Here is a 71933-nt window from a genome sequence, read left to right on the forward strand (position 1 = left end):
GAGTTAGTAGTCTAGCTTTCCTAAGCACAGCTTCCATCTTCACCGAGGAAAATTTTGAACCTTATGGAAATCTCAAAGATAATTATTTTCCTACAAGTTTTGTGCAGAACAAGAGAAAAAAGGTCCAAAGTAATGCCTTTATGAAGGAGAGACAGAAAGCAAGCAGGCTTTATTTGTTTCACCAGCCGTGCTATCTCTTCCGCAGGGGTTTGCACAAGCAGACCTTTCATAGAGTGGAAATTAGCTTTACCAAAGTGGGAGAAAGCAGGGCGAAAGAGTTGTACAAAGTCATGACACCAAGTAACTATTTTTCTTACAGTTTTTGGGCAAAGTGAATGGAACTGTTTTGTAAAAATACTACACCTTCTCCTGCCCCAAGAAAATGTAGAGCATAGCATTTACCTAGTCTGTGTCTTGAGAGCTGTGTGCTTCTGTCTCAGAACATACAGAATACATTGTGTTCAAATTTAGCTTTTTAGATTAGCAGAAAGAAGAATGAGAATAAAATTCATTTAATTCATCAGAAAAACATTTGAAGGGATCTTTTAAAGAGGTAAATTTGATCTAATTTCTTTCAGCTCTCAAGGAAACACAGCAAATGATTTGACATACAGGATCCAGAGAGCAAAAATGTATAAACCAGTTCAAGCATGTCTTCTCTCAAATTCACTTGTTCCTAAAGCTGAAGTATATTATATGATAGCAAATTTGTCATGTTGAAGTCTGCTACTCCTGTGTAATTTTTATTAAGAAATAAGATACTTAGAGCCATCTTAACTTTTCCTTAATGGAGCCTAGAGGAAGGCTGTGGGAAAATTTTCTTTAAAAGATAGCATTTCCATTAGGATCACAGAATATTCTGAGTTGGAAGGGACCCACATTGATCATCAAGTTCAGCTCTTAAATGAATTGTTCATAGGAATTGTTTCATATCAATTTTTCAAATGAATTGTTCAATTGCGATCAAACTCACAACCTTGGTGTTACTATCATCATGCTCTAGCCAACTAATCTCAAGGGGGTAGGGGGTTGCCCAATATTAATCATTTATCATCACATCATATTCTTTAAGGATTGTTGTCCAGAATAAACCATACATTTATGAAGTGTAGAACAGAATTCAAAAGCATTTTGATTCCATGGAACCATTATGTTGCCATTATTTTAATTTCCTCTCCATTAACAACTTCATTGCTTCTAAAACACAGAATCCATACTTTCTTCCCCAACCCCAAACATTTTGTGCCAGTGTTAGAATCCATATTGCATAAACCTCTCCAATCATCCTCGGTCTAATGTAGATGTAAGTATCTAATACTTTTACAGTAAAATAGTGCATAAGAATATCGGAGATATTAGGCCATAAACATAGAAAGGGCCCACAGCTAAAGTATTAAAAAAAAACCTCTCCTTTTCAGTTTCAAAGTTTAATGCTTTAAATTTGGGGAGTGCATTAATGCTTAGTGTGGGACAGGAGAACACGCCATGGGGGAATGTGGAAATGTTTCATGGCTGCCCACTTTGGGAGACAAATCCCACTGAGGGAGGGCATGTGCCCAAAGCAAGACACAGCCTCTGCTGTGAGGAGCACACAGCCTGAGACAAGGGTCTGTCCCCAGGGCCTCTGGCATGACTGGCAGACAAAAAGAGCTGTGCGTGATTTCCCAGCAGATCGTAACTTCCTCACTATCACTGCCTGTGTGTCAACAAAGGCTGGGGGCCGTCGGGATACACTGAACTGGGAAAAAGGGAAACTGGAATCTTCTGGCATCCAGCCCATGCTTCAAAACACACAGCTATCTTATGTGCATTTTTGCGTATCTGAACAGGGGTTCTGTTTGAGGTCATCTTTAACATCTGTGTATTCACCCTAGGACCAGTCCTATATATAGCACACTTGTTTATCTTGCCCTGCTGTGCCAGAAACCCTCTGTACATGAGATCCACATCTTTGACTCATTTTGTCATTGTTCTTTCCCAGCTCTTGCTGGTAAAGGGCATATCTGTTGCAATCTGGTACTCTACTGAATTTGCAGTTCATTATATATCAGATAATTCTGAAAAAAATTTCATAGTTTTTGGTCTTTTCAGTTGCACAGAGTCTCCAGTTTTGTGCTCCTGTTTTATTCTCAATATAAAATAGAGTTGACTTGAAGAGATGGAGATTATTTAAAAGAAAACCTGTGTGTGCAGGGGAATGGGAAGGAAATACCCCAGGAGTAGTTAATTGGAAACTACATCTAAGACTAAGCCATTCAGAGTTGCTTCAAGCCATTTATAAGTTGCTTCATTTCCAGAACTTTCAACTCTTACAACACTTATGAGCTATTGCTCATCCCAATGTAAAACTCCACGGTTTATGGTGACTTCCCAGTGATGGCTCACTGGTTACTGCAGTATCTCCTGACATACAGAAGATACAGGTCTAAACAAATAGGGAATATAAGGATAATTCTCGTTTGGGCAGCTGGATGGATTCCATCCTGTGGTTCACTGTGGTCTTCTAGTCCTCTTCATGTCAGAAATTCTGTGTGGCTGGATGAAGGCAAGCCCAGGAAGTCATGTGGCCACAGTGGGGCTGCTCTGGACCTCAGGATAAAGATGACACAGTATATGTGTGGCAAAATAGCATGATGTTCACAGTGGTGTTGTCTGGCACTGGTGTTATCAGTGTATCAACAAAGGCTGGGGGCTGTCATTGCAATGAAGATGGCTTTACATGCTGAGCCTCAAGATAGGGAAGAATTTGTACATCTGCTTCTCTGCTAGGGCTGCAATACTACTTACGTTTCTGGCACTACTGCATGACTGTTTCTCTGTACCCTTCTAAATCCACCTTTTTGAGCAGAAAAAATCGGAGCTAAGCTGTAGCACAACAGAGGGTAGTTACAGTATTTCGGCAGGGCAAGGAAAATCTGGCTCACCAGTGTCAAAGGACTAGGGGCTTCTCTGCCTTCCCTGATAAACCTATGTCTGTACAGTGCAGGAACATACATATCTACACCAGGGATCTAAGCTGCACTCAAGGCTGTATCCAGGTGCTTGAACTGGAAGGAGCAGACTGGAAGGAGCAGAAGGATCTCAGCAGTCTTACAGGACATTTCAGACAGGAGTAAAAATTTTGGCAGGTTTCTCCAGTGAGGAGCATTAATTTAGACAGGTGAAAAATTTGCTGTGGTGAACAGCCTGCTGCAAAGGTCTGCAGAGCAAAGTAGCATCACAGTTCACATTTGAGCAAAACAGATGGGAAAGCTGATGAATGCCTAAAGCTGTGAGGTTCAGGGCCTACTAGAAACAAGCTGTTCCCATGCAGAAAGGTCCCTGGTGAAGTTATCAAGTCCCGTTCTGTTATTCTGAACCAGAAAAGTCAATGTTTGCTCATCCTGGCTCAGCTTCAGCAAAATCATCATAATAGTTTCCTGTGTGGTCTGAGATGAAAAAAATAGCAGCTCAAAATGGTTTTCTGTTCAGATTCAGTTCAGCACCCTCTCCAAAAGGCACTCATTCTCAAGAGCATACTGGTGTGCCTGGATGGTAGGAGGAAAGGTTTTAATTGCTCTGTGGATCTTGACCTCAATTTTGCCTGTGCTTTGTTGCACCTACCATTGTGTAAATCACTTTGTCACTGCTCCCTACTCACTCAGCAGCTTCACTGGGATGAGCAGGTGGGTCACAACTTGATTCCTGGTAGGTGAAGACCCATCTTTACAAAATCACTCCTGTGCTTGTACCTTCACAGAATTAAAGAGGCCAGTGGCTGACTAGGCCATGGAAATGGGCTTCTTGCCCTCAAAAAGAACCCTGGAGATTAGGATTGCAACACATCAGCATGTGCTGTTGGCAGTAGCCACTGCTATAGCTAATCTTTTAACACGTGGAAGATATCAGGCTCCAGGATCGTCAATCATACATTCATTTATTTTAATGAAAGGAAGGAACGAAGGCTCCAGTTTCCCTGGAAAAGGATGAAGAAAAGCTTGAACTAATGCCAGACTAAAACTTATTAAGGGAGACTGTCCCTTTTCCCTTCTCTGTAGATAGGTGTGCTGCCAGTCCCTGGACCCAGACCCTGCATTCAGTGGAGCAAAATAGCCATCTTCTGTGCTATTCTTTGTGCAACAAATGCACTGTTTAGACCAAGGTCAGGCTGGAATTAGTGCTTTTCCCCTTGAGGGACATCACTGCTGGATTATGCCAGAGCCTGTCTGCACTGGGTGAAGTTCCTTTGCTGGATTATCCCGTCCCATCCCGTCTGCCTCCTTGCCCTGTGACCCTCAGCCTATTCACAGCAGTGTCCTTAGGGCTCCTGCAGTGCTGGGATCCAGCTGGCAGCTCACCCAGGCTTGCTCTGGTGAAGGTTTTGCTGGGCTGTTCTCCTCTGCCTCGCTCCACCCTAAAGCCACGCCCTTTCATGCTTAATGTACACACAGGCACAGCACATATGGATCCATACAACAATCTGCTTTATCAGCCTCCATGTTTTCATGCATCGAAAGTTTGCACTCCCAGCTGCCATGGTTACAGCTTGACTTCACTGGCAAGGAATTAGACTACTGAATGTCTCCTAAACTGTGAAGGCATTTGAAAGGCGGCTGCTTTGCAGTGAGCAAATTTATTTTGTGCAGAAGGAGGCAAAATTATCAAGTTATCAATTTTGTCTTACTTTGGGCCAAATCTTCCCAAATTAGAGCCCTAAAAATCATTGTGCACATGCAACAAATGAAAGAATTTGGACCACAATATTCAAGGCTGTTGCTATAGATAGGGTGACAAAAGCTCTCTGGTTATGTTGCAATGTACCATAAAACAGTCCCTTTCAGCTGTGCTTGGGCAGTAGAACACTGCTTCATTTTATACTGAGGATTCCCCTTTGATTTACAGCTGAACTTGTTCCATTGCTGTCAGTGAACTGACAAAAGCTCCAAAAGAGGCTTTATTTTCTCTTCTGCATCCTGCAGTGGCTCTTCCTTTTGCAGGTAATGTTTGTAAAACATCTACTGAGAAGTGTGACAAGAAACAAGGTTTGCTGGATGCATTTATTTTCCATTCAGTCATACCTGTACCACAGGAGAAAGCAGCAAGAAGACAAAAATAAATTAATAACTGGTGTAACTGAACACGGAAGTGGACTTACCTGATTTCAACAATTATCACACTGTCTTTCATTTTAGCTTATTTTACTTCTTTCAAAATAACCTGTGGAATCATAGGCAGTCCACTCGGGAAGTGCATTCCTTTCATAATTTGTTGTATTTCATTTTGTCTTCTGTAAGCAATTTTTTATTTCCAAAAACTTAAGAAATGACATATAGAATTAGTTAAACGTATTCTGATACTTTGTATCCATATAGTACCCGTATTAATTGCTTCAGGAAAGCTGCTACAGTATCACTAGTCGAGACTAAATACTGGCTGTCACTTGAAATTACGTGCTTCCACCTTTTTCCCTCCATTGCTGAGGAATTTGTTGTGCCTAGCACAATGTACCTCTCAGTCACTCCCTCTGCCTCTGTATGGATTTTTTTTCCCCTATGAAATTTTAATTTCCTTTCTGTATGTCACCAAATTCCTGGCTACAGAAACTGCCACAGTGGCTGCCTGGGTTCTTCTTTTCTTCTCTCTGAGATGTGAACTGGACTTTACAGCATACTACTCACCTTTTCAGTTTGATGTTAATCTGGGCCGAGTTTCCCCCTCAAAATTACTGCACATATGTGACAGCAATAAGATTAAATCTATGGTACTCAAAACTGATGCTACAGATTTGCACACCCTCTGTGGCAGTCATCCAATATTCAGTAATAATGTAATGGTTTCCTGGTTTTTCTTAAGCATCTTAATTCTGACCTCAATAGCCTCAGTCTCCCCAGTACAGAAGCATTCTGCTCCTAGTCACATTTGTTACCTAACTGTGGTAAGTCCTCTGTGGCTCTTTTGGAGGTGAATACAGTATTACAGGCAAGTGTGTGCCATTGATTCATATAATGCTTCTATAAAGTACAATGCATTATTTCTCATTCTGGCATAAGAAACACTTTTTTAAGTCTTAGGAAATGAGTAGATAATGCAATACTCAAGTCTTCTAGTCATACATCACAGAAATTGTCATGCATAAAAGAAGCCCATTGTTCCATTTGCAGCTCATCCATTCTGTCCTTTGGTCCCATCAGGACTTTTGGTGTCTGTTATCCAACCTTGGTGGCTTTTTTCTCTTTTATTTGCTCCTTCAGGGCTTCTAGTTTCTGACAGCATATTATCTTTATTGTCTGAAGAGGCTAATGTCAGAGTCAGCTTCTCTCAATGCTGTTCATTTAGCCAAAGACCAAGGTGATAAATGTTTTCTGCAGCCAAGTCCCTTAACCATGCTCCATTGGAAAAGTGGAGACATTGGAAACATCCAGCTGTTTTCAGAAGCACCATGAAAAAACAGATTACAGGAGCATTTTACCAAAAGGAAGGAGGGATGAGAGGAATTACTACTAACATAGGGAGTCTTTCACCTGGAAGTCAGTAGGTCTAATCTGTGATAACCAAAACTTGGTTAGTCCTGGATCTCTTTGATTGTTTTGTGCTCGCTGTCATTGTAGTCGAACAGGTCGAACACCTATATCAAAACAAGCACTAACAGCTCCTACTGCAGCAAGGCACACTGTGCAATCTATGAATGACTGAAGCCCAAAGCTAAACTTAAAGTAGCATTGAATGGGTTTACACTGCTCCTGTGTAGCTCTCATAGTGGGGAAGAAACATATGGAAAGCTGTTAAACTAGTGCTAAACGAAACTTTGAAGGAATGCACTTAGTCCTCAGTGCAACTTCTTGTCCTAATGTAAACACTGGAAAAACTCTCCCTGAATTTTTCTGGATTTAACTACAGGACCCTGGAATATTCATGTGAATAAAAATGGGATCTGTCAAAGAAGGCTCCTGGCCAAGGTGATATAGGCCCCTACCTTACAAAGTGGTGGTTAGACAGGCTTTTCAGACAAAGTGTTCACTTTTGGTGTTTATTTTAGTGTATATTTAAAATTGCTTGGGAAAGGAAAGCCAGGAAGAAGTAGACAGGCTTTCACCTTATCTGAGTTATAATCTGCACCTGATTGCTCTTCTACAGCTCCAATCATCAGGATTGATTTACCCTGATTAACAAAGAAACACTGCAGTGGAGCCTGTATCCCTGACCTCAGCCAAAACCTCTCCCTGGGTATGACCTCAGGTATGCCTTTATCGTGCCTGCCCTGAATATTTGCAGGCAGGAACAGCAGCCTGAACTGCTCCCAAGTTGGAAGGGAGAGCCAAGGTGCATTATATCATACTTTAGTAATTCAACCAAGAGACACTTCTACCAACTCACTAAATTTCTCTCTTCCCCCTTCTTCTGGAAAGAAAGGAAATTTCTATTGTACCAAGTTCTAATCACAATGTGACTTTTCTGGATTGCTCAAACAGCCTGTTGGCCTAAGTAAGTTAGGGAATAAAGTATCATTAAAAAGGTAAAAAATTAGTCACAACAGTCTAGTCAGAAGATAGATGTTTGATCAATATTTTCCCCAATATCCTGCACACAAATGCTCCATCAATAGCTGTCACACTGGTATATACAGTATTTTTTGTGGGAATATGTCGGTTTGTGTGGACCTTTGTAGAGTCTCAGAATTCTGTGCAACCAGTGAGTTGCTGTCTATGTAAACAGATGTTTTGCAGAGAAAAATCTTTGATCGTTACTTGTCTTCCATTCTATATGGCCTAGGATTTCACAATAATCCTTAACTCTACTAGCTAGCACTTACCTTCAAGAACGTCTTCCTGACTCAAAGCCTTCAGCAAAGGAGAGAATATGACACATCCAGTCGAAAGGTTGACATCTCCTTGCAACACATACAATGAGCAATATGCAACATATATTTGTTGCATATTATCTTTAAACTAAATTTTCCTCAACATTGATTTCTGGTAATGAGATACAATGAAGCAGCTGGGCTAGGATTAAGCACGTACTGCTTTGGGCAGAAGCACATGGTTATGCAAGCATAAATCTGGAATCTTAGCTCTACCTACAAAATCTTCATGATGCAGTGCTTAACTGCTGAAAATGTTGCAAGGAATCCTGAAGGTAAGGAACGTGCCCCACAGATCCTGGGAGTAGGGTGTCAGTGACTGAATAAACCAAGCATTTGTTTTGCCATAGCAGTGCCATTAGAGAAGGCTTCCTGGAAAGCCTGAGGCAGCATATGTTAATGGGAGAGGTAGACACTTGTTCCAGCATCTGGCTGACATCAGTCATTTGTTCATTTGTTTTGTGCAATGTAAGGTCTGGTCCTTTTCACTTTTTTAATCAGCAGCTATTATAAATTAATCCTGGCTTAGTGCTTGAGATGTAGTATACTGTAAAATTAGTATATAATTCCCTAGGGGACTAACATTATCTCTGATTCAGTTTATCTTATTTTCTTTTGTGTAGGAACATCTTTGAGGACAAGACGTTTTAGCACTGAGAGACAGGAAAGGAGAGGTAAAACCAGTACCTGAATACTCCACAGCTAGGAGAGGGTGTGGGAAGTTTCTAATTAGATCCAATCTGATTTTACATCTATTGTATTGCTTTTACACTTCATGCTTGGTCAAAGCACTACTACATTCACATGGGGAAGAAAAGGTTCTGCATCTGAATCTGGAAGAAAACAGTGTTGAGTTCCACTCAACATCAGGGATTTGCTTTTATGAAAGCTGATGGCTTACCCACAGACACTGATATGGAGAGTATCCCTTTTCATTGTGTTTTTGTTGTTTTTAATGTTCTGGCCTCTTTGGAATATTTTAAGCCGAGGCAGAGCGCTTACCCAGATGAGCACATACATTAACCACGTGGAAAAACAAAGCATCTTTTTCGCACCCAAGCCTTTCTATAATTATTCTGTACATTCTATACATGGCAGGTGAATCGGTCAGACCTACTGAAGCTGTCTGCAGAGGCAGAGGCTTGCTTTGTTTTGTGTCCAACATAAAATGATTCACATTTTTATGAGAGCTTTTGAATTCTCTTACAGAGCATTAGCCCTGGTGACTGATCCAGAATTGCTGGGACATGGCAGTAACACCTGAACTGCTGTTACAGAACTGGGTTACTGATGCATAAACCAAATGAGTATAAAGGAAAAGAGGACCAGAGTGATGTGTAAGATTTGCAGACTCTCTAAATCTATAGGGTTTTTTTATGTTATCCCCTAGTTTTTCACTCTTCATGAACTCATCAAACTCATCTTAAAACAGTTGTTTACATTATTTTGTCAGCTCTAAAAGTGATTCATGACAACCTACTTTATTGACTTCTGTACAGCAGTGCAACCATTAGGACAACTTGGAATCAAACCCCTCCTTCATATGTGGGGTCCTGTTTCTCACCTGGGCACTGTTAAAAGATGTACCTAAACTGAAATGAGTGCATTAATCAGTGAATCCACCACTGTTCTTCAGATATGAATGTACTTAGCACCTTGTTGAATTTATGTCCTTATTTTAGACATGTATGCTCCTTTGTAACTAGTTCTGTAGGGTTTTTTCAGAACCTTATTAGCACTCCTAAGGATTCCAAAAGGTAGTAAAAAAAGTATTAAAGATAAAAAAGAAGTTTTTTTGCGGTGTCAGAAAAGGAGTTGAAGCCCTTTGCAGTGTGTGAGATGGTTCTACATGTCAAACAGCAAGCTGAGTTGCCCATTCTGCATGATTATGTAATGAAAGACCCTATTGTTACAAGGTGATACACCCAGGGAGAAGGGGTTCGAGCTGCTCTGCAAACCTTCAGTCTGAACTTCCTGATCTTTCTGCAATTAAAATTTCAGACAGCCTTGCATGTGTGCATTCTTTAGACACTGCATTCCCTGAGAGGGCGTCTGTTTGGATTTTGGGCAAGAGACTTGAAAACACTGTTGGATAAATAAATGTAAAACAGCTGCAGATGCCATTGTGTAACTATTACTCCTCCCTAAAACTCCTGCAAATACTAAACCTCTGTGTAATGAACCAGTGGTTTACGTTAATAAGGTAGTTTGAAAGGTGTTAGGGTGAGGGAAGGGAAAACAAAGCGAGGGATCATGAAGTGCTTATGAACTTGAGTCTGTTTTTCCTTTCACTGGCAGCACAGCCAAGTGCTGCACAAAACACACAGTTGTTGCCCTCTGCTTTAGCTCGTTTTCCTTTACAAATTCCAAGCAGGCCTAACACTTCTGACTGCTAAGCACAGTCTTGTTCTTCAGGCTGTTCAGCAATTGCCTTTCCAGTTTTAAGTCTCCGTCTCCTGTAATGTGTTAATTACATGCTGCATATCTGAATATGCTGGATGGATGTGTGGTCTTTCTATGACTTAATACTTACAGGGTATGAGGTCCCTCGTGCCCCATCTGAGTTTGGACTGAATAACCCAATATAATTTCTGCCACATGATGCACAAGCATGCCTCAGGAATAGTATTTTGGAAAGAAATGTGAGCCAGTCCCATATATGAAAGTGTCTCATCTTCTCAGCAAGGTCAATTAGCCCAACTAGATTTCCACATTAAACTGTTTCTGAAGTCGTTTTGCTACCTGAACAGTGCCAATAAAACTCTCTAGGGGCAAGGCCTGAACCTAGGCTGTGGATTTCTCTGCTATCCTTTGTACACAGGCTTCTAAAAACTGCAAGCCTCATCTTTGTGTCCTTGTGCCTCTCCCAAGCACTTTAAAGCTCTTGACAATGTAAGACTGCAGGAACATTAAAGCAGGAGACAGTACAATTTTCTGCCTGAGCAGTGCTAAAGACTTTAGTGTAAATGGTCATTAAGCTCTTTGATTCTGGATAATGCAACACAATCAGTGACACTAAGTCCTTGGAATTCATGGAGGTTTTCTTTCCTTTCCCCCAAAATGAGAACAACCACCCTCCCAGGACATGGGCTTCTAAAAGGGGAATATTTCCAGATGGAAAATGGACTATCCTGTGCTCAGAGAGAGGCCTCTCTGGTATGGAAAGAAAGAATAAACTATGATACATGTGCTCCAGTACACTGTAACTTCAGTAAATTCCAAGTGAGCTAACAGCATTTATTGTCCACAGCACAAAGCAATGAATTCATTGATGAAGTTCACATGTTCTTCTCCCCAACTTCTCTATGAGGATATTCTGGTTGTGAATCATCCAGGTGTCATAATCAAGGCCTGGTAATACCACAGTAGCATCAGTCTTATGCAAGGGATAACTGGGATGCAGAGCCATGTAGTGTTTCACTCATACACTTTCCTGTCCTGGCAAAACACATTTTTGCAGTCCAGCTCAGGTCTAGACTACTGAAAAATCACAATCCAGAAAATCTATGTAATATTCCTAATCTGAGGGGTCAGGGAAGAAGGAAGAATTGAACCTCTACCTCTGTATGGTCATTGGCACAAAATACAGCTGAGCATTGCCTGGCTGAGGAAGATGTGCTCTTGAAAAGAGTGTTCTTGAGGGCTGATTTACTCAGGACCTGCCTGTTGTGCTCTGCCTTAAGGAGAAAAGCTGGTCTTTTATAAGTACCTAGAACACTGGCATTTTACTGAATTGTACAGGTAGGGTAGGGCAGAAAATTAGTTTGACACTAGGATTCCCACATCCTTCTTCCCAACCTGCTTCGGATTCTCTGTATGGCATCTTACTTTTCTCACAGAAGACTGAACCACTATCTCCCTGGACTCATAATGTTTCATTTTGGGATCCTCTGCAAGAAAGACAAGTAGTGAAGACACAGATAATCTACTGACAGCAACAGAAAGATTATAAATGCTGAATAAAACACGGTTTCCTATGATTGCTTCACATCAGATTTCCCCTCAGGTGTATCAACGTGATTAGGAAATTGTAGCATCAGCAAGGATGTTGTCTCATCAGGAGGTCAAGAAAGTTGCTTTTTTACCTCCTTTCCACTTCAGGTTAATCTGGAACTGAAATTGTTCCTGTTCAGTTTCAGTTCAGATCACTAATAATTTGTTAACATCTCACACCTGACTCACAACAGTCAGTTGCTGGAAAAGATGCAGTGGAACAGAGCTTCAGGCACAGAAGATATTACCTCCCCTTGCTACATAACTAAATTAAATTTTGAGAGGGTCTAGTTCTAGTTGAGGTACCACAAGCCTCCAAAACTACACTCCAATTCTGGCTCAAAAGAAAAATTACATTTCTAGGTGGCTTTTGGTTGGGTTCATTCCTCTGGCTGCATTGCCAGCAAGTGTGGTGTCTTAGTCACCTGCTGTAAGAAGTGATGGGTGCTACAAACACAAAAGTCCTACTCACTCATTTGCTCAATGTTTCTAGTGAAATGTGTTTATTTGATTCCTTGCATTTGCAATTCCTCAGTCCACTTAATCATATTTGAAACAGTCAATAAAGCTTCTGTTACTTAAAAGACTGCTGTTCTGATTAACAGAAAGGTCCCTTAATTTTCTTACAATTTCTTCCAGCATTACTGTAGATAGTTTCTCCTCCAAGGAGGTCAGACCAATTAAAACTTGTGGTAGCTTTTTCTCCCTCTGTGTGACTCCATACAGAGGGCCAGATTTGCTCCCCCTCTCCCCATCGACAACTTCCTCACATGAGTAGTCCCACAGAAAGGAACACACTTGTATGACTAATCTGCTCAGCAGCATACAAAGTTCACTGTCTGGACTAGAATTAAATGACTTTTCTGTAGAGGACTACAGAGGTTGCAGAGGGGACAGATTAAAACTCAGGAGTCCCTAGTGGCAAATGCCTTGCTTTGAGAACTAGACCGTTCTTCCTGTCTAACTTAATGGAGTCTGGACACAAACATTTCTTCTCAGATATTTTCTTTCCCCTTAAATAATAAATTAAATAGAAAGTTTTTTCCTGTAACAATCTCCTCAGTTGTGCCACTCTGTCTTAGTTGGATTAAGTGCCTGAAAATGGTCTTGTTTTCCCAGACATTTGGTTGCCGAACTTGTTGAGCTAGCAGACTTATTGCTGTATGTTGGCACCTACATTACCTCAGCTTAAACTAATTTATGGGATATGGCACTTCTGACACAGTTCCCCTGTTCCAAACAACAGTCTTAATCAGTCACACTCAGAAACGTATAATGCTGAGGAGCTGTAACTACTAGTAGCTTTTCTCTTGATTAGGACTTTGGCCCTGGTCCATTATTCAGCCCTCTGTGAACAAATACATGAAGCAGCTCACTGGAGCAGAGATGGCACTGACAGATGGGTCAGTGATTTTTTTTCTGTTAGGAAGAACAAAAATGTGTTGAGACAACTGGGAGACAAGGAAAGTCATACAAGAGAATTCTGCCTTCTTAAATTTCTTCTTTGAAAAAAGATGTCTGGAGTGAGCCTGCACTAGGCCATGGTAGCATTTATTTGTTGTTTCTTGGGATGCTATGGAGGATAGAGCTTCCTGAGGTACTGGAATATCTCTACAGTCATTTTGGAATTTAGGGATGCTGATTCTGGCGCTGTGCTCTGCTTCCTAGAAAACTGCAAAATGTGGCCCTCAATATAAGCATACCCAAGGGGCTGCTCAAGGTTGGAGCAAGTTTACACATCTCTTCATGGGCTACTCTGAAGTGTGTGAGGAATAACATCTCTACAGAGTCTCTTTCCTAGGTCTAATCTGCTTAATCTTTTCTGAGCTAAGAACTACATAAGAGAGTCCCTGGTTATGCACCCTACTTATTCCTGTATAGGCTGTGGTCACTTTCTCAGCAGAGCTGTCAATTTAGTCTGCTATCCCCTTCAGCGTCATTTTAATCAAGGAAAAGTAAGGAGATGCAGGAACTGAGTGCTAAGAATTTACAGAGAAATGCTAGATGCATCTAAGTACAATCCTCTGTTCATCTGTTTCTGCAGCTTGTTTCATAACTCAGGAAAAGAATTAAGGTAATTAGATAAAGGAATTCACTTTAAAGAGTGAATTTAGTATTTAGAAGGGTTTGCAAAAAATATTTTTTTCCATTTAACTTACAATTTCTCACTGCCTCTTCCTTTGCTTTCCAGCTAAGTGAGCTGTTTCAAAAATATTTGCCTATCCTTTAAAGGAAAATAGAGAAAAAAGGCAGGAAACTAAAAAGAATGGTAAACAAAGCCAAATGAAAACTTGCAAGTTTTTTTTCATTTTTACTAAAAAACTTGAAACTGAGGAAAACCAAATCTCTCTGAAGTTTGGTTTGGCCCTTTTTTCACCCTAAAATATGTGGATGTGCAGTAAGATGGGTGAAATCTTACTGTGAGAAACGGGCTCGTGGTGAAGGTCCCGCTGGTGGGTCTGAAGCAGCTTCTTGCTAAGCTGGCCCAGCTCAGCCTCATGGCTCGCAATTTTACCTTACTTCACCCTACAAAGGACACCCTGTCATACCGGGTGTTTCACCCCACATTTGAAACAAAAAACAATTAAAAAAGAAGGAAAACATGACTCTGGTTATTTTTGTCAGCCTGGGTAGATCTGCTAGCAGTGCACCAGACACCGGAGCTGGCATGGACTGCGCTGAGCTGGGCAGGGAGGGAAACAGAGCTGGTTTCAAGTACTCTGGAGTAGCCAAACCACCACTTCACATGGCACTAACCCTGCCCTGACCCTCCTGCCCTACAAAAAAGGCCATTCTGTCCTACCCGAGGGCAACACTGTCTCTTCACAAGGTTTCAGCCCATGTGGATATGCAGGTTACGTCATGGTATTTGGACAGAGAATATTCTGGCCCCACAGGTGTGAGGGGAGGAGAGAGGAAAGGAGGGCACTCCATGGGCAGGGCATGGGGAACAGCTGTGAGGCACGGGCACGGACTTGGGGAGCTGTTCCTGAGGAGCAGAGAAGGGGACTGGACTCCCTGCAGCCCTTGCTGATGTAAGAGCTGGTGGCCATGGCTCCCTTGAGCTCTCCCGAAGTGGGGAGAGAGGCCCAAACTAACACATGGTGGCCAAGCTGCCCTGCAGCCAGAAAATATGGACACCTCCTGTGGGATCCAGGGAAGGCTCCGGCTGTTTGGCTGAGAAGGGAACTCCTGGTTCATCCTGCTGCTTCTTTCAAGCCCCATATACCTTGGTAGTGTTTTTAGGTGTCTGACAAATACCCTGAAATCTGTCACTTTTGCCAAAGAATGTGGGATACCTATGTATATGTTCTGTCTGCCTGAAATAAGATTTTTTTAATCTGTCTAGAATGAGGTAGAAGGAACAGGGGGGACACTGTCTGACTTTTGAAAATATAAATAGCCATAGATGAGTCTGTTTTTCTCAGTGAATAGTGTCTTGTCACCTGGGAACTAAAATGTAACAAGAAAAAGGTGCAAGAAAAATGATGCCTGGAGGAGACATTGGAAGTACCTCTGGTTTTCTAGATGTACCCTTTTAAAATGACATCCTCTTTACAATCTGGAACCAGCTTTTTCATCCCTCAGATTTAACAGGTTTATGGCAAATGTATTTGTGTACTATGGGCTGAAGATAACAAAACCCAAAAATATTGTCAAAACTCAAAAAGATTGTCCTAAGCCAAACCCTAAAGTTTTGTATTTTCGACTTCTCCTCATGCTTTCCTTCATATGTCTAACTTCTGTGTTTTAAACTAGCCTGGAACTCTCTTCTCTCTGGTAACTCCAAGGAGGACTAAGAGACTCAGGAGTCTAGGTTTGTTTTTTTCACCATGCTCTCTGACTGCCAGCATCCCATAAGAAGCAAATTGCCATGACTAATAAGTTCCATCTCACACTTCACATGAAGAGGTTTGGTAGCTTTTTCCAGAGCCTTAAACTGAATCAGGGATAAGCCAATGAAGGGATTACAGACATATCAAGAGTTTACTTTGCATGATTGCCATGTATTTGCTGCCAGATACAGTATCCTGTTTTCCCTCTACACTTCACTTGGAGATCAGATCAAATAAATCTCAACTTCTCAGCTATGTAGAAATAAAGCAAACTGCCCTCCAGTTCTGAAATTCTTTTTGTTTAGCCAGAAATGAAAAAAAACCCCAGACATTATGTTGAGAGAATTCACTTGATTTGAAAAGAGATTTTGACGAAAGGTTTATTCAAGCCTTTCCTAGGAGATGAGCCTGTGAGCCCAAACCATGACAAACAGGACTGGGGGAGAGGAGAGAGAAAAAAAACAAACCTCTGTGGACTTTTTCACTTAAAAGTACTTTGATTGTTTTCTGAGAACTTTTCCTCTGAGCCCTGACCTATTTCCACCTGCTGCCTGGCATTTGATGAAGCACATTACTAAATGAATCCATTGTTATAGTTGGAAATAAATTTCCTTACTGGCAAAGGTTAGACTTTAGGATGCTTTTTGAGGTCTTAGACCTTACAGTCAGCACATATTTAGGTGGATGTTCAGTTTTCAGGAGCAGCTCCTGGTGTTGCCTCTCTTCTTCGGTCTCTTGATACGACCGGGCAGAAGTGACCTTTCCTTGATCTCCAGAGACCAGTGTGAGCCTCTGTAGCAAAGTGGCTGCTTGTTACCCAGAGATTAAGAGTCCATAAAAAAATGCTTCATCTTTTACCTGACACAAAGAAACCCATTGTGTTGAATTGATGGTAAAAAAACATCTTCAGGGTAATTATGTTTTAAGCAGTGATATATTTTGAAAGTTCATCTGTCTTTAGTTGTGGCGAGTGAATAGGAGGACTAAAATGATCGTACTGCTGAATGCTCTTGAAAGAGTCAGGTGCTGGTGACTGCAATGAGCTCTGGAAAATAATGTGTCTGTGGTCTCCCAGGACATTTATCTGTGAGCACATGAGTCATGACTGCACACCAACATACCCACTAGACTTACCTGTTCTCTTCTGTACTCTTCTGTATGCACTGCTCTGCTGACAACTCAGGCCAGGTCAGAACCTGGCTTCACTGGAACTCAAACAAATCTGTTAGAAAGCTGTCATTCCAGCTTTGTAAGTCCTTTCTAGTTGCTGGTGGAAAAAAAACAGCTGGTCCTATGGAAAGCAAATGTAGGCACTCCAAATGATCTAACTGGAGGAGGAGAAGTTGTGGACATTGTGATATGAAGGATTAGAGGGAGGTACTGAGGAAATTCAGTTTATTTGGTTTCACGGGTGTGAGATGTTGGGATGCATTTTGCCATGGATGTTTAGTGCAGGAACTCTGCAGACACTAATTTCATTTGTCCATCCTCTATGAAAATCACTGAGTCTTAACAGCTGAGTCTGAAGGCTTTACTGGCATAGTAAAATGCATGTGTCAATGTATAAAAATGTGTTGTACTGTACAGAATAAAAATAAGGCAGATTCCTGCCCCAGGAGCTCCTCAATTAGATTCCAAATGCCCATGTTGAATTCCAGAATTTTGAGTGCCAGGCAGGCTTTCCACATGCCTTGAACTCAGGGGTTTGTTGGGGCCTCAACTCTTGCTGCACAGCTCCAGTCCTTTCTTCTTCTGCTGCTCTGGGCTGGCTTTTAAGAGGCTGTCGCACTGTGAGCCACGAGAGAAACTAATGATTCCACAAACTATTCCAAGATCTTTAGGGCCCTGAAATAGATTCAGAACTGGGAGGTGAATTTGCAAGTTTATACCCTGGCTCTTCCTCTGTAACCAGCTGAACCTAATAGGTGTGAGCGGGGCATTCCTACTGGCGTGGGCCACCTCTAGAGGAACCAGCAGTGGCTTAGGGCCACCAGGCATTCAGGCACAGCAATGAGGTTGGGGCAGCTCTACTCACTGCCTTTGGTAGATGCACTGTAGAAATATGTCAGGATACTGAGTGCCTTCCCAGTGATCCCCAAGGTTTGGCTTTGTTGCTTTTGATTAGAAATATATTGAATGAATGTCTTCACATCCCAGAGTTTAGAGGAAAAGCTTGAAATTCACTGGTAATCTGAATTGGTTGACTCTGACTCAACTGCAATAAGGAAAAAAGTCTTAATGGATATAAATGAGTATCAAACTTGAAGGAAAGGAACTTGAGAGGGAGGTAGAGATCACTGTGGCTCACTGAGGAAAATTTCACTTGCTCTGACCTACAATTTTTAGAAGTGCTGTATTTACTGAGAACCATTTCAACCAGAGAATCTGACCATTCTCTTCAGTGATTTATTTTCACATTACAGAAGCTAACTCTGTTCTGCATAACCTGATATAATTGGGAGAGGGAGCCTCATTGCATAACCTTAAACTCTGTCCAAAAGATTAAAAAACAAACAATAAACAAACTTCAGCTTTGTTTATTCTTATCAACATATAGCATGGATTGTTGCCAAGGTTCTGTGGATGGCAGGAATCAATTTCAATGAAGTGCCTGGAGAACAGTCATTGTGATGCTAAAGAAATCACCACAGCAGAAGACTTCAATTCTTGTTTCCCAGCAGAGGTTTGTGGACTTAGACAGTTGCTGTCTCTTAGTGTCTTATCCCCTTACTAAAATTTCTGTATGTCAAGCAAGGGCTGATGAAGAGGACATAATGAGACATAATAATATATTTTCCTGATAGGAACTTCATTTTTAGAACTCTCAAGAACACATTGAGTTCATAAGAAAAAAATATTGACATTATCTTACAAATACTTCTGTCTGTCACCAGGCCAGAAAGCTGCTTTTCTGGAGCTTCAGCTGTAGCCCTGGAAGCATGAAGGCTTTGTGAGCCTGTACTATGTGGAGAACAGGCTTGCCAGTGAACGTTACAGGAATTTGCAGTTTATAAGTATGTAGCGCTTGCAATAACATCATAAATATTTCCTTTCACATCACACTTGCAGTTCCCAGCACTGTTAATACAGATGTATTGTCAATCCCCAGCCACTGAGGAAGGCGAGCTTGTCTGGAAACTGATTCATTCCTTTACTGGAAAGCCCATTCCTTCCAAAAGTCTGCAGTGAGCTGGTTGTAAACTGTGGGTCCCTGGCTTCCCTTCTAAGCACAAGGAGATTATTTTTGTTATTTCTTCTTTAGCAAAGACTCTGGGGTCTCTCATCTGACTTCCTGACATGTTTGTTTATCCTGGGCTTGAATAAGTCCTCCACCTCTTAAAGCCACAGACAGAAGAACATGCCTCAGCATAACATCTCGATTCTTTCAAATCTGTTGCAGGATAGATGGTGGAATCATTTGTTCAGCCAATTTGCTCAGTAATGCATTGAGAGCAGGACTAGCATAAGTAAGGCAACACTGAAAATAATTACTATTTTTCCCTTGCAAGGCAATGTCTGTATATACGCATTAGAATCCCAGCAAGCTTCCTAAATCCTTTTGTGCTTCTTTACACCTTAGCTTACTTAAAAGTGGTTCATTATGAAGCAATCTGAAAAGTAAAGTGTTTATCTGGGAAATTATCACAACTTTAAATGTTCTTTGTTTTATATATCTATAATAACAAAAAATTTAACAATCCACTCTTTGCATTGAACCTGAGAAAAGAATGAATATAAAAAAGCTGATTTTGCTCTTTAAAGGTTTCTGATGTGCAAAGTGTGAAGGTATGCCAGAATTGAATGGCAAGATCTGTGAGAATACAGGTGCAGACATCAATTTCTGCAAATTTAGAGATGTGTGTCCATGGAACTGCTCCATCACCATATCCAACAGCTGATTCAACTCTCTAGCTGAGAGTTCAGCAAACAAGATTTTTGCTATGTTGTGTTCACTCACCTCTGTTCATGTCAGATCGTGGTCTAGCAATCCTGACTTTCATGGTCCAGTTCAGCAGCAGCTGTGACACCATGAGCCCCAGCTGGAGCTGCAATTGCATTGGCAAAGCTCCATGGAAATGGACAGTAGAGAGGATGATGATGAGTTTTGCCTAAGAGCTAAGGACATAGCTTTAGGTCTTAAATCTCTGTATTCTCTCTCTTGAATACAGTCTTGAATGGAGGCTGCTGGACCTGCTTTTTAAAGTGTGCCATTGAAGGAACCCATTGGCTTTGCAGCTTTATTCTTGCACAAATTCCATAGGGTGGAACCCCGCAGAGCTGCAGCTCTTGCTGAGTACCCAAACTCTGCCAAGAACTAAGAGTTTCAATGCGTCGTGTTGTTTGAAACCTACAAGAACAAAATCTTCAGTGGAACCCTGCAAGGGGGATATCACAACATCCATTTTCTGCATGGAGCTTAGATGAGTAAGATCTGAGTGTCAAAACACCATTGTTTCTGAAGAGATCGTTATCCTGCCTAATGATACAAACACAGATTATAAACCTTGGATCTCATAGTGTCTATTTACAAAGTATGCAAAACCAGGAGCACATTCCCCCAAACACAGTAGGAGTTGAGGTGTTTTCAGTTCTTAGCTTTTCAGAGACAACGTGGTAAAATGTTCACTACTTCAATGCTGAATTTTGTTTCTTTTCTTTGCTCTCACTTAAGTAACTCTGTCACCTGCTCTTATAGACAGAAGAACATGCATGCCCTTGTGATATAAATATGTACCTAATGAAGCCAATCTGCTGATATGTTTTAGGTTTCCAAATTGCTTTCTGTTTGCCTGTGCTTTGGGTGGTTAAAATACCTGTGCTTACTATCAGCTCATATCAGACTTTGATAAATTGTTCTCTAAAGACTTTGTGTTTATTGACTTTGTCCAAAGAACTCAGTTGAGCTTTAAGGCAGGTTTTAAGAGCTCCATTAATTCCACTCTTTTTCAAATCCAGATAAGCAAAATAATGAGGCAAATGCTGATCCCCCTGAAAACCCAGGTGGACTTTTTCTATCCCTTCCTATAGATTACCACTAGGAAATACTCTGCTGGAAGTGGGACAACAGCTACACGCGCAGTGGCTGTTGCAGACTATACCCCAGCTCACTGTGGCTGAGGCTGGATGTGTGACAGGGTGGTTGGGTGTGTAACTTTGCTTAGCAGGAAACAGAGCAGTCCACAATCCTGGCCCACGTGGAGTGAAAACTGTTCTTATACAAAGAGCGGGAGAGAGCTATGTGACACTTTGGACTCTTCACAAGGGCAAACCCATATCAGTTTACTTTGTTGTTTTTCTACAAATAAAAATGTATTAAGGAAGATTTTATTTCCTCTCCCAAAGTTTGTATATTCAGAGTAGTGTTTCCTAACACAAGACTCTGTGCTCATCCTGTGTTCTTTGTCCTTTCATCTCCTACAATCCAACATTAATATTTTGGTTCTGTGGTTTTCCCACTATACTTTAGTATTACACATGGATGCCTTCAGTTTTGCTAATGACATGCACCTTGAAAAATTATTATTATTATTAATAATAATAATAATAATATTTCTTCCAGAAATACAGAGTTTCGAGACAGAATCAGAGCCCTACTGGAACAAATGTGCCATACATTAATGTACTGTCTTAAGAACAGATCTAGTTTTCTAACTATTACAATAAATTTCTAATTGCTAGCAAACGAGAAATTTCATTATTCCTTTAAGCAGGCATTTTGTTCTTTTTTAATATGAAGCAGTACTTCTCATTGTTTATTTGCTTTGTAGGGCTTGTTGTCACTGAGTTTTGCTTTCGTACATTTTCATCGTCATCTACTGAAGTCTCATGGTGTTTCTGTAGATGTATCTTGTCAGTATTGTCTTCAAATTTATTTAGGGAGAAGACCAAATGGAATGGGATCAAAGTATTCTCTGCTATAGTACCAAGTATAACCAATTGTTTCTGAGACTGCCCTGGCTTCGGTGCACATGGCTTCTGGTCTTTGGAGCCAACAAACTCCTTATATTTCATTGTCTAACACACAAACAAGCCTTAGTTGCATAAAATATTGTCATGAAATGCAGTGTGGTTTTGCAATATGTGAATCAAGCTGGGCTTGAAGCAAATCTCCATTTCCTGTGAACCTAAGCAATGGTGAAATTTTGAATCCAAGTGTAAATTCTGTAGTTCAGGCTGATCTGTAACAATTTAATTGCTGAATATTGCTAGGACCTGATTAGTACCTGAGGATTCAGATGCTGACAGTGACTCATTTCCTGCTTACTGCCAAGGGAAATGTGCTTCAACATAAAGCAACAGGGAGGAAGAAAGGATAGGAAAAGTCAGCCCACTGCCATTTCACAAACGGCATTAGACTGAAATCTTTTGTCCTAGGAATTGTTTAAAACAATGCATGGTCTATGAAAAATAACCTGGAGAATGTCCATGATTAATCTCTCCAGAGCAGAGCAAACTGTGAAAGCCAACAACAAATAAACCACAAAGCTTGTTTTAGAGAAAATCAAACAAACAAACAAACAAAAATCAAAACCTAAAAACCCATTCCAGGGTTTGTAATTTAGGACAAAAAGTGGAAAATGCTTTAGATTGACTTTAAAAAAAAATTAAAAGGCATGTTCTAACTGATTGCAGCGAACCAAGAGTTCTATCACTCTGTTCTTCCAGTGAAGCAGACTAGATTTGTATGTAGTTTTGGAAGGGGGGAAAGAGCAGATTCTCTCTCAAATCAGCTTAGTTTAGAGTGCAGCCTGATGTAGCTCTGCTTTCTGTCATCAATGGATGAAACAACATTTTCTCTTCACATACAATAATAACTGCTAAAGGGTGTTATTTTCTCTCTTGCTGGTTTTCTGGTTTTCAATTGCACTTTCTATTATTCTGAATTCACTGATCTTCTTGGAAGAGCCTCTTGAAAGTGCTTATGCAGCTCATAGGCAGGTCTTTATGTCTTATGCCTGTAATACTAACAAAATCTCCTCAGTACATGGTATCTCATTTGCCCCTTGAAGTCAGCCAAAAAACCTCTGATTTACTTTAGAGCTGTTTGGCTCAGATTCTGAATGTTGATTTACTAATGTCACACCAATAAACACTGCTTGAGTTTTCTGAAAAACAGCTGAAAGCTGTATATTTACTCTTCCTAACTTTCCTCTTAGAAGATGACACACACATCCTTAAGCCAAGCCTAGCCTGAATTAACTGCGGTCAAAGAGTACCTGACATAAATAATGCTGTGTAAAAGGGAGGAATTTTTTTGACTCTCACAATGTTCTCATACTCAGACTTGCTATATTAATAGGACCTTGTATATACAATTTTGACTAACATACTAAAAAACTCCATCAAATTAGCATTATCCCCTTTGAACTAGCACTGCTCACTACTTCCATGCTCTTCATTAGAAAAAATATATCTGATCTATAGTTGTACCCCTAAATTGGTTTTCAGGCACTTTCTCTGCACATCACTAGAAAATTTCCTCAAGATACAACAACCCACATTTCCTTAGAGAACCTCTAATGAGAGCAATTTGGATCAGAGAGCAATTTTAAGGATATTTAGTGTAAAGCATAATGTGTAAGTGATACCAGGGCAGGGTTGTTGTCATGGGTCTTGACTGGCTCTTTGACACTAATTAACTGGGGTATTTCAGGAGCTCTCTAGCAATTTTGGTGATCCTGTCTCTCATGAAAATGGTTCTGTTTCACTGCCTCCACAAAAGTAAATTTAGCAACAGGTTTCAGCAGGAATGTAGGAATCAGCTCTTTTCCAACCTAACTTAAAATCAGCACTCTGTATGCTACTCTACTTCATGAAAATACTGCTGTTCTCTCCATGCACAGATATATGGAAATGAAAAACCATTGAAACTACTCAAAAGCCATTTATATCCACTTTTATAACATAACTCCTCCAATTGTCTCTTCTAAAACAAGAGGAAATATATACTGAGATCTAATTCCAATTCAGAAATGTGCTTGATGCTTCTGATCAACTGTAAGCTTATTAAAATACTCCTAAATGAAGATGTAAAAGTAAATAACTTTGTTGTAAATCAGGCTCACAGTTTTGTAATAAGATTTCCTATTATTGCATTGTAACTTTCGTGAAGTAAAGAATGCTTACTGTAAATTTAATGCAGTAACTTAGGAATGATTGCCAAGGTTTCTTTTAGAAGGAGCAAACTTGGTTTACATTCTTCTGTATTTTTATATAGTGAATATTCTTTTCAAACCCCCTCTTTTGGCCTTTGTTTTCCTGTCAGTGTGGATTAATGAACTGCTCTATCACAGGGATTGTCACGTAGATTTTCATGGAGCTTCTGTTACAGGTATACAATTTACCTCTGCCTCTAAATGACAAACTGCAAAGGGTTTTACTCATGTTCCTTGCATTCCTTCCTCAAGAAGAACTTTTAATTGTCACTGGTGGCTTTACCAGAGTGTGCCAGGTGCAAATGAAATACAGGGTTGCCACCCTCTAAGAAATTGAGTTCCACAGCAGTATCAGGCATTTGAGTTTTGTTCACTTCATTAAGCAGTTTCTATGGGGTCTACATCCTGAATCTGACAAAACAAAATGCTGAAGGGAGAAGCACACAGGTTTGTGGAGTGGTGGAATGATTCCTCAGCTGCCTTGAGCTGAATGTAGTTCCCAACAGATGAAAAACATTTTTGTTCACTTCAGATAACTGCAGGGCAGCCAAATGATTACATTCAAACTTTCCAAAGCTTGGAAATATTTGCTTCTGAGTCACAGCCAAACATGAACAACTGCTGCCCAGAAGGGATATTATTGTTTGGAAAGAGAGAGACAGCTATAACTGATTGCCATGCTGAGCCTGGAAATTCCATCTCAACCTTATCTTCAGCATCATGTGTCTGCAGCGCTCTCACGAGCTCCACCACGGCTGAAGCAGCAGTCCAGGAGCAGCAGACCCACCTTCATGATGCAACAAACTGCTCCAACAAAAATTGTGGTGAGTCCCTCCACTGAGAAACAAGCAGTCTAGCAAGCAGGTAGCCCAGAGAACAGAAAGCAGTCATCAGTGTTCCTTCCAAAAAACATAAATGTACTGCATAAAACTCAGCAACTTTTTTTTTTATAAATTTGATTTTGAGTTTTTGATTTGTGTGGTCAAACAAGATGTTCTGCCAGAATTAAATACAGGTCAGCCTTTCTCAAATGAGTGTGAATGGTTGGCTATTAACAGAGAATTTGTGACTTCAAATTGCCTACGGCAATTTATTTTTGCGTGTTGTGAATGCTATTTTATCTGTTTTTTTGAAAAAACAGTTGTTCTTGGAGTAAGAACTAAACATTCTGAGGACCTACCATAAATTAAAAAGAAACACGTAGAATCTTTGCAGAAAAAGTCACATAGGAAATGCCTTCAAAACATTTTGCATTGGACTGAGCAAGAAATACCCATTGGGATACTTGTGGAGAATCAAAAGTGACAGACTTGCAATATTTGCTCTTTACTTTATTTAAGGTACCAATATGTCTCTATCCAGTCTTCCCCAAGAAGGCTTTCCTGAAAATCTTGGTATGATCTTCTCTTTTCAAGCATCCTGCCATTTTTTCAATGGGAGAAGTTATTAACTTTAGGAAACAGTAAAAAAACCCCACTCCCAACTTGAAAACAGTGCTTTTCCTGTGGTGCTTCTAGTCTATATATGGATTTCACTTACCACTAACAAAAGTGTTCCTTTTCTAAGAGAAGAAAGACTGAATCTTGGAAAGGACTAAAAGATTCTGGGCATTTGGAGTCTCTCCGTGCTGCCAGCATTTCAGCTAAATACAGTTGCAGACTCTCCACTGTGCATATGGGGATAAAAAGCAGATGTCTTCCAAATCCCCTGAAGTTTCTGTAACTGTCATTTAAAAGAAAACACCTTTGACTTGTGCAGCAGGCAAGCCTGAACTGAAACCACAGGGAGAGAGTAAATATGATCCTCCTGGTGAAACCACAGGGAGAGAGTAAATATGATCCTCCTGGTGTCATTTTTAAAGCCTCTTTTCTGTCTGTAACTGCTCTTTAAATGTAAATAAACACTGTTCTCTTAATATGTGAGTTTCTACCCCAGAACTCTATTAGGGATTGCACAAATATTACTTCAGTGCATATTCAGACATTATTAAAACAAATTACTCTATTACAGTAGAGCTAAGGCCCATTCATTCATTCATTCATGATGGTGGTGGACTGTGCATGTCCCTGAGGTATGCCAGGAACAACCGTGCTGTTGTAAGCTTACACAATCACTTATTTAAAATTGATTTATTTTGTTAATATCGTATAATGGCTCCCAGGAGGAGATGAAAACCAACAGATCAGAGCTGATTATGCCTCCAGGTTATAGCTTGAGACAAGGCAGTAACTCGTGGGTCTAGAACTCACAGCTACAGAAAGACAGTGCATTGTACTCTGTGTGCTTTTTTCTCCCTGCCACCCTTTGAACCTCGCAGTATTCATGTGCCTCAGGTCTCGAACCACCACAGCCCTGCATTGTACAGCTTGGCCCAGATTGCCTGGACTGTACCTGGCAGAAGTCTAAAGGGGTCTGTCTTGTACACACAGCTATGGGTAGTTTTAAACCATCCTTTACAGCTTCCCTGTCCTTGGCTTCCTCTAGTCTTTGGCCAACTAATGGCATTGGATAAAACTGGCCAAAGAAAAAAATATCCAACAGCTGAAAATCCCTGGTAAAGAGAGACGACTAGTTTGTTCCCCCTTTTATACTCTGTGTGTTGAAAACACCAAATAATAAAAACAGCTAGAATAAAAAGGTCTGTATTGGGCTTGGCTCAGCCTAGATAGAGAATTTGGAGCCATGTTCTGATTTAGCTTCCAAGAGGCATTTTAACATATTGATGCTTCTCTTCATCTTGAAACCATTGCTCATGGTTTCATCATTTCATGGTTTTCATCATTCATGGACATAATTTCATGTGTTGCATGTTCCTGACTCTCCATTTGTTTCTATTTTCCAGTCAGATGAAGGTTTCCATTGGCTTTAATTAGCTTTAATTAGTCAGTGGTATGACAGTACAGCAGCTTTCTCTTGCCACAGGAGAGGGGTCATTCCTAAGCTTGCTGCTGAGGTCATTCCTTAACCACTGCTGCTGTAAACAGCCCATGAATTACTTCTGCAGGAACAAAGCAAAAGGCCAGAGACACAATGGCAGCAGTATGCTATGTCCTGTGTCCACCCTCGCTCCAAACTGCTGTGAATGCTCTCAAACCAGAAAGCCAGCTGGATGAGGCACACTAGAGACAGCGGCTGAGATGTAATTTCTGAGTAGGACTGTTACACTGTAGTCAAATGCCTTCTGGCTCAGTCACATATGAAAACTGCAAGACTGGGAGCTGCTTTGCTCATAAGTAGTGCACCACAAAGTGGAATTATCATACATACTCCCCTTCCCAGCAAAGCTGGATAAGGGCTGTCAGATCTTTGCTCTAAACCTAAAATTCTTACCTTGGAGCTACTTGACTGCTGATCATTTTGTATCCCCATGAGACTAAATCCTTGGGATTCTGTTGCTTGGTTGTGCTGACCTCTGCAATTCATTCTCTTAGATGGTCCCTGTGGAGCAGAATCTGCTTGGCCTGGATGGAGATTGTTAAAAGAAAAGCCATCCCATATCTGTAAGAGAATCACAAGTTTTCCTTACATTCCCGTATCTCTGAGGCTTCAGTGGATAACATGTCCTTATTTCAATCCTTCGGCAACAATCTAGGGATCTGTCCAATTAAACAGTTATATTAGTTCAAATAAAAGAGGCCAGGACCAAGGATACATTTCTGGTTTCTTAAAGCCTAAGTCAACTATTGCTACCTTAATGATGTTTGGCCTTCAGACCTAGGCCTGATTCAAATCTCTGGGAGCTGAGCTTTCAAGGCAGAGCTGCCTATACATCTCCTGGGTGGGTGTATTAAGTGCAGCAGACTGAGCCAGCTGTGACCCTGGAATGTACCTACACTTGTGGCTGAAGGCTCCCAGTGGACACTTCGGAGTGTCACTTCTGAGTGTCTTCTGGGGCTCATTTAGGGAAGGCCTAGACAGCATCTGCACATTTAAAAGCTGTTGGAAATCCCTGCACAGTCTGAGGTCTGCCCAGCCCTAGCTAGAGCCTCGCAGCTTGTTTTAACTGTGATCCTCCTTGCATGGGTGGCAGGGCTGCTGCAGGCTCCTCATGCAGCTGGTGTCACTCTGTGCTGACAATGGCTTCATTCTTTGGGCCCTGCTTTATTTATAGTGTTTGTTTCGTTTCCTTTCTTTTTAATGATGGGTATAAAACTCACTGTTGTTTAATTTGAGTTCCTTATGAGCTGAATGAAAGGCATGAGGTAAAATAGATTAAAAGTATACATGTCGTGAAGACTTGAAATTATTTTCTTCCACACTGTACCTATTTTGACTAGTCAAATGGTTAACTACCCATGGTTTTCACTAGAATCTCTAAATATACCAGTAATGCATAAACAACATTAAATAATAGTAGTGTTACATACCTATATCTATAAATACATATAGTATATATGCAGCACAAATCTGTTTTGTAAATATCAATTTAGGATTCTGCTTTTTTATTTAGAGCTTTTTATCAAGGCAATCTTTTGGTTAAATTTAAAAGCACATGAAATTTCCAATAAAAGTCAAACTCTAGAAAAATAATAGAGGAGGCACTGGGACAAAAAGGATGAGCAAATAATGAAGTTTATATGTAGAGTATGGATCAGATTTCAAAAGCAAATGGAATAAACTTAAGCAAAACAGTGTGTATTCCAAATTGGAATCAGCTATAATATTATGAGAAATCTGTGTACCTCCTATTGTAAATATTTATACTTTTGAATTTCCTTATTAAACTGCCAGATATTATTCCCCAAAGAACATTATTTACTTGTTTTAGATTTTAGCTTATCTGCCCTTCAATTCTCTTGTGAGATCAAATTCTCACATTACTGACGCATAGGGTTTTTTTAATTGCAGATCAAAGGGGAATACAATTCATACATGCATTACAACATTGTCTTTTAACACCTAGCAGACAATAGTGACTAGAGTTTGACTTCATAAGGCATTAAAATTTGAATATGGTGCCAGAAAAAGTGCCGTAAATCTCCCTGGAGCTGAAATTCACTTGTTATCCTCATATGAGTAACTTCTGCACAGTCTTCTCTATGCTAAATCACTGCCAGTACTGCAACACAATTTCAAAGGGAGAATTTCATGCACTCAAAGATCAGGGCATTATTAGTGCAGGAATTATTCTATTTAAATTTACACATGAATTCTGCTCTGTCTCAGTGTATGTGTGATTTTTAGCTTTCTGACAATACACAGTCTGTTGATCAGTCTTGTTCAAGATTATGGGAAAGACCCTGAATTCTAGCCTACCATTCTAATTCCAAATTATTGTCATGCTTTAAATTTTATATGCTGTCTACTTTCCCCAGTCCTCAGTAGGGATACACAGAGGCTTACATGCCTTTGACTTATCTGCCTTGATGCCTGCCCGATAGAAGTCACCATAACAATGTAGTTTGTTATTTTTGCTTTGAGCTTTTAAATGGAAAATGCCCTATTGACTTCAATGCCAAAAGATGCAGCATTTTTTTCTACAGGAGGCTGCAGGGGAAATGGAAACTCCCAGTGAAGAGTTTATCTCTTCACTAGCTCACAGAGTGAGTAATTTAAGGTGAGCTTCCTCTATGCATTTGCCTATCTCACACCCTTTTGGAAAATTTTCTCTTTGGTCCAGAAAGGTGTGACTGGGCATTAAAGTATGAAACATGCTGCCAGAATTGCACATGCTTTCCAACATCACTGATAACATCCTGTTCTGTCATGTTGGTGTGTTTGTTTAACTTGTAAGTTCCTTAGGTTAAGGACTGTCTACAGCTCCTTGTTTATATAGTTATTACTAAATCTTTGTCCATCTTGATTAGTCCCTAGACACTGCAATAATAAACAAAGCAATAAGGAATCATCAGTCACATCAGATTTGAACCAGAAGCATAAAGGCAAGGCCTCATCATCCCTTGTGCCATTCATTCATTCATTTAGCACATTTCCACCTCCTCCCAGCAATCCCCACCTCTTATTTTTTCTTTATGTGGCTAAAAAAAAAGGTAAGAGAATAATCTCAGAAGTTCTTGGAAAAATTTTGCCATCTGAGCCCCTCTGGGTCCAGACAACAACACAAAAACAGAAAAGAAAGGGGAAAAAAAAGAAAAGAATGTTTAGTTTGGTAAAAAAGTTTTGATCAAAACAGTTGCAATTTGCAAGGATTAGATCTGGTCCACTGTCCTACCGAGGTAAGAACTGGACAGTGGCTCCTTATGACTTCACAGCCCTCTGTAGGCTGCCAAATAAAGTATGTTTTGGATGAAATTCTGAAAAAAGAGCTGGCATCAAAAAAAGTTTTGGTGTCCACTTCCAGCCCTAATAATTTTCTTTTAATCTTTAGCCAGAACATGGGAAATACAATCCTCCTTCATTAAAAGTATTTAAGTGATCGTCTGTTGGACTGTGTGTGACTTGAAATTTGCCCCCTTTATGGGATGAATAAGCTTCATGGAATCTGGTTATAAGCTGAAAAATCACTATGGAAATTTTTATGAACTTTCTCTCCTCTTTACCCCCCCAAAAGTAAGGTTTTCACTTCTAGAACTACTTTTCCTTCTTCTGATGGTGTGTGAGGGGTAAACCAAGGACAGCATATATCTACCTGGAATAGTACCTAAAATTCTTCAAGGTTGTGCTGTATTTTAGTTCCCTAAATCTCTCACTGTCATGTGGCCATCTAAGTGATTTTCTGTGTCCTGTTGTATGCTTAGAGATAGAAAAAGGAAAAAATAATTGTTTACTTTCAGGTAGAGCCTGAAATAGTAAGTGAAAACAGATGATGAACAACCAAAGTCTCAATACTGTACATTGCTTTTGCAGGGTTTTTTCCTAGTTCTTTTGAAATCCACACTCCCACCCCCACATACACGTGGCAGTGTTTGTAGGTTTTGAGCCTTGGGAGTGTTAGCAGCTGAGTTTTGTGTAACCTTTCCACTCCAGGGCAGGAGCTCCTCAGCTTGTGCAGCTAAACCGCTGCTGGGCACTGGTCAGCCTGGAGTGAAGAAACCATGGGAAAACAAACAGCGAACAAAAGCCAGTGTCCTGTGGAAAGCATTGCCTGACAAACAGACAAAAGACAGTGATTTATTTGCTGCTAAGTGACATCTTAAATCAAATACTAAAAGACATTAAAACTCTCTCTCTTAAAGGCTCAATATTACTCTCTGTAAGGGTAATACACACTTCTGTGACATGGTGCTAATGTTAGGGACTGAAGGACAGCTTGCCCATCTAAACTTGACTTGCCAGTTTCAGTTTGATGATACAATTTTCACTTTCTATTCTGTGACTCTTAAATAAATTTGTAGTTTTGTAGCTTTCTCAGTTTTCTGTGTTTAGGTTCAGAGGTGGCTGTGCTTTGATAATAAAAGTAATACCTTATTTTTACACAATATGTGCCAAAAGTAGGAGACAACGTACTTCACTAAATAGATCTGTACCATTACCCTTTTACCTGAGGGAAAAACAAGGCTTTTAGAGGTGAAGAAATTGGCTTTTGATTATTAAAGTTTATATTACATATAAAGTATTTATAGGTAAATACTTTATATGTAATATAAGTACTTTATATGTAATATAAATTATTACATATAAAGCTTTTATTAAAGGAAGATTAGAGCATGCTAATTATTATTTTTATTTTTTGTTTACTATTGTGGTCGATCTGTCCCGATTTTAGAGTAGGCAAAATGTGGTTCTTGGTGATTGCTTGCAAATCACTGAATCCTTCTTTCCCTTTATACTCTTATCTATTGAAAATACTGATGATATTTTGGTTTTAATTTTAAAATACTGATGATCATTCAAAGCCGATTAATAAAGTTACATTTAGAAGCAATGAAGTGCTGGAAGTCCTTTGGCTCAGAAGTTTTTAATGACAGGCAAGGCAATATTATTCATCTGCTACAATATTCTGGACTGCTCTTGAAGTACTGATACTGAACTCAGAGAGCCATGACTGTCTACTTACATGAGCCTTATTGGATTAACAACGTAAAGGAAATTCCTTTTTTTAAGAAATCACATTTTTTGTCACCTCCCGTGCTGCTCTGCTGTGGCAGTTCCTACATTTACAGCAGCACCTTGGTTTGGATATTTTCTCAATCAGATTTCACCTTGATAGCAGATTTGTGTGAGTTGCTGAGTTGGTTTCTTCAGATAGAGGTTGGAAAAAGGCAGCTGCACTGCAGCCAGCCAATAGTAAACACTTCTAAAAAGCAAGGTACTACAGTCATTCATCTATAAACCACCTCCATACAACCTCCCCTAAGTTTCTCTATGCCGGTCCCACCTTTCAACAGGACCAGCTAACCCAGATATCCCTGTTCTTTGCTGGGACCTCACACTGGGACCCACCCACTTCCCTTTCCTGAAACAGCGTGCCAAGGAGCATGATGGATCACACAAGTCCATACCCAGACATCTGTTTGCTTTCTATTTGGAAAAACAGCTTCTCACATTATATAGCCCAGCGTGCATGTCATCAGACACCCACACTGTGTCTGGAATGTGGTGATACAGGAGCCTCTTGTTGGCAGCATCCAACATTTTTATCAGCATTTCAGTACTGAGAGGTCTGAGTGCTGAGGGCGGTGGGTTGAACTGAGGATATGAAGTGGTCACTCACTAGAAATGTGAAGGGAATTAAGGTGTGTGACTGTGATGGGATGCAAACTTTTAATAGTATTTGGTCCCTGGTTCTCACTGTGAAAGATCCATAAGGGTGCAGGGGAAGAGTCAAAATAGAATAAAGAGGAGGAGAATGAGCCTTTGCACTGCAAAGCTGGAGTGCTGAAAAAGGAAGGGAACTCCTTCCTTTTGATATCTGCAGTCCTTTGAGGTCTCATTAATCACTCCCTCATTTGACTTTTACAATGCCAGCCCTAGAGATCCCACAGATTTTTCCCTATTCTTTTCTCTGTACCCTCAGAACCTACTTAGCACTGAGCATTTGAGTGTTGTGTTTATCATGGAGAAATCTCCAATGATTTCTGAATTAGTTTCTTGGTGTACAGTATGTTATTTCTGTTGTTTTTCATTTGAAATGCCTTATTTCTCAATGTTGTTATGCACAAGAAAATGACTTTTTTTTCTTTTTTGTGAGAACATTCTGCCACAAATCAAGCTCTATATAGGAAACTGTAGGAAATGTAGGAAAATTAGTTACTGTCCTAAATCTAATAAGAAAGTATAAAGAGAACTGATGCTTCTCTGTGGCAGTTTTTCACAGGGTGAGGTAAAACTGTCATCTAGTGGTCATAATCTGTTCCTGAATTACTGTTTTTGTTTGGATATAGCCAGAATATTTCTTATACCCAGGATGAAATATACTGAAGTATACCCAAAAATATTGAGCTAGGGAAAAAAAAAAAGTGTCAGAAAAGCTTTGAGGTAAAGTGAAAAACCTTAGAATCTTTCATAACCAAATTTATAATTTGGTGCAGCAAAGCTGTGAAGTCTCTTTTTCCTCTTTCTCCCACAATTTACCACAGTGACATATCACTTTCTGCTTTACTGAACAACTGTGGAAGACCAAAGATCAAGATAACTGCAGCTAAAACAGGCCATCAAAATAACCTCTCGGTAGTTATCCTGCTACAGTCATTTTACAGGTCAGTCTCAACTACTCTGCAACAAGCACGTTGATGCTAACAGAACAAAGCTGACTGTGTGCATCTCCTGCCTTTGAGCTCCTTTGTGTACCAATGTTTTGCAGCTGCTGATTGCTAAAGGTAATGCTGACACCTGCATAATAACTACTGGAGTTCAGTGAATAAATGTGAAGAACAGCAGGACTTGTGCACGGTGTAATAAGAATATGCTCTTACAAAAGAGGAAAATTGGCAGAGCAAAATGCAGTGTTATGAGTTTGATGGCTCAGGCTGGAATATTACTCATTAGCATTAGAGTTGCATGTAGTACCTGTGATGTTGGGGACAGAAGCAGGTGTTCTGTTTTTAAAAAAATTCTTGAATTTTTTTTTTAATGGAGAAATTAATCTGTAGTGATGACTGAGGAAGCTTTTACACAAACAGTATCTCCTGGAGTGAATTGGCTAGTATAAATCATAATACTTAGCAAACAAGCTACTTGTCCAGTTTGGTTTCCAGATTCTGTTAATAATTTGTATTTTCAAAAGGTGGTGAATCCTTAGTTTTGGATTAGGATCCCTTTATTCAAGGTGCTTTGCAAACTCAGAATTTCAAGATGTCATCTGCCTTATAATGCTTAAAGTTTTAAACACATATTGAAGGGCAATGCTGACAGAGGCAGATGATGGGAACCACAAGGAAATTACAAGACAGTCTTTATGTAGTTAGAAATAATTTCAGTATGCCCACATGCTAAGAATGTAATTGCTATTAAGCAGATGTCATTGAAGAGGTTTAGCAAAGATATTGAATAAAAATGATGAGGTACCTTTCTGGATGTTTACGCAGTTTCCTGACTAAGGACAGTGCTATCTGAGGTAAATGACAAAAAGCACGAGGTGGATTATTTTCAGACTTAACACATGGTCAAAAATAGCTGTCATCCTTAGTCCATCAGAGAGAAAAGCTTTCTCAATGGTGAATGCAAGGGAGAAAAAGTTAGGATGTGGAAGCCTTTCTTACGTATTCATTATGAAATATATTTAGTAGTGAATATTCTTTGCTTAGTATTTTCTGTGAATAGGTTTTCATCTGACTGCATAACTTCTGTGCAAATGTATTTTTTTTATCTTTCTTTCTAAATGCACTGTAGTTTTATTTCCCTACCAATAAAATTTGAATCAGTTTTTATTCTGCCAGAGATTTTAGATTTTTTTTTAAATTTCATTTTAATAAATTGGGGGTTTTGAAAAAAATTATTTAGAATTCCCTTGCCAATAGACTCATTCTCAAGATTTGTGTAAGTAGACTTATTCTTTAGATTTGTATGAAGAAACCCCTGCTACATCTAGAGGGAGAATGCTCATGTGAGTCACCCAGCTCTAACAGGAAAACTTACATTTCTGTAGCCAAGATGATAAACACAGAAGATCCTCAGGTTATTTTAATTCATAACTGAAAGTAAGCTGAACAGTACTTCAGCAGTCACACACTGAACCAAAGGGTTACAATGGACAGCAGGCTTACAAACTAGGCTGTAAGTAGTAAACCATCAAATATGAGTAGGTGATACTGGAAGGAGAAGGTAGCTGTAAATCCTGCCAGTCGTTGGGATTGAGGGACTGGGTAATGTCTGAAACATCCCTTTTACTGGACTCTGTTATTAGGAAAGCTGTTTGAAGCAGGTAAATGAGGATATAATTACCTTTCTGCTGATATTTGCATTGTAACCAAATCTTTTGTGTTTTTGTTACAGCGATGAAGGGCTTGACCTTGTTCCCATGAAACAATTTCCAGTTGGGGACACCCAGAAATTGATGTGCATACAGAAGCCATGTTCAGCCTCGGGATTTGTGGTGCATCCATTTTTTAGTATTTCACTGCCATCCTAAAGAATAGGTGAGCAGCTACTCTGTGGATGCACAGCAGCAGAGAATCAGGTGCTGTGCTGTGCGTGTGAGCTGGGTGCTCGAGACTCTCTACAGTCATAAGAAAACTGTGAGTATTAACTGCTTGTTTAGAGCAGGAATGGCAGCTATAGCCTGCCAGGAGACTGAAAATGCGTGTGAAGACAAAATACAGCAGTAAGAGTGCAAGATGCAAATGTACCAAAATTAAATGTGGTGGCACGAGATAGAGCATTGGTAAACGTGGTGAAAGCCAAAATCATTCTGTACGGGATGAGCTGAAAAGCTGCTGACTTTCTTCCTGTGACTTTGCAACATCCTGGGGAGCTGAGTGAAGGCTGGCCTGACTGCTCAGAGTCAGCCAACACAACACTTTTGTGTGGAGGATGTCTGCACCACAACAGCAGCACGGTGCACAGAGGAGCAGCCAGCACCCTGAGGGAGAGAGAGGAGTGCACAAAGGGACTCTGCTTTTGAATTCCGTGCTGCTGGGGACCAAGAGCATTCCTGTGCATGTGTGTATACATAAGACTCTTAACTCTATATTATTTATCACAGTCACAAACTAAAATTTTGGTTTTCTGCTCCTAGCAGTCTGAATGTGGAACAAAGTAAAGGACAAAGAAAATAATCAACCAATTAGCAACTTAGCAATGTGCAGGTCTGGAACTTATGTGATTTAGTCCAGTATGATAGGTCTGTGAAGGATGATAAAACCCTACTGCAAGATAGCGGGTTAGCAGGTAATACACTTCTGTAAATATAATATATATTGCTTATAAACTGGCAACAATCTATCTTCAAGAGCTGATGAACCCCATTTATGAACACTGAACAATGTAAAACACTTTCCAGTCCACAGAAAAACATTCTTAAGAAGGGATGGCACTCTGTTTTTGAGTGGGAAAAAAATACCACTGGTCAGTATAACACCTATTTTAAGTGAGGATTTTCAGAGGATTATGCCTGTGTTGACTGGCTCTCTTCCTTGGTCAGTCACTGGAAACTGAAGCCCCTTTAAAAGTTGTTTGTAGCTGCTTGATATTGAGCTTTGATCCCTTCCACTCTAAAATGACATGCAAAAATGGAGAAAAGCAATACTTGCTTGCAAAAAGCACCTGGAAAAGAGTGGCTGTTTGATAGCTGCTAGAGTGAGAGTAAATAACCAACTGTATCAGTTTACATGAGTAATACATTTAGGAACTGCAATCAGTTTAGAAGTCTGTTTTCCAAGCACTGTGTCATAGTCCTTGAGAGCTTAGCTCAAAAGAAAGCTCTAATGATGTGTGTCAAAAAATATTTCTAAATCTAAAGGAAAAATCCAGTTCTTCTGATGCTGCAATCGGACCAAGTACCCAGTCAGTCTTTTAAAATACTGAAATAAGTAGTCAATAGAGGTTTGTAAATGTTTCTTTATTCTTACTGTAAAGTCAGTTCATACTTTTGCTAGAAAGGCATCAATCAAAAAAATTTAAGAATTGCTACTACATACAGGACAATTTATTTTACTTATTTCCAAGGGATATTTTGTGAAGGTGAGAATAAATCAACCTCAAAATGAGACAAAATAAGATACATAAGTTAATTTGCATACAAAAAAGTGAACTTGCAAGTATATTGAAAAGAATATCAGTAAAACATCTAGACATGCAAATGAAACAAAACTTCAGTTTTGGTAGTAAAAATAAATATTACTACAATTAGCAAGCATTTTATCTTTTTTGTTCATTATTGCACATTTATAGAAGATATGTTTGTACTTGTTTTGTTTTGTGAAATATTTTATGTTTGGTTTTGGTTAAAGTAGCCTATGGGTTTTGAGTAACTTAAGTATTTTTTATTTAAGTATCTTAATGCTTATACTCTTAAGAAAGAGAGGAATGCCATATCTTCATGGAATCTTATAGAAAAATAATCATACCAGTGATCTGAAGCACAGAATGAACATAGTGGGAATACAAAATCCTAGAGTGATTTGGGTTGGAAGGGACCTTAAAGATCATCAGGGTACACCCCTGGCACTGGCAGGGTCATCTTTCATTACACTAGGTTGCTCAGAGCTCCATCAAACCTATTCTTGAACACCTTAAGGGATGGGGCATCCACAGGTTCTCTGGCAACCTACTCCAGTGTCTCACCACCCTCAAAGAAAATAATTTCCTTCCAATATCTTATCTAAACCTCCTCTCTTTCAGTGTGAATCTATTCCCCACTGCCCTGTCTCTGCATGCTCTTGTAAAAGTACATTTCTGTCTTTCTTGCAAGTTCTCTTCAGGTACTGGTACCCAAAAGCCTTCTCTTTTCCAGGCTGAACAATCCCAACTCTCTCAGCCTCTCCTCACAGGAGAGGTGTTCCATCCCTCTAAATCATCTTGGTGGCCTCCTTTGTATCTGGTCCAGCAGCTCCATGTCCTTCTTGTGCAGGGGACCCCAGAGCAGAGTAGAGGAGCAGAATCCTTTCCTTCCCCTGCTGGCCATGCTGCTCTGGTTGCAGCCCAGGATACATTTGGTTTTCTGGGATGCACTTTGCTGGGTCATGGCCAGCCTCTCATTCATCCCAAGTCCTTCTCAGCAGGGCTGCTCTCAATCTGTTCGTGCCCCAGTCAGCGTTGATAGCAGGAGTTGTCCCAACCCAGGTGCAGCACCTTGCACTTTGTCTTGTTAAATCTCATGAGATTCCCATTGGCCCACAATTCAACCTTGTCCAGATTCTTCTGGATGACAACCCATAATGGCATCTTGAAATACTGGATATGAACCTAACAAGTGAATTAGTCATGCTAGTGCAGTCTCCTTCTTAGTGGATGACCTTCTAAATGCATCCCTTATTTCCATTTTCAGAACTAAGTGTTCCCCACCATTATTTTCTGCTTTTTGAAGTATTCAGTGATTTTCAGTAGGTCATCAGGTCATGTGTTACTAACATATGTGTTAGAAAAATGTTGCTGTTGGTGGAAGAGTGTATTGTTTCAGTTCAGACAGAATGTTCCTCTGGTCTCCCAAATGTGTACATCATAGTGTCAAGTGCATCAAAGTAACAACTACAAGTGACTGACAGAACTAGGATCCCAAGGCAGCAACAGCAAAGGGAAGACTTGTCACAACTTCTTTTCCAGAAAAACCTATGGCGTGTGGTCAGTCACATCTTCCCAAGCAATAACACATTTTCTGAAGGAAGAAAGCAAAACAGGGATAAAAAAAGAACTATGGACTCATCAGCAAGCAGAGATGCTTGAACAGACCCAGTGATCTATGCTGCCCCAAAATCTGAATAAATCCTTTAAGTTTCTTTCTATAACCAGTCTTCTATAAAGAATCTCTTTCCTTTTCTGGTGTTCTTGAATCATTTCATGTTCCTGGACACAGGTCTTGTGGAAGATTCTGCCCCACTGTCAGATCAGACACTGAGTTGTAAATTACATTTTCCTTCTGCACATAAGTAGTATAAGGTTCCACTTCCATTGTGTCATCCTAGCAAAACAAAACCAAAAACTGTGAATACAAGGAGGAGTTTAGCTTGGCTAAAAAGATGCTGCAAATCTTTCATCTGGACTGAAGACAATAATTGGGAAATAGTGCTCTCATATTTACTCCTCTTCAACTAAAAAAACCCAAACAACCCTCTATTTCTTTTTCTACCAAGGAACATGGACTGCTGTTTCTATCGAAGATTTGGAGGGTGAAGCTGAGGTATTGTTTCACTTGCCTCCTTTATCTTCCCTTCTACTCCCCTTTTGTTGGCCTAAAAAAAAATAAATTATTAGGGTCTGATTCTCTAGAAAGAGTAAATAATATGCTGGAGTCTTGACCTTGATTCATTCCTAATCAGTCTGCCTTTCAGTCTACAGACATACTAATGAAAGTCCCATGACATGACAGCAAGAACACTAGTACTTAAACCATTAATTTACATTAATGCAACTGTGTCTGTCAGCAGCAGCTGGGAGGGAGGGCAGCAGAACAGCAGGAATACTAGCAACTAGAATTGACTAAGTCTCTTTAGAAACTGAAGCATCTTTTTAAGTTGATGACAGAATTTGAGTCTAGTGTATACTGTAGGTGCACAGATAAAATATAATTGCAACACATCTTGTCTGCATAGAGATGCTGTTTGGATTTGGCAGCAGAGAACAGAGACAGAGCTCACAAGTGAATTGCTCAGTTACACAGGAAGCTTCTAACAACATAGGATATCCAAAAATATCTCCCAGTTTGCAGCTCAGCTCTCCTTCCATTGTCTTGAGTATGATTGTTTCTTTGATTGTGGATTGACCATGCAAGATAAAGAGTGGCCTTCAAAACTCATACATTACCATTCTGGACACCAAAAGGGATATTGTTTTTCTCTTGGTGTCTGTTAATCTTGTTACTTCATCTTCTTGTTCACTAATAGTTTTCTTAATATCCCCCAACCCATGCTATTTTCTCCCTTCCTGACTATTATTTGGTGAGCAGTTGTGGTCAGAGTATCTGATATGAAAAGGGAAACGTGGTGGGACTGACTCCTTGTTAAAATTAAAGGATGGCAGTAGCTGAGTGTTTGCTGTTGGAACACACCTCTAGTGTTTGCTCCAAGCCAAAGTTATGGTGAAGATACACTTCGTTTTGTCCTATAAAGAGTAAATATATCAGACACAGCAGTACTTGCTGAAATCTGAGAGTAAAAATCCAATGTTTTCCTTTCACTGATCATGTTTCCAGGGCTACCAGAATCACCGTCATTTGGTGATTGTCTAATTTGCATCATTCTCCTTACCTGTTGGGAATGTATAGGAGCAATTTCAGGAGGTTTGGTTTTGTGGCATGGTCTGTGAAAAAGAAAAGTATTAAAACAAGTTTGCTGGATCACAGCTTGGTTTCTTTGATCAAAAGCTTATGAAACATTTCTTTTTCTTGTCTTCAAGAGTAAAACCTTCTCATGTCTCTCTCTCCTTGAATTTTGATTCTGAAATTATAGCACCCTACCTTTCTTCAGAGGTCTTTTCTTTTGTTTGTGGGTGCTTATGCATAAAATGGAAGCAAATTAGAATCAAAGCTCTCTGTAAGGATATACATTTTGCAGTTAGTGAAATGGTATGGAACTAATTCTTCACCTCTGAGGGAAGAGGCCTGAGAGTAAAACTGTTTGTGTAACAGGCAAATGAGGAACCTAGCTGAGGTTTTCAGTACAGGTGCTAATTCAGCCTTCCACTCCACAAATTATTTCTGTAGGTATTCCTCAGAACTACTTTTTTTCTTCATAGGAAATAGTAAAGGGACTAGAGCCCAGCTTCACTCAAGGAATTTTTTAGTAAATACAGGTAGAATCTGCTGTCCCTTCTGTTCATATGGCAGGCTGGCATTGCTCAGTCCTCTGGCATTTAGTGGAACTTATTAAGCAGCAGAAACAATGCCCTGATCTAACCAAGAGAGATACTGGCAGACTATGACAGTATCTGAAGATTTAGTTCTTCTGTTCATATGGCAGGCTGGCATTTAGTGGAACTTATTAAGCAGCAGAAACAATGCCCTGATCTAACCAAGAGAGATACTGGCAGACCATGACAGTATCTGAAGAAGATTTAGTCTCACAGATTCTTAGGAAGTGTTCCTAAAGTGTTCCCCTTTAGGAGGCAATGCAATCGGGGGTCCTTGGCCAACTTCTTCCTATTTATATTTTACTCAGGGCATTCTTCTGGGCAGATGTATGACAGTATCTGAAGATTTAGTCTCACAGATTCTTAGGAAGTGTTCCTAAAGTGTTCCCCTTTAGGAGGCAATGCAATCGGGGGTCCTTGGCCAACTTCTTCCTATTTATATTTTACTCAGGGCATTCTTCTGGGCAGATGTGTGCAATGCACAGTGCACAGTGTCTGCAGTACAGAAATATTTGATGTAGTTAATTTGGTTAATCACAGCAGTACAGACTGACAGTCATATGATTTCATGACACAAAGAGTACTTTAAAATTTCTTCTAGCACTAGACAATTTTTTCTTAGTACCTTAGCATACGTACATACCTATCACTGTGGAGAGTGAAATAGTAAATGACAGCCAACAAGGTGATAATGATCAGAACACAAGTAATGATGCAGGCATACAGGAAAACGTTGGTGTTGGTTTTCTCTAAACATAAAGAGACAGTCTCAGTAATATCTTCTCAATTTCTGTATTATTTCAGTAGAAGATTAGAGTTGCTTTAGCACATACATGCATTTTCAGCACGCTTGTAAAACAAATAGAATGTCCTTCAGCAGAGGGGAAACTTAGTAACGAAACTTTGCTGAGAGACACAAATGGAGTCTCTGTCAGAGGCAAAAGTAGATTCCACTAATGTCACAGTGGCCACTCATAATATATTTTCACTAAGCTACACCTGAGTTCCTCTCAATGACTCATCATTTCTCAGTAATTGCAAATATTCTCAAAAGCAACAAGGAAATGAAAGACCAGAACCCAAGGGTAATACAGTATCAGACAGTCACAACTTGAATGAAGGAATGTATTTTTTCTGCTAGCCACTTGATACTTAGCTCTCTGTCTCTCTTACCATATTAAAATTTGCATTTAAAAAAATCCTAATATTCTCATTCCAAGTGATTATTTCAATACAAAGATAATGACTGCTTCTCTCTGTTTCCAAAAGCATTTCCACTACCAAAAGAATACTACCACCCTTATATATATCCCTCTTAGGGAAGAAAGCATTAGGAAATAGTGTCCAGAACACAAAACAAGTCAGTGATGTTTCTGGGCAAAGGCAGTCAGGGATGACACTCTTGTCTCTATAGGACTTCACTGCAGATTTCTGTATCTTTTAGAGACTTTCCTTCCTAGAAGGAACAAGAGCTGAGAAAGCTGAGCAGGGGTTGGAACACGGAGCATACAAAGGGAAGCTCACCTGAGGGACAGCAGGCTATGGTCTGGCTCCAGTTCCCAGCTGGGTGGGACACCATGCAGGTGGTCACGTTGGTGACACTGGTGCTACACGCTGTGAACTTGCTGAAGACACAAGTTGCTTTTTCCTTTGGCTGAGTAATGGTTTTAGTATGAAAGCTCTGTGTGAGGAGAAAATCAGAGTACTACTTTCAAAACCTCCATTAATCTGGACAGACAGCTCAAGTTAACTAATCTGATTTGTACTGACAAATAAGTTTTTCACAAGTTATTCCAAAAATACTAACCCCCTCCCCAAAGTTTACAAGCAAATACACTAAAGCAGCAATTGAATGTTCATCTGGATTATGCAAAGAATTAGAAGATTACATTTTTGCATGAATTAGTGAAACCCTTGTCAGTCTTCCTCCGTGGTACAAGATCTGGCTTTGTTGGGTTTTTCGACTCCCTACCTAGATCTGGAATTATATTACTTCTGCTGTCCAGCACATTGTGAAGCTGAGCTCTTAAACATTCACAATGTTATAAGAAGCAGTCTTCATGAGCATCAACTTTAGTAATTAGTCAAATAATTACTATTAGCCTCTTTGAGAAAACTACACTTGGTTTTACCTTACTAATATTGTCTGAAATCTCATTATTTTCTTGAATCTAGGTGAATGAACCATTCCAGCTCAAGTACTTTTGGTTTTATTTGACTGCTTTCTGGGGAAATTATTTCTGACTTGCAAAATGGACACACTTCACTGCATTTTAACTTCTTATATATTCCTTCAAAGTTTTTGCCTTTTCATTTTGAGCATTAAATGTCCTTTGGGTGAAGACACTTCAGCTGTTAAGAGTGTTTTGTGATGCATTATTAGTCCAGAGGTGTTTTTAAATGACAAATATTTTTCTCCTTAATGGCATTCCAAGAAAATGTGAGGTGTGTGTTTTAAACTCAGATGATTTTACCAGGAGCAGAACTGAAAGAAGGCTTTTGTGTTGTGATAGTTTCTGGATGAGTTCAAGGAGTGCCTCTGAGAACTGGACAACAAAGTGTTTCCTCTCCCACTTTAATGTTGCTGAGAGCCTCAGAGCTCCAAGTCATGCAGAGTATGGTTGAGCTCATCTGAAAATGACTAAGCAAACCTAAGCACTCAAACCGCCCCGTGTGTTGGAGCTGGGGGATTTCTTGGATAATGTTTGCAAATGTTGAGCAAGAGTGACAGTGTTGCACATATTGAACCGGGTACACTTCCATTTACATGCTAAAGCAGCAGAAGTTTACTTGTCTTTCAACTCAGCACTCCTAAGCAGCTCATTGCAATGTAAAAATGTAAAACAATGGGTTTTCAAGCTTCAAGGCTGTAAAGAAACAGGCAGTGAAAGTGGTGCTTTTTGCTATGCCTTTCTGTCATATTCTCCTTTGAATCAATCAGGTACCATTCACTTCAAATAAAAAACCACATCAGAAAGCTTAAAATCTGCTGAATCAAGTTTAAATACAATTTTAGGTTTACAGAAAATTTGTAGAAGGCTTATGAAATTCCCTGTATCTTGTTATTGATTCTGAAGACTTTAAGTATGACAAGAATTTTCCCCAGATGACACATTAATTAGTAAAAAATCTTCTTGCTTATCCTATCCACACAGCTTCATACTTTTGCAAAGAGGTCTTATTAATATAAAAGGTTAAACTGTCTTCCCTTTACTGCCCTCCTATATTGCTAGAGTGCAGGTAAGCAGTATTAGTGTAAATATTAATTGTGAATTTTCTTCCTTGATTTGCTTTTTTTTGGTACATGCTGCTAGAAACAGGATCTTTTGATTTCTTTTACAAAAGAATGTGTCTGCCAAAGATCCTTAAAGGTTTGGTTGATTTGTGTTTCTAAAGTGACTTTGAAGTGACTCACAAGCAAAATAGGACTGGGCCTGGGTAATACTTGATGGGGAGCTTCCAAACCAAGAAGAATAATGTCATCTATTTTCATGGAAGTTTCTGAAGAAGTTTATATTTCAAACTAAAATATAATCTCAGGAAATGTCAAAACTCGCTAGTTCTTATCACAGAGTTAGTTTCACTCAGAAGCAATCAAAAAGTATTAATATGTAAAGTTAATATGTAAATTGCTATGGGATCCCCAAGCACAAAGGCAGTTCTTTAAATAGGAATTATCCTCATCCCTATCCTATCCTTCCTGGTCAGCCTTAGCATTTCCTCCACTTTGAAGATGTTGGTAGGACCTCTCCTTGGACTGAAATTGGAGGTATCCTACTTTCTCTTTCTAATGAGTGTACCAAAAGCCATCTAAGTACCTAAAAGTATATTTTATTAGAACATAAATCAATACATCATAAAGTGACAGGTCTGCAGGGGACACAGAATTGCTGGCTTTACTCATGAAAGTAAAAGACATGAAAATAAATCTCCTCTGGTCCCCCTGCCCCTAAAGAACAGGTTCTTTCCCTCAGTCCTCTTTTCTACTCCACACGCTTTTGCTGACTTTCAGGTTGCACATTTTTTAACATGATCACATCTGAGCTCCTTTTCCCTCGCTTCCATGACTTCTTGTGGTTCTGCTACAATCAAGCCCTTTGCCAAGGTCTCCTGATCTGTCTTCTTTGTCCTCCTTATGCTGCCTGCCCCAGCCTGTGCTCTTGGAGATGTACTCAGCAGCTCCGAGGGAAGGTGCAATCTCCCCTTTCCTCTGGGAATTTCACTAAACCTACAGAGTGTATGTGTACTCTGCAGGAGAACTAAACAAGCAGAAGTGTTTCTTGTGGTTTAATCCCAGCTGGCAACAAAGCCCCCCACAGTCACAAGCTCACTTTCGCAGACTCCCCCTACAGTGGGATGGGGAGAGAATCAGAAAGATGAGAAAACTCAGATGTTAATACGTAAAGAAAAGCTATGCACGCAAGAAAAACAAAACATCCCAAGGGCAGGTAGGTGTTCAGCCATTTCCAGGAAAGCAGGACTGTATCATGCATAGTGACTTGGGAAGACAAACATCATAGCTCCAAGCATCCCTTCTTTGCTCTTGCCCCAGTTTTATGTGCTGAGCATGATGCCGCATGGTCTGGAATATCCCTATGGCCAGCTGGGGTCAGCTGTTGTGGCTGTGTTCCCTCCCAGCTCTTTTGGACCACAGTCCACTCAGTGGTGGTGTGAGAATCAGAAAAGGCCTTGGTTCTGTGCAAGCACTGCTCAAAACATCTCTGGAATGTCAACAGTTTCCAGCACAAATCGAGCTCCATAGAAACCGTTATGAAGAAAATTAGTTCTCTCCCTGCCAAAAACCAGCACAGTATTCAATTTCTGTTAAAGAGAAAAAGTTCAGTGCTGCAAGTGCTTTACTTCAGACCTCTCACCACACCACTGTCTTCTGGAATGGTCTTTTCACGCTGCAAAGTGGCTAAAAGTCATTTGCTGCTGTTTCCTCTGTGATAACCAATTGGTTTGTGACCAGTGCATTAAGGCAGATATATGGCACCCACATCAGCATTTATCTGCTCAAAGGCTCAGAAAAAAACCAGCACATTGCACAGCTACAGCTCTTGAGGTGACATCTCATCTTACAGCTGAACTGAACTGACAGCTTGCTGTGGCTGAAAAAGGGGATAATTAGTGCAGCAAGGTCTCATCCTCCGAGGGCCTGCAGAGAACAGGAGATTTGAAGAGGTGTGAGCTATCAAGCTCATCTTGGTGCAGTGCTAGCTATGGGCTGGTAATTAAATGTCAGCACTGTTAACTATTTCATTGCACACAAGAGAAATTAAATAAAGGGTCACATATTTATTGTAAATAACATCTGATTTTCAGTCACTTTCTTCACAATTGAGTTGGCTCTGGAAAACAGCAATCATTTTTTCTGTTAGCCAGAAAGAGCAGAGCTCAGGAAACCAGGAGTATGTGCTGTCTGTCACACTGATGTAGAAAACAGAGGAGTTCTGTACAGCACCAAACAGAACCGTTTTCTTTTGGTTGTGAATGCAAATCCATTGTGATCAGGTTTCACCTTGGAAACTCATCTGATAGTAGCAGGCCTTTAGACTGAGGTTCTCTAGTTTGACTGCAGCCTCTGAAATCTATCTAATTATCTAATTATGCCTCTCTCATTGCCTGTCCTTGACTTCAGGAGGCTGAAGGAGGTTGCAGAAGACTTCAAGCCATGTGTGAGACAGTTCTCAAGCTCTATTGCAGTGCACTGAGTGCACATTCCAGTGCACTGACAGATTCCACTTTTGTGGAAGAAACCAGCTTGGTTGAGGAGTTCACATTTTTGTTTCAAAAATGGCTGGTTATTGTTGTCATTGTAAAGTTACTGTAATTTGAAAAGACTGGGGAAAAACCTTTGCTTTTTTTTCAGTGTGGTTTTTGCAGTGTGTTTGACAGCTCTCACAAATCACTGGTTGCACCAGCTTCTTTTCAGTATCACTTATTTTGTCATTTCTCCTGTTTCTCAGAGACTTTCTCACAGTAAAAGAAGAAAGGTTTTAAAAACAGGAACATTTGATTGTAAAGCCACGAAGCTTTTGAGGGGAATCACTGCAAAATCGGAGACAGCTAAGCAGGTTGAAAGTGCTTTTGGCTGCTTTCAAACATGAAAGATTTCCAGCTTCTGTTATTCTTCATAGCAGGTTTTAAACCACAGTATAAATTTTATTGTCTCAATTCCCATGACAGCCTCTTGCAAAATTTAACTATTAAAGAGTTTTTTGCACTATAAAGAGACTACTTTACTTTCTCAGACATATTTCTCAGACATCCTCTTGATTTTTTATTTCTTACAGTAACAATTTACCTGAGAATTTTGATGCATCTTCCCCTACACCCCCTGTAGGTATTAAACTTAGAGATATAATGAACTGAAACAATGATCATACCACATCCAATGACTAACTGTGTCTCGGAATGAATGTAGTATATAAGTCACAGCAAGTCATAATCAAAAAGGCAGCACTGGACACTTGGAAGAGTTCAGATACAAGTCTGTGTTCTGCATCTGTTTTCCCCTTCTACTGCCACAGAGTTCCTATGACACCCAACAAGGCTTGTCTGGAATGAAATGAAAGATAAATAGAAGTGCTTTGTATTGGGGTAGAAATTGCTGATGTACTGACAGATTCTTATGTAGTGTAGCTTTGTGACTTTGAAAACATAGTCACAACAGCACAGGATGGAGCGTAGGCTAAAAACCACCCCTGTGTTTCGAGTGAGAAGCAAGTAGTTAGAGTACTTTAAATTTCATTATAGAAACACATCAAATAGCTGACCTAAGTTCACATGACTCTGTGTCTTGAAACCTAGATCACAGCCTTTTCAGCACAGATGTATCGTTAAAAGGATATATTAAAAGACTAATAACTTTATTGCTAGTATCACACTCACACTCTTTTATCCATACTTACCTTTATTCCTTTAAAAGATGTCCCATACTCATTTCATTCTAGTTAGGCTTTTCCTTTATCTTCAAAATTCATTTCTTCCTCATACTCAAATTGTTATTTTGTTCTTCTTTTAACACATTTCTTTTCTGTCACCACTATCATGCCACTTGCAGTACTTTTCTTGCCACCAAGAAAAGTATTAAGTATTATCACTCTTTTTTGCTGTTTCATGCAGGCTGAGGCAGTAATCTCACGCTCTTTGTCATTGGTTTTACAATATGAAGTGCTCATAGAATGGCTGGATTTTTTAAGATTGCAAACTTCAACATGACTTTATATTTTGCAGAGGGCTGAGGACACTGATAGCAGTCAATAGTGATCTCAAGGTTTCAGTCTTCCCTCTAAAGGTGGAATATACCTTTGCAGTTGACAGTTCCTAGTGTGTAATTTTTTTATGATCTTTCAATTCTCTTAAGCTTTCTCCAGTATCTTTTCAAGCAGTCTTTCAAGACAGCTGATTTTAAAGGCAATGAAAAGATGCCAAAGCTCAATTAGGTAAAGATTTGTTTGATACAGTGTCCCCTTGAAAAAAAATTAAGCTGAAAGAATAAAGGGACAACTACAGGGACTACAACTGTCCAAGGCATGGATAAAGAACTGGGTTAAGGAGAGAAAGAAAAGGCAGTTAAATGGAAGCACCAGTTTTAAGGTAGCTTGCTGATAATGTTTCTCAGCAGCTGATTTTGCCATAATTCTGTTTAAGTTTTTTACTAATGGCATTGGCTGTATCTCCAGTGTGTGAGGAAATTTGTTGAAAGCAGGAAGAACACAGTGTTATTTGTGTAAAGAATTGATCTGTTACACAAGAAGAACCAGCTGACCTTGATGAGTAGAATGTTAAATGTGTGCTGAAATTCAGCAGCTAAAAATGTCATAATAATAAAAAAACGGGTAGTACAACAAATTTTTACTGGAAAGTAGAATACAGAACCATGCCTTAATCAATATTAAAACCAGCTTTTCAATAAAATGGGTGCTTGTTTTGGTGCTCAAATTGTTTATGAAAACTGAAATTATGAAAATTTTCTAATACAATGTCTGCAATTCGATCCAGTGATTCAGTGATTTATCCCCATGTAAATAGGTTATGTCTCAATATAATATGACTGTAGAAAAAAAAAAGATGGGTACACTTCTTAAATGAAGAAATTAATTGGTGTTTAAATGATGTGTCAGAGTCATGCAGTTTAGAGAACAAACACTGTTGGCCAAATCATCACTGAACTTAATAACCTGTCATACAGTATACCAATCTGGCTGTAAACTTTGAACTCTGCTACTTCTGAACTGTGCAAAGTAAGTAAATCTTCCTCCTTGCAGAATGTGAACTGGAATGGATGAGGGCAAAAGGGATTTGCACTGGATGTCAAAGTGCCTTGGGTAGTATTGCTTTCAGAGTAGCACTGTGACACCACGTGTCACAATGTGCTTCCAGTTCTCAGTACAGAAGCAGATACAGATTGTTTTATATTTTGTTCTATGTGCTGAACTTGGCCTTTTACTCTCAGCCACGTGAGAAGAAAAATAAATCAAGTACTCTTCACTTATGCTTAAGCAGCATTTTCCTACTATTCTAAACAAAAATAGATCATTGTCTGCAAACTGTAGGTTGTGTGCCTTCTTTTTCGTACTTTGCAGAGAGCAGATAACAAACTGCTGTAAAAACATACTTCTGACCTCACTTTTATATGGTTAAAATCTCAGCCATACCTTGTTTAGTGCTTACCTTTAGCATTGCAGTTTTCATTCCAGCATTGTCTTATTCAACACAAAAATAAGGCAGCATAAGAAAATCCTCTAAGCTTTTTTCTTAGGAATTATTGCACCTCTAACTACAAAATATATCAGCTGTGAGTTTTAAGTAGTATCTACCTCTAGAAGTGCACTCACAGTGAAAGGAAACCTGCTTGCTTTGTAAGTCATGAAGTATGTGGTCAGTTTAGAAGACTGAACTTCCTTCTTTCCATGGTTTTGAAAGCCAACAAGTTCAGGCACAAACGCACTCTGTGTTTGGACCACAGCAAAGTAAAATGTTGGTATCATAAGGATGTGTTTGGAAGATTGTACTATGGCAGTTTAGATGTTTTCTCAGAAAAGTTTTGCTTTTTTTAATGGTACAGAATTATTTTTAGAGAATTTGGATAAGAAAAACAGGTTGCTTGGGTTCAGATGCTTTTAGGGTAAAAGAAGTCAGAATAATTCCTGCACACAGTCCCAAAGGAGCAGCAAAGATATAGTGAAATGGAGACAAATGTAAGTTTCCCATAATAGATTTTTTTAGGCTATGATTTTTTGTATCTGGAGCAAGACTTCACCATAAACTAGAATAGAAGTCAACAGAGACAGATCCAGTGAAATCAGGGCAGAGAGAGTCAAAAGGCAAGAAAACACTGGTACACTAGTGAAAAAGAATACACTGCTTTTATTAAATGAAATGAATGAAATAAATGAAAGCAGTAGCATTCAAGGAAGTTATATACGCCAGCAAACTTGAACTGTGGCTAGTTTGCTCTGTAAATCAACTTTACTTTCATTCATCTCAGTCTATTATTCCAACACAATGTCACTGACTTCAGTTTTTCACTGTTGATAAAACTGAACAACCATAGGGAATCACATCTCATTACTGATAATGGATTTCTTGCAGCTTCCTGTGAAGCACTTGGACACATCCATTGTCACAGGGTAAACTACAGAGGCAGTAGAGACAAATGCTGCAAATGTTATTTCAGTAAAAAGAGATTTATTGCATGGACTTCTCATGGAAGGTCTTGCCTGTCCTTACCACTTTCCCTTGGAGTATACACAACCACTTGAGATGCTGTGCGTGCTTAGCTAAACTAGAGAAATCTTCAGAGCATTACCAAAAATATTTTAATGTCGAGTCTTTTTCATTGCTGCTACTGAGGATTGTCACAAAAGGATTTTTAGTAGAGATCATGCCCCAGCAGCTTCAGTAGCTTATTATCCAATTCTACCTGAGGGCAGATCTAGGTATGACAATTAGGAAGCAACCTCAACCTTTTTTCTGAGCTGCCCCATCTGCTGTGATAAAAACTAATGCAGTCACACCAAAAAAAAAAAAAAAAAAAACACGCTGAGGAAATATTAAGGAAAATGTTAATGGAGATAAAGTCTGGTTACATACAACAAATTCTCCATGACTTTATTTCTTTCAGAGTAGCTTGCTCTAGTCTTCAAAAGGGGGGGGACATACTTCCTTCTGAGCTTCATGCAACACTGAAGTCTAAAATTATCTGGACAGAATATGCACATTAGATCAGCTTGACACATTTAGCCTGTGATCTCTGAAGGAAAAAACCCCTTGCTGCTAGATCTTGCTCAGAAGAGCCACCCTCATACTGAAGGAACCAAGTTCAGGAGCAGTGCTAGCTAAAAACTTCCCATCAAATGCAAGCTGCTTTTTATTGGGAGCAGGTTGAGGAAAGAGGTTTCAGGTGTGAAATTAGATTTCAATGGAACATCTTTTTCTATATTCTTTGAAGGGCAATATAATTGGTTAACCAAGACACCAAGAAGTTAAAATTCGAATATCTTAGGGTGAAAACCCCTCACTTTGTGGCATTGGACTTTTTAAAAATATTTTCAGCAAAGTGAATTTTTAAATATAATTTTTACCAGTAGGATTCCCCTTTGTCTCCCCACTTTTTCTTCAATATTCTGTGGTGTATCCACACTCATTTACTTTTTGAGCAACTATCTTCAAAAATGTAGACTGTCTTTGATGCTACCATAATAGATCTGCATGAACTTGAGCAGGTTCCTCAGTATTCTTTTGAGATCGTTTTTACCTAGAGAATAGGGACAGATCTTTTACCACCAGTGTGCCTGTTGTGAAGTTAATGATCCAAAGTTTAATAATGTTCATGAAGTATTTCAGTTTTTTCCAGTGGGTAGCACTGGAGTAACCATTTAGAACCCCTCATTGTCACACCACAGACATTATTAGATGGGTGTTCCATCACTGCCAACAATGACTGCATCTGTCTTGCTTTAAAATATCATAAAGGAGATACTTTTATTTTCTGACCAATAGGAATGAAGTAACTCATGTCCATGTAGTTTAGTTCTATATGTCCATAATAGGAATGGACACATGCATGTTACATATTATTCAGAGATGTCTGAAGTTTAATTTGGATCTCATGGACCTATCTGCCTTCCTCCTCCTATACAGAAACAGTTTAAGTTTCTGGAACTCCTCCTCAAATCCTTAGTTCCATTATCAAATCCCTGGATTGCTGTATGGTGTCTGAAAGAGCACAAGCTCTGACAATGAAAATGAGCAGTATGTGGGAAACATTAACTGCTGTAGTTAAACTGTATTAAAATGAAGTCAACTACACTAAAAGACAGAAAATTTGGACTGCCACTGCCCTTGGTACAAAAGTCTTTCCCATCTTGATACTGGTCATGCCCTTTAGAATGAAATTCCAGAAGTTGCTCCCCTCTATGAGCACATCAGAGACCTTCCACTTCTCCTCTGAAAGGTCCAAGAGATCCCTGCCCTATTTCAAAGTGCCTGCAGCCTCTCTTCAGCAGAAACTACATGCCCAAAAGCTTCAAGTTCCCAAACACTTTCCCAGGCATATTTTTAGGGTGTCAAAAAGCTCATTTTCTCAGATGATGTGCATTTGGAGGTCTTAGTAAAAAGGCTATTTGTGACAAATTGTACGTTCCCAGCTAAGGGTCACTACACAGTTGCCTACATGGAAGTCACAGGGAAAATACCTGGCAGCCTTGTGACCACTAAGAAAAGATGAGCAGGAGTGGGTATTGGGAAAGCATATCTTAATTGTGCTTCATAATTTTTAGCATTTAATTAAAGCCACAGAACTATTTATAGCTTTTATAGAAAGAAAGGAGCTGTGCACATTTCCCATTCTTACGTTCCAATGGCTAATTGGTCCCAGTTAGACTCACCTGCTAATCTCATGACCATGGTGGTGATGAGCAGCACAAAAACATACATGGTCTTCCCAGCAATCTTCATGTTGGTTCCTGCTTTCATGGCTCAGGCAGCCCCATCACTCCATCCATCCCTCCACCAGCTTAAGTGTGGTCATGGGGAGCATTTCTTGCCTGCCAGTACATCCTCAGCAGCCAGTGCCAGTTTCCTCTCCCCCTTTCCCATGCCCCTCCTTTAGCTGTGCATGCTCCTGACTGACTGGCTCCTCAGAGCTGGAGAGGTTCCTCCTTCTGACTTTTCAGAGCACTTTTCAGAGCTTCCTGTGCTGAGAACCCAGGCAAACACTGAGGAAACAGGCTGAGCAATTCTGCCTTCCGTTCATTGGCTCTCCTCAGGAGGCCGACGAGTGAGACAAACCCTGCAGCAGAGTTCAGAGAGAGTAAAACTAGAGGAGATCATTCAATGCTGAGTTTAATATAAAAAAAGAAATCATAATCTTGGGAAACTAGAGAGACACTTCATGTTTCTCACTTCTTTTACTTCTGCTAGTTCTTTATCATGTCTTTGGCACAATCTCCAAGAAAATTCTTCTGCATGTCTTCCTAAAAAAAAAAAAAAAAAAAAAAAAAAAAAAAAGCAGTCTTAAATCTTCTCTGTAAGTGACAGTTTCAATTATTTCTCTCTTAACTACCTACTCAGCACGTGGAATTCTACACTTCCCATATATATATACAGCTTCATGTGAACTTTTAAGTTCAGACCTTGTGAACTCTTAAATAAGTTGTAGGTGTACCCTTACTCCATCTCTACCCCTGCCAGCTAAAGTATTACAAATCCAAAACTCATTTTTTGCAGAATCTGAAAAAAATTGTGAATATGGGACAGTTTTCAGGAAAACTGCATAATGCCTCATTCTGGAGGGTTGAAACAAGGAAACAGTAAATATTTCTAAAATGAAACACTGATACTTCACATCTAAACGATGCTTTTGTTTAGAAACTGATCTAATTTGAAGGTAGCAGAAATCTGTACAAAAGCCCAAATATTGAGCAATTTAATTTTTTTTGGCACAGCTGAAATTACATTTTACTCTGGACAACAAAGACCAAAAACAATTCACTATTATGTGTCCTTAATCTAGTGCAGGCTTCCCATGGGGTCACAGCCTCCTCTCAGGTATCCACCTGCTCCAGCGTGGGGCTGCTCCATGGGCTGCAGGTGGATCTCTTCACCAGGGACTGCAGGGGAATCACTGCTCCAGCACCTGGAACACCTCCTGCCCCTCCTTCTCTGACCTTGGTATCTGCAGGGCTGTTCTTTTCACACATTCTCACTCATTTTGCCAGGTGAAGTTGCTTGGCCGTTGCCCCCCACTGCTTAAATGTGTTCTCCCAGAGGATGGGCTATCCATTGAGCAGCAGTGAAGTTAGTGTGCTGAAATTTTACCAGCTGACATCTGGTGAACTTTTATGGGTACTAGAAGCTGTAAAGAAATGAAGCACTCTTTGGGCACAGAGACTTGTTTTCAAAGTTTAATAAGGTTCCTTCCTTTTACATCTTTTTCATCAATTGCCATAACTTTTGTACCAGCAACAATGGAGATGCTTCATGGAGAAGAGAGGAGCCAGCCCGTGGGTGTGGTGAGAGTAAAAAGATGGGATGCATAAAGAAGCAAAAATGCTGGTACCATGGGGAAGATGCTAAGCAGTGTGGGAACACAAATAGGACAGACAGGAATTTTGTGTAGATGAGAAGGATTTAGGTAAAGCACATGTGTGTATTATGTTAGTCCTGCACGGGTTGAATTAAGAGGTGCAAAATCCCGTGGTTCACTCTGCTACTGACAACAGTAAATTTTACTGAAAATTTCCACCGGAAAATATTGTATTTGAATAAGAAACTGGGGTGCCCTTTGAGGACAATCTACCTCAAAAATATGAGGTTAAATCAGAATTTTAAAGAGAAATTAAGATTTTCCTTTAGCTTTGTCTGAAACTACTTTTCTCTTTTCCTTGTTTATGAATAAAAAAAATGGAAAAAACAATTATTGTGGATAAGGACAGGTAATACTTAGTCTTGCAATCAGAATGAAGAAGAGACTTGCCCTTGTTCAGAGGGGAAGGGTGAAGCTGTTTCAGAATGAAAAGTCTGTGTTAAATACTTGTCACCAGAAATTGAATGTCACCCACATCTTTCACTGAAAAATATGTTTGGGGGTTGTTTTTTTCAGAATACTCTTGTGTGGGTTGTCTTAAAATAATATTGTATCAGTTTCTCCACTTCCTCACTGATACAATAATTTTAAACTTCGGGGTCCCTCTCCTTTCCTAAGCTACAGCATTTCCCCAGCACAATTCTGTGGTCAGTGGTAGAGAAAAAGCCTCAGCTATTAAAGCTACAAGTCAGAATTAGCAGTGAGGACAGAGACATAAGAGGAAAAGACAGAAAACGGATTAAAGTTGGCAGGAAATGAACAACTCAGGCACTTGAACTGTGCACTGCGTTTAAACTGTTCTGATGACTGCAGTCTGGTGTTCTGGTTTTGTTTGATCAGACTAGTGTCCCAAAATGGTCTGCATTGATGTTCACTGGAACAGAGGAGTGTAAATTAAAGTCTTATTTAAATAAGTAAAAGAAAGACTGATAATGATCATATAAAGAAAATTATGCAAAACACAAATTCAGATGGATTATCTCGGTCCCAGGAACATCTCATTGACTACTGCTTTTTGTATATTTTTATCCACTTGATTTTTAACATTCAGTATAGGATTTTGACACTCCTCTTGACTGTTCTGAGGTCTTCAATGTGCTATTCACAGTTACACTGGTTTATTTTCTGAGTATTTACTATTGACCGTGGAATTAGTAATGCATGTGAACAGATATCATCGCTGTGTTTTAGACAAGGGCATGGAGAGGAAGAAGATATGTTTATGTAAGTAAACGTAAGAAGACTGGAGAGAGAAATAGGCAAAATGCAAGCCGTGTCAGGCCTCAAATGTAAAATAAGTGTTGCTCAAATGTGATGCAAAACAAGAGGATATTAAGATGTAGAAAATGTGCAGACTTGTAGTGTACTGGATACAAGATTGCTGTATAAACCAAAAAAATAAGAGATGCAATGGGATAGAGGAGATTTTGGAAGAGAGCAAACTCTCTTCTAAATAAGAAAAGTCCAACGTTAAGTTGTCATCATGGAAGATCTTTACTATAGAAATTCATTCACAACCAGAAATTAGACAGCCATATACTTTAGGTAGGGAAGAATAATTTGCCATTAAGATACTTTGGAAGCAACTGTCTGGTTGAGGACAGCAGAATTTGGGAAGTGAGATATGAGAAGTCTGTAGAAGGTCATTACAGAAAACAGAAGTTTACCACAAGGAGTGATGAGTAATCACAGCAGACTTTTCTTCCAGTTATATGTTGAGAGCCAGCATCCCATGACATAGAATTCATAGGAACCTAGATTTATTTGGGTTAGAAGGGACCTTAAAGATGACCTATTTCCACCCCTCCTGTCATAGGCAGGGACATCTTTCCCTAGATCAAGTTGCTCGAAGTCCCATCCAGCCACACCATGAACACTTCAAGGGATGGGGCATCCACAGCTTCTGGGGCAACCTGTTCCAGTGTCTCACTACCCTCATAGAACAGAATCTCTTCCTCATATCTAACCTAAACCTACCCTCTTTCACTTTAAAGCCATTCCCCCTTGTCCTGTTACTACATGCCCCTGTAAGGTCCCTCCCTCTCCAGCCCTCTAGCAGGTTGCCATTAGGAAGGCTGCTCTAAAGTCTCTCTGGAACCTTCTCCAGGCTGAGCAACCACAACTCTACTCAGTCCGCCTTTATAGTTCAGGTGTTCCAGCCCTCTGATCGTCTTGGTGGCCCTTCTGTGCGTTCTCTCCATCGGGTTCACATTCTTCTTGTGCAGTGGGCTCCAGATCTGGGTGCAGGACTCCAGGTGGGGTCTCTCCAGAGCAGGGCAGAGGGAGGGAATGACCTTGCTTGCCCTGCTGGCCACACTGCTTTGGATGCAGCCCAAAAAGCCAAGCACACCTTGGCAGTGTGCAAAAGGATGTGTTTGACTTTCTGGGCTGCAAGAGGATGTTGTTTCTCATCCACCAACAACCCCAAGTCTTTCTCCCCAGGCCTGCTATTGATTTATTTTCCACCCAGCCTGTGTTTGTGCTTGGGATTGCCCTGGTCAAGGTACAGGATCTTGTGCTTGGCCTTGTTGAACTTCATGAGGTCTGTGCAGGGCCAGCCCTCAGGCCTGTCCAGGTCCCTCTGGATGGCATTCCTTCCCTCCAGTGTGTTGACTGCACCTCACAGCTTGGTGTTGTGGGCAAACTCACCGAGGGTGAGCTCAGTCCCACTGCCCATGTAGCCAACAAAAGTGTTAAACTGCCCCTGTCCCAGCCCCAGCCCCTGAGGAATGGCACTCATTGCTGGTCTCCACCGGGACACTGAGCCAGTGACTGCACTTGAGTGTGACCATCCAGCCAAATCCTTCTCCACTGTCGTGTGGTCTGGGCCTCTCCACTTCAGAGACGAGGATGTTGTGTGGGACAGTGTCATCTGCTTGGCTTGTACAAGGCCAGGTAGATGACATCAGTTACTCCTCCCTCATCCACCAGTGCCCTCACTCACCATGGAAGGCCCTCAAATCTGCCAATGAAGCCATGCTGGCTGTTGCAAATCACTTCCTTACTTTCCATGTACCTTGGTATAATTTCCAGGGGGACCTACTCCATGATCTTGCCAGGCACAGAGGATGAGACTGAGCCTGTAGTGTCCCTTGGTCTTCATTATTTTCCTTTTTAAAAGATGGGAGGGGGTATGTTTCTGCTTTTCCAGTCAGTGGGAGCTTTACCAGATTGCCACATCTGATCTGAGAAAGGAGAGAGTGGGACAGAGGATGACCTAGACAAAGAAATAATGTAGAGGAATAAAAGTTGTCAAGATTTTCTGGCTGCATTAGTTAGAAACATGGGTGTGCATTTAATGTAAAGGAAGAAAAGTGGAGAGGCGGGGATAGCTGAAGCCTGAGACACCGTTGAGGGTGAAGACATTGCCAGCAAGCACAACTAAAGATATGCTTTGAGTAAGTGCTCGTTTCCACACAGTAGAAGAGAAACTCAAGCATCATTTGTTTAAGGTGCTATGAAGAATCTTCACAGCCTAACTGGAGACTGAACTTTCCCTGTCTTCTGAGTTCTAAGAGCACAGATCTAGGCTCTGCCTGTGGTTTTCAGTGTGGGTTATTGCAGTGCCATTTTATGTTAATTATCGTAAATGTCATCAGATATTATTTGGCAGTCTCTGTGATCTGCTGTGTTTGAAGTGGTTTTACTCAGCTTAAAGTCCTTGCTGACAGCAGATTCCATGTTAATAACTAATTCAACAAGAAGTGCAAGAACAGTAAAGCTGATTTTTAACTTTTAACCAAATGCAGACAGAAATAAAATGTGCTCCAGGAACTGAGTTTCCAATGATGATGTGAGTATCAGAGTGCTGGAACCCCATCTGGTACAAACTTAAGCTGGCCCAGTTTTGTTGACTTCTCATGAAGGTTCCATGACTTTCTCCATGTGAGAATTCTCCCTGTTGTCTCTTTCTATGTCAACTGAGAATCCAAAAGATTCAGATAGCTTGATAGTCTGCAAATAAATTAGTAAATCTTTGAAGCTGGAAATGGTTCTGGGAAAGGATCATGATTATCTGTGCACTGACAGATCTGTTTCAGACTCAAAGTGCTCACCCCAACAATGGTTTTGTCTGGCAATTTGGCAAGAAAGTAAAATTAAGCCTGGATTACAGTATACAAAAGCCTTGTTCAAGCTATAGGGCATTAAAACCAATTTAATTATTTCAGAGATTGGAGTGTCTGTCACACTTGTCAGTGAATTTCCTGCCTGTTGATCACCTGTCTTAGAAGCTAGATCTTGTTACCATGGTGGAAAAAGAATTTCAGAAGTTTTATTTGCATATTCTGTAAAAAATACTTTAATTTTGCATATGGAGGTATGTGAAAGAGAAAATGAAAGTATCCAAAGCATCTTTTTTTGTGCAGGCAGATGCAAAACTTCTCCATCTGCTTAGGAATATCAAAGTGTTCCTCCATCTATTCCATTCCTTGACTCTAACAGAGTTCATCCAGTCTGCCTGGAACATGATTGACAGGTCTGCCTCAGATTTGATTGCCTGAATGTTTGCAATTGCAGACTCTGTAATCTGAGCTTTTGTGTTCACCATGCCGTGAAGGCCAGTGTGCAGTGGCCATGTCCTAGCTCACGGATCCCACCACATGGCAAGACCCCTAGCAGAATGGCATAATGCAGCAGGCTAGCTATGAATATATAATTTATAACCTTTGTGGCAGCACAAAGTGGCACGATATGCTTATAAAGCCTCTTCCTGGTTGTTCTGTGGTTGGTTGTTGCTTATTCCTAGAAACACCCACGCACCTGAAAGTCCTGATGAGAATAAATTTCCTTTCACACAACTCCTACTGGAGGGTAGGTAAGGCTGAGGTGAAGCCCACATTCCCAGAGTCCTTCTCTGTTCAGGGAAGCTTACATTAAATAACAAGACTGAAACCAGGGGACCTGACTTTGAATTCAGAGCTGTTGGGAACCCTTTATACACAAGGGTAGGTAAATAAAATATTACTCATGTTTCAAAATACTGCTGGGGTTGAGTGTAGGTAATAAAAGTACTAAAGGCTTCCCTGCAGCCTAGTCTGAAATTCCACTTCCCATCACTTCTGGGAGTCCTGTCCTAACAGCTTTTGCAGGCCACATCCGTGCTGTGCAGATGCTGACAGAACAGAGCTCCCTGGACTGCCTTTGAGCTGGCTTCAGACACAGGAGCTGTGCAGTGAAGTCAGCACAGCACTGGGCACAGCCAGGGCACAGAAAACTGTGTGTGCAACTCTGTGCTACCTGGTGGGAAGGAAAGAGTCCACCCAGTGCAATGCAATGGCCTGTCAGCTTTCTTGGAGCCAGTTCTGGGTCACTGACATACAGCAAAAGCTCACAGCTGCTGCTGGGGTGAAATGTTGTGGCTCTTTTGAAATCGGCATTAAGATGTTCACCCACCCAGGCTCCAGAGCAGGTCACAATGCCTAGGAGCTTTATTTTGTGACACACTGTGGTTATGTTCTAGCCTACATCCCACCAAGGCTCCCCTTGAGCACAGCTCCAGATTGTGCAAGGAAGACTGGGCTTGCTTGCAAAAGTGTTCTGAGAGCAGATGACTGAAAAGTGAGGAGGAAGTGGCTCAGAGGACCGGATGAACTGACACATGTTTCGTGAGAGGGAAGGGGCAGGAATGTCCAGATGAAGCCTAACTCCTCTCACTTCTGGATGCCCAAAGCACTGGAGTCTGCCCCTCTTTTCTTTGGTTAGGAGGCTGCAAAGAAATGAGGAATTTTTAAGGCTCTGCTTGAACAACAAGATGTTTCACTTCTCTGATTCCTTAGATACTTGACTTGAGAGATGGACAGGATATCTTCACTTGACAACAAAGAGTGGGGCCATTTTTTTTTTCCAGTGGAGAAGCTCCCTAGAAATCTCCCATGATAGGCAAGCTAAGGATATGAAGCAGGAAGTTTTGCATTTGAAAACCCTTTGCAGCACTCCAGTGATGTGGCCTGGAAGTCTGCTAGCTCAGCAAGTTTGGGACCAATCTTGGCACTGCTCTCAATGTTGTGCTGTGTCTATTATCCACACTGTGGCTGCACAGAATACTAAGGCTGTATGTGATCTATCCTCCATTATTTCAACTACCCAGACTAAGAAAACATGAGAAATCTGTGAGAAATGTTTTTCTGACATAAGTCAATGGAAGTTAGTGGAAAGAAACTGGTGGATGGAGATGTTTGCAGGGTGTAGATGCATTAATTTAATTTTCTGCAACAGATGTTACACATGTAAACAGAAGAAGGAGATTCATTCTTCTGCCTGATTTTGCAGGTTTGGACAGTTGTTTCCATCTTATTTTGCAATAAGGGCGATAGCAGAGGATTCTAGTAGAATGGACATTTCTATTTCTGTCAAAGAAATTCAAGTCCAGCATCAGATCATTCAAAGGTGCAAGATACCTTCTAATCTTCAGGAGTTAGGCATTGATTTAAATGACAGTACATAAAGCTTAGCATCTCTTTTAGTACTGTGTCTGCATTGTTCTAATTTCTCATATTCACCATAATTAATTAGTTACGTTTTATGCAAGTTTGCTTTCTTTCTTATTTCAACAATATCTGGTGATAAGGATGTACACACCTCATTTATGTGCTAATGTAAAATTACTTCCTTTTCCTGCCTTGAATTTGTATGAGATGGGTTGAGACTAGTCCATCACAGCTGTGTTAGGCATAAAATAGTTCAGTGTTCAGTGTTCAATGGTTAATGTTAAGTGTTGTTTTATGTGTGCAAATCCAAAAAAATCTCTAGTATAACTCCAGAAAGGTCAGTTTATCAAGTCGTGATTTTTCTTGATAGTCTCAATTATTTTAATGTGCAGAATGGAACTTCCTGATTTCATGGTGCTGCTCTTGGTACTTTCTGAGGAAAGCAGACTTGATCTGGGGGATTCAGGATAGTCCAGAGGTAAAGATCTCTCTTCCAGTTTCTCTACTGGCTCATTCTGTCACCTCTACTTTTTACTGTGAATTGTAAACATTGCTTCTGTCTCAGAGAAGCTCCACTCCCAAGGCTACATGTATTCCATACCTACAATGCCTGTGCTATGATGGGGATGCATAAATTGGAAATTGAGAACCCATGGGCTTCTCCCATGTAAGAAGCCTGGGTAACCCAGCAGTTCTTTTTTTCTGATAATAACATATAACAAGAAATCAGTCCTGCTTGCTCCAGCAGAACAAACGAGGCCTATCTGGCACAGACTGGTGGTATGTGCAATTTCTATGATCTGGAAAATAGAGCCTGGATATCCCTGAAAATAATTTCTCAGCTTGCTGTCCATTATTGATATTATTGCCAATGAAATGCATTGGCTTGGGTTTTGCTGTGTAACAACAATGGCTAAAACATGAGCTCTCAGAGCCATATGGCTCTGTCTGGGGCAAAACTCCAGATATCACTTAATTTGGGAACTTGGCAATACTGACAACACTTTGGGTGAAGAAAACAACACGATGGTACAACGCTGGTAGTGACAATAAATTTGGGTTTCATGTTTTAATCGGGTCTGAATTTTTAAACTAGGTACTGGTGAATACCAGTGATGACATTTGACATTTTCAACACCCTAGCACTTGGCAAGCTTGTCTGAATAGCAAGAAGAAAAAGCCAGTGAGTCAGAAGCTCAGAAATTGTAATTTGGGGATGTGCTTCCTCATGCTGCTCTGTTCTTTCTTTAGAAACTGCTGTAGCTACTCTTTGAGTTTAAAAAAAAATGCTGAAAGTAGAATGAAACAGCACTAAAATCCAGGAAATGCTGCAACATGAATTTTGATGAGACAAGTGTGGTACTGAGCAGAGCATTTTAAGCTTCCCAGTTTGGGCTGCCTTTCTGAACCCTGTGCCCTTTGATTATAATGGGAACTTACAACTTGAGCCCTGCAAAATGAACTGTTTACCCTGATAAGCTATAAATACCATTAGTAGCTTACTAATGAGTTTTGCATGGCTTTCAGTGAGTAGTGAGCAAGAGCATGGCAGCTTTGTTTTCTCCCCAGATCACCTTTTCAATATATTATTGCGACCCAAATAATGTCTGAACAGAGAATTAAATCATTTGTGATTAAATATTCTGCTTGCTTTCAGGGTATGTTGGGATACAAACATTGACTCCATTACCTAGACCAGCTCAAGCTTCCCAACTTTTCCCTGACAAAACTTGGTTCAGTAATACCATCTAGAATGGTATGTATGAAATGGCATAGATAGTTAATGCCTTGAAATCACAGAGGTTTTTTTGGCACATATTAGTATTTAATTTCTTTGAGGATCAAAGATCTAAACTTAAGTCCAGAAGGAAAAGAACAAACAGAACAAAAGTCACTGGAGAACACTTCCAACATGGAGTTCAGCCCAGGCTCTGTACCCTACAGATGCATCAAATCTTTTTACAGGTACTGTCTTGAGTAAAAAAAATTATCTGAGAACTCAAATCATGCAACTGTCTTAAAAATACTTGGCCCAGGCAGCTGAAATAACTAATATTTGTTGCATTGGACTTTTAACCTGATGAAGTTGACCACCCATACAATCCGTGAGAAGGAATCTGTATATTTACAAGCTGCCTTTTCTCCTTGCTTGTTATATCTGCTGAGAAATGTGTTACAAGCTCCTGTTTCACCAGAAATACTGAAAGATTAGAAATTACTTTAAAAGTAATCATCTGTGTTGCAGAGTTCTCCCATTGTATCTGTTTTCATCCCATCCTACTTTTCAGCTATTGTAGCAGCAGGATCTGAGAGATGGGTCTTTTGTTTCTTCTAGAGGAGAAAACTGGCCTTTTTCCTCTATTCCAGCCCCTGGGTTTTGCCAAAATTCACTGAGGTCCAAAATGTCTCTTTCACAGCTGTTTCAAAACATGTTGTCTGATAATCCTTTTTTTCCTCATTGTTCAGTACATAAGACCAAGCAGTTGGGATAACACACATTTGGCTAGTGGTTGATTTTAGCAGATTAAAAAACCCACTCCATTTACCCTTTCATCACCACCTTGTGGTCATTCCAGATGATGCTGTCCTGCTTCAAATATACATAGAAATGAAATTGAAATTAAATACTTTATTCAGCCCAGAGCCCAAAATTTTATTTGTTCAAAGGAGTAGAATTTGGCAAAAGGTGGTGTGGTGATAAAATATTTTTGGAAGACTACTTTTTGTGAAACTTTAGGAGAAAGAATGTACCACCATATGATTTTTACCTAATGTAATTGCTTGAATAGGTATGGCATAATAATTGGTAACATCATTATATGCAGGTTTGTCTTAAAGTATTTAAATTGAAATTTTTAATTAGATTTTTTAAAATCCATACTGACAATCACCTCCATTTAGACTCCTGTGAAGATTCATCTTTTTTAAGTATGTTTATTCTTCTGTACACTTGAGAATAAGAAAAGTGACAAAATATAATTTAATGAGAATTCTTTTCACATTAAGTCTAAAGACTTAAGAATTTAAGCATTGTAAGAGTTCATGCTTCAAGCCCGTGGCATAAGATCTGAAAGAAGCAGAATTGAATCAGGGGAACATTTTCTCTGATGTACTTGATAGCTGTAATTTAAATTGTTGTTTTCAAATAAAACATTGAATATGTAGTTGCCTCTCAATAAATGGGCCAGAACACAGGCACATTTTTTATTGTGATATGGTACATATAGGAAAGAGTTTGATAATTCAATATTTTTCCTGGAGTAATGGGCTGAGAGTCACTGGTTTAGAGGGTTGTTTGTGCTTGCCCTGTCTCTTAACATGTTGTGTTTAGACGACAATATCAGGTAACACGTGAAATGAATAAACTTTATTTGGTTCAATGTAAGATAAACTCCTGATGTAAAGATATTAACCAAATCACTTAATAGGAAAAAGTTCATTTGCTTGAGTTGAAATACCAGCTGCAGTAAAAATAAGCAAGGGCTAACAAGCCTGCTGTTGAAAGACAGATAGCAGTAAGAGAAGATTAGGCAGGCACTATCATTTTTGTATTGTTACACCAGGTGCATTGTCAGCATTTGCAATCTGATCCTGAGGATTTAACACCAGAAAGTTCCAAATCTCTGAGATCATCCCAGCCAGATATTTTGCAATGTTTGTCAGGCCAGAGCTTGTAGATTTTTAAATCCTTTTGCACAGAGGTAAGTAGGGCTCTCTTCAGGCTGAATATTATCCAAAGAATAATCCAACAAAAGCAAAATCCAAAGTTGATTGTGAATAAAAGTATGGATGCTGACAAAGTCCATATGAAGCCCTAGCGTTGTGTGCACTTTAAATGCAGCCCTCTGGACCAAGGATGTCCTGCTCAGTCAGAGCTATGAGTGACACATAGCCCATTTTATGATCCTACAAATAGCAATTTGTACTTAAAAAAAAACTAACTCAAATTTGTTATTAGCTCCCTTTTACAGCAGATATTCCTGCAATCTTTCCCCATTGAAATTCTGACCTTTTACTCTGTCGTAAACAGGAGCTACATCTGACTCCAGTAGTGTTACTGTGTTTGCAATCTCATTACTGAGAGACATCCAGATGAAGGCAGATATATGGGTGTCTGCAGACCTTGATAGATACCTCATAGCCTTATGGCTGTTTTGCCAAGCTGGGGGCTACAAAAACCCTTTTAATGCTAAAATTTTCACTGATAATGCAATAAAGGATGGTGGCTGCATTCTTATGTTATTAGTTCCTCAGCAGTTCTTTTTATATCTAAAGAAAAAAAAAAAGTATCTAAATCACTGATAAGATTAGGACAAAAGTTTCCATTGGCTCTTAGAATTATGTGTCTGAAGGAGATTTCAAGGCTTCCATGAAATGGAGCTGTGAGCAGAACTCATTGAGGATTGGTGACACCATTTCCTTTTAAGTATCTTATTCAGAAAATCTTGTCATATTTTCAGCACTGAACCAAAAAGCCATTACAAAGGGATGCAGTCCTTAGAACTACATTTTAAGCACTTACTTACAGAAAAACTGTGTACATACTCCTCAGTGATACTTATTTGGTATTTAGTTTTCAGAAGTTTAATATTTAGTTCCTAAGTATGTTGTAAGTTTTAAAGTTTGATACTGAGTTCTCATAGGTTTTTACTCCTCCCTTAAGTCTGTTGTCTTAACGCCAGATGAAGACAGTTAAATTCCAGAGAACTTAGATCTCTAATCAGCTCTTTCTGTCATATCATCCAATTACCCTGGAGCATGTTTATATCTAGAAGAGCAGTTCCAAAGAATAGTCTGACTTGCCCATTGTGCTTGTGCTCCTCTCACACAAGGCACGAGCAGCTTTTGCACTCCATATTCAGGCCTGATCTTGTCTCTGTCTCACAAAGGTCTTCCATACAGCCTGGCTTGTGCCAGATTCCTGTTGTGCAGTACATCTTCAACAATCAGAGTTATGGCTCTCTCTTCACTTCTGTGCCATGACACCCCATTGTTCTGGTGGATTATTAGGTCCTTGAAGCTGGGCAGCTTCCACCCCGTGTCATTTTGCAGAGCTGGGCTTCCTGTACCTTCTTTGCCTTGCCTCTGTTATGGGGCTGATTTGTGGCTGATAAACGCCACGGCAAAGCTCAAATGGGGTAGGAGTTTCTTCTTGTCTGTGTTTCATATCAGAGAGAGTTTTCTTATTCTGAGCTAGTGGAAAAAACATATTCTTTCTTTAGCACTGAAAATGTGAAAATTACACAGCTTCTCCCCAGTCCTTCTACAAAATGGTAATATACAGTTTCTTAAGTTTGTGGTGTTGATGATTTTGCAGTGAAGTGGTGCTTAGGCATTAGTAAGAGTGGAGTTCTGAGCCAATGTCCTGAAACTTAAGGCCTCCCAGATACTTCAAGAGAACATAAGGAATGGAGCAGAGGCCATGGACACTTGGCATATTCTCCTCAAGCTTAGCAACTGGTACCAATCCTCTTCCATATGCCTGTTCTAGTGCATACCGTCTGTCTCTGGAAAATTCAGCATCATCAGAAGCAAAATCACATAGCCTGGGGGAGCTTGGAGCACTTGTCATGCCTATTTGTCCATTGAATACTTGCCTACGTGAGAAGCTGTGCTGGAAAGAGCCCTCTATTACTGTAATTTGCTCCTGCCACTTCTGGCAATAACTGCAGGCCTGACAGGATATCCTAGGTTTGTGTTCTTTGCTCCCCATCTCTAAAATACTAAAACAATCATCACCTGACTTATCTCAGTGGTAGAGACTTACTTGGTTAGATACATGACCAGCACTCCTATTTATAATAATCAAGCACCTTTTTGCTGCAGCAAGACCACATTCATTGCAGACTTGATCTTCATGTTAATTTAAAAAATATATTCAGGGCAGTGTAGCTTTCTGCTACAGGATTCTTTGTGGCTTTCATTCACACAGTTGCATTACCACAAATAACTAATAGCAACCCCAATCTAGTTTTGTGAAGTGCTTACTGTGCTGCTTCTCAATGCAAAAGGAAAATGTTCTCTTTGCTCTGATGGATGATTTACACACCACACTATCTTTTTTTTTTCAAGAAATATTAAAAAAAAACACTTTTTAAAAAATGAGTTTACATTGCTTAGAAACTCTAGGGCCTACACAGGCACACATATAAGCCTGTATGTCTAGGTAGTGCCTCTTAGTATGTTTATAATTTCTCAAATACTTAATAAAAGAAGGATGGGTCTCTGCAGAAGCTTCTTTTAGCTAACAGTCAACCTACCAATTGTATTAGGTGGAAATCTTACTTTTGCCTCTGTTCTTCAGATGGACTGTTGACGACAGAGTGGCTGTGAAGGGAAAAAGCATAAGAAATGTCCGGGGCACAGGGAAAGTCAAAACCTCCAAAATCAGACCACAACAGGTTTGTCTCTGTTCTTGCTGTATCTAGTCATTGATGTGGTCAGCCTTCTGGTCATAAGAAAAGAGCTTGGTATGTCAAGGCATGCAAAAAGAAAAAAAAAAACCAAACGTTTTTATCCAATGCAGATATATTATGGCCTCTGTGAAAATTCCCAAAGCTGATTCCAACTTCATGTGGCTCCTTGATACAGGACAAAATAATAAGGAAATAAACCTATCCACAGCATCTGCTTGTTTCCAAAGAACAATTTGATTTATTTATATTCCAGAAGCAAGAACAATCATAGAATTTCTCTGTAGAAAAAGCATCCTTGCAATGTCTACTTCTGGAGGTGCACGCTCACTGGCAGATTCGAGGCCTCCCAGAGAGTGAAGGAGATACAAAATACTTACTGAAGTGAAAGTTTTCACATGAACTTTGGACACATTTTATTGTATTTGCAGGGAGGAATGACAAATCTGACTCCATGTTCTCAGAAGACTAATTTATTACTTTATTTTACTATAATATATTAAAGAATACTAAGCTATACTATACTAAAGAATACAGAAAGGATACTTACAGAATGCTAAAAAGATAATAATGGAAACTCGTGACTCTTTCCAGAGTCCCGACACAGCTTGGCACTAATTGGCCAATGAGACAAAACAACTCACACCAGAATCCAATAAGGCAATCATCTTTGGGTAAACAGTCCCCAAACACATTCCAAAGGAGCAAACACAGGAGAAGCAAATGAGATAAGAATTGTTTTCCTTTTTCTCTGAGGCTTCTCAGCTTCCCAGGAGAAAAATCCTGGGCGAAGGGATTTTTTCCGAGAGTGTGAATGCAGCACACATGTAATTCCAGTAATGAAACTGTGCAGTGCTCCTTCTCATCAATGGCTAGAAGGGGCCAGCTAGAAGTAGTTGCCAATGGTCATGGTGTTGGCACAGCTAGAGGCAAAAAGCAGAAAGAAAAGCTGGCTCATGACTTTCTGCTTCAACCACTGGCTGTGCTGGTTTTGACCCATTTTTTGAGACAAGTGTCTCTATGTGGAATACCTCGTTAAAGTGGAAGCCAAGGATCTCAGTGCCACAGGCTCTCAGGACAGGTACTGACCCACACAGGGCAGGTTAAGTTAGACTTTGTTTTTTCACAGCTTTTCACCTTTGTCATCTTTCTGGCACACAGACTTCTCTTTCAGGCTTATGTGATCTACAAGGAAAAAACTTTATAAGCAAGTTCTTAAAGCAAGCTTGTTCTGCATGGGCATACGGACTAAATGGTGTGACAAGAGTGACACTTGTTTGCCACCCTTCCTCAGTTTCCTTGCTGCTCTTCAAGACTATTTGGGATTTGGTTTGATGGTCATGGTTATAGGTTTCTTCTTGAGATACTCCTATGGGACTTTTCCTCTGACCCTAGAGGCTCATGACAAATCTAGCAATCCTAAATCCCCCTGACTTGGGAAATGCAATGGGTCTTATTCTCTGCTTTTACTCACCTTGGGCTGTGTCACTCTTGCTTCATTTCCCTTTTTGGAAATGGCAGGCCTAGCCCTTTGTTTTTATTTTGCTCCTACTTAAATGCTTAGAATTGGCTTGAATTTCAATTTATACAGTTATCTTCCTGTCTTTAGTAATCTTTCTGTTTCAAAATTATATAATTGCTTTTCCCAAGACTCCTAGGATCTGCGTCTACACTCACATATCTGGGTATAAAACCCTATAGCAGCACTGGACTACACCTGTGCTTTCATTTTCTGGATGTTCCTTTGGGAAGAAAGGAACATACAGGACTGTCTTCTTTGGGAAGAAAGATTCAGTGAATAGTGCACTGCATATATGAACTGTACAGTTATGAAGTCTTTGTCCCCTGATTGATTCTGGCCAGGCCTTTATGGGGATTCAGCACTAACAGAAAGGCAAACACTACAAAACATTTACCACCAAATCTCAGATATGTCACTGCTTCAGGTTTTCAGATGAAAGATTATCCACACTTTCTAGTATGAGCAAAATGTTATTGAATTATTAATCTCAATGAAAAAGTAAATGAAAAAAATCAGGCTGAGGCAGGTATTTACCACAGAAAATTCCAGCCCAAACTCATAACATTTGATAATATTATAAACTGAGGAAAACTGACTTTTATATTGGGAACTGTTGCACACTCTTAAGAGTTGATTGTACCCATCCTATCTACAAGCACTCACTCATCATTCTGCACAGGACTTGCCTAAAGCCTGCTTGTGAAAAAAACATGGAATAATTTCATCAGACTAAAAGGCTTTTTCTCTTACTCATGTTTCAGGGCATTCTTTTCTGGATTAAAGCTTTTTAGCCTCTCCTTTTTAATGTAGTCCCTTTCCAAATTGACACATTTCACTAAGCAAAAGGTCCTGAAGCCATTGCTATGACTTCCATGAGGCCCACAGCATGAAAGAAAAGGGTCCCTGGATTAAGATGCCACAGTCTGTAGCCTAACCTAAATTCAGCCTTGTTCCAGATTTCAGACTTCCTGTTTTCTATTGAGCAGGTAATTGCATGTCATTTTCTAACTATAATCCTATGCATGTTAAAGTGCTGTTGTGTGAGTAAACATGCTGAAGATTAAGAGGTGCTTACCCAGCAAGGTATTGCTAACTTAGGATACATAAAACAGAGCTCTCTGGAGAGCTCACACACTGAAAATATGGGGGTGGATTTTTCGTAATCCTCTGATGGATAGATACACTAAGTAAAACTTAAAAAAACCTGTGGTCACATATTTTCTCCCTTGCAAATAAGCATGTGTGGCAAGGGAAGACTTGAAACTTACTGATTTCTGTTTTGGTAATGGAAAGTTAGAAGCAATGTCTTGTTTTCTCATAAGAAGCTCCACCTACTCTTTGTTCACTTTGCACCATTAGTGTGAACATACTACATACTACATCAAGAAGATGATAGGAAAAAAATAGCAAAGAAAATGATATGCTAAATGCACAGTATTAAAGATTTGAAAATTAGGCAGTTAGAAGCAGTAAGAAAAGGCCCAAGCAGGCATTGCATAGCATATGTGCATTATTTTACAGTCAGTAATTAGTCAGAATGCGGCAGTGTACACAAACCACAGAGAAAGACTATGCAGAAAGAATGAGGGACTTTGTGTTTTGACCATCTGTGGCTGGGCCTTCCTTGGAATGACCTGCAGCTGAGGCAAACAGTGTCTGTAGGAGAAAAGAAACTGCAGGGGAAACAGCTTTATTGGAAGATGTGGTGATAGCCTTTCACTTGCTTGACACACATACCATGCTAGAACTTGGAGTAGTGTCTTCTCCTGGTCTGAGGTGCGCTCTCTTTCCTCCCCCCAGAGAGTTCCAGAATGAATTATCTGCAAATGGGCAAAGCTCCAAAGTCTGTTTGTGGTCCTGTGGTGTCCAGGGTGCGATGCTGAGCCTTGCTGTCCCCAAGAGAAGCGAAACCTGTGGCTGGGTTTGTGGAAAGGAGCTGCTAAAACAGATGCTACTGCTTTCTTTTCTCTCATACTCTGGCTGGATACCCCCATCTGCACTGATGATGTTACTGCTGCAATCCCAGCCTGACAGGCCCTAGCAGGGAAGGATCAGAGCAACTTCTCTGTGGCACTAGGGAAATTTTGACCCAGACTAGTGATGGCTTTGGCTCTCCATGTGTGGAGACACGAGGTTTGACTCCATTTCAGAAGGCTGATTTATTATGTTATGATATAAATTATATTAAAATACTACATTAAAACTATACTAAAAGAACAGAGAGAAAAGATCATCAGAAGGCTTGAAAGAACAAGAATAGAATAACAAAATCTTGTGACTCTCAGAGTCCGATGCAGCTGCATCTGTGATTGGCCATTAATTAGAAACAACCAACATGCACCAATCACAGATGCACCTGTTGCATTCCACAGCAGCTGATAGTTATTGTTTACATTTCTTTCCTGAGGCACTCAGCTCCTCAGGAGGGGAAAATCCCAGCAAAAGATTTTTCAGAAAATATCATGGTGACAATGGCTCCTGGCTGTACCAAGCTGCTTGGACTCAAAATTGAATGAAATGTTCAGTACAAGTACAATTGTTAATGAGGTGTGTCCTGACAGTGTGTGCAAAGCTCAACTGATTCAAATCAGTTGAGTGCCTCCCACTGTGCTAGGTCTGTCTAACTATGGAAACTCAATCACCAGAGCTACAGCAATATGTTTCTTTTCTGCAAATAAGAGTGAGATAAAGGCTAGGTTTGAAGAAGAAATGAAAGTAAAGATCCAGTTAAAATAAACTCCAAGATTTTAGATTTACATGGCATTTTCATTTGTCTCAAGTCTCAGGCTGTACAGTTCTTCAGAGCATTATTAGGAATGACTGTACCATAGAGAGTAATTCACCCAGGACTACATCCACCAGCATAATGCCAAGTGATACATGAGTACAATATTTTGCTGCTACATCATGAGTTGACATACAGAACAATTAAGCATCTGGGTGAATGTGGGGGAGAAATTATCTTCTTTTCACCTTCAACCTTTTCTCTGCTTCAAAAGTGGACTGAAAATGCTATTTTTGCATTTTGATGGGAATACATTTATTGATATGCCCATCGATATTTTTTTATCTGATTATTCACATCTTGGTGCATGAGAATAGATAGTCTTGCCAATGTTCTTTCTCATGTGGTTGTTACATGTAAAACCAAGGTAACAGTTCTAAAATATGCTATCTATTCTTTAATTTCTATCTTATGTGTCAGGCAAATAACAACACTTATCTTTAAGGGCAGTCAGGGAGTTTAAACTGAGCCAAAACAGCACTTGATTAATTGTGGGGGATTTTTTTTGGGTGCATTGTTTATTG

At 39.9% G+C, this 71933-nt stretch overlaps 1 protein-coding gene across 1 annotated transcript; it reads right to left on the bottom strand.

The window, feature by feature from the left end:
* Nucleotides 1–36736: 36736 nt before the first annotated feature.
* On the bottom strand, nucleotides 36737–52833 carry LOC121351738 (cell surface glycoprotein CD200 receptor 1-A-like). Its single transcript, XM_041464110.1, has 6 exons — nucleotides 52562–52833; nucleotides 47579–47586; nucleotides 42189–42345; nucleotides 41308–41413; nucleotides 40064–40115; nucleotides 36737–38778 (listed from the first exon to the last, which is right to left on the bottom strand). Exons 1-6 carry the CDS (start codon nucleotides 52647–52649, stop codon nucleotides 38656–38658), a joined length of 534 nt encoding a protein of 177 aa, XP_041320044.1. The 5' UTR covers nucleotides 52650–52833; the 3' UTR covers nucleotides 36737–38655.
* Nucleotides 52834–71933: the final 19100 nt, after the last annotated feature.

The sequence above is a fragment of the Pyrgilauda ruficollis genome, unplaced genomic scaffold (genome assembly GCF_017590135.1).
Source record: "Pyrgilauda ruficollis isolate IOZ18807 unplaced genomic scaffold, ASM1759013v1 scaffold17, whole genome shotgun sequence".
Classification (NCBI taxonomy): Eukaryota; Metazoa; Chordata; class Aves; order Passeriformes; family Passeridae; genus Pyrgilauda; species Pyrgilauda ruficollis.

Bases quoted from the DNA above. Each gene is read 5' to 3' on its own strand.
- LOC121351738 (XM_041464110.1), bottom strand. From the start codon at position 52,649: ATGAAAGCAGGAACCAACATGAAGATTGCTGGGAAGACCATGTATGTT. The intron at 41,414-42,188 runs GTGAGCTTCCCT...CTTTATGTTTAG, and splicing joins CATAGCCTGCTGTCCCTCAG to AGAAAACCAACACCAACGTT. The intron at 40,116-41,307 runs GTATGTACGTAT...TCTTTTTCACAG, and splicing joins TTCACTCTCCACAGTGATAG to ACCATGCCACAAAACCAAAC.